Genomic DNA, 72,089 nt, shown 5'->3' with positions numbered 1-72,089 from the left:
ACGTCGCCGCAGAAGAGGTAGATGGTGCGGGCTTCTGGTCAGACTTCGGAGGTGCCCACACCACCCACCGCTTCTGAGTATATTACTCGCTAATGTCCAGTTTCTGGATACAAGGTAGACGAAATTAGGGTACGGGTTGCATCCAGAAAGACATCAGGGATTGTAACATACTCTGTTTCACTGAAACATGGCTCTCAGGGGACATGCTGTCGGAGTCGGTACAGCCACCGGGATTCTTTGTGCGTCGCGCCGACAAGAATACACATCTCTCCGGGAAGAAGGGCGGGGGTGTTTGTTTCATGATTAACGACTCATGGTGTAATTGTAACAACATACAGAAACTCAAGTCCTTTTGTTCATCTGACCTAGAATTCCTCACAATCAAATGCCGATTGTATTATCTCCCAAGAGAATTCTTGTTAGTTATTCTCACAGCCATGTATATCCCACCCTCAAGCCGATACCACGACGGCCCTCAAGGAACTTCACTGGACTTTATGCAAACTGGAAACCATATATCCTGAGGCTGCATTTATTGTAGCTGGGGGTTTTAACAAAGCACATTTGAGAACAAGGCTACCTAAATTCTATCAGCATATTGATTGTAGTACCCAAGCTGGCAAAACACTGGATCACTGCTACCCTAACTTCCGTGATGCATACAAGGCCCTCCCCCGCCCTCCTTTCAACAAATCTGAACACGACTCCATTTTATTTCTTCCCTCCTATAGGCAGGAACTCTAACAGAATGTACCTGTGACAAGGCTTATTCAACGCTGGTCTGACCAATTGGAATCCACGCTTCAAGATTGTTTTGATCACGCGGACTGGGACATGTTCCTGGTAGCCTCAGAGAATAATATAGATTGATAAACTGATTCGGAGGAAGAGCATAGGACATTTATAAGGAAGTGCATAGGAGATGGTGTACCCACTGTGACTATTAAAACCTATCCTAACCATAACCCGTGGATAGATGGCGGCATTCGTGCAATTTGCATACCGCCCCAATAGGTCCACAGACAATGCAATCGCCATCACACTGCACACTGCCCTATCCCATCTGGACAAGAGGAATACCAAGAATGCTGTTCATTGACTAAAGCTCAGCATTCAACACCATAGTACCCTCCAAGCTCATCATTAAGCTTGAGGCCCTGGGTCTCAACCCCGCCCTGTGCGATTGGGTCCTGGACTTCCTGACGGGCCGCCACCAGGTGGTGAAGGTAGTAAACAACATCTCCACATCGCTGATCCTCAACACTGGGGCCCCACAAGGGTGCATGCTCAGCCCCCTCCTGTACTCCCTGTTCACCCATGACTGCGTGGCCATGCACGCCTCCAACTCAATCATCAAGTTTGCAGACGACACAACAGTAGTAGGCTTGATCACCAGCAACAACGAGACAACCTATAGGGAGGTGAGGGCATTCCGAGTGTGGTATCAGGAAAACAACATCTCACTCAACGTCAACAAAAATAAGGAGATGATAGTGGACTTCAGGAAGCAGCAGAGGGAGAACCCCCCTATCCACATCGACGGGACAGCAGTGGAGGAAAGTTTTCAAGGCTTGACAAAATGTTTCTTCGCTTTTCTGACAGTTTTTGAGTCTTAGCTTATTGGTATCACCAATTGTGTTTCATGATTTCGGGGAATTTGTAAACTGTTGTCTTTCCTGCCTTGTTAGCCAAAACACATTTTTGAAAAAGAAGTCATGTTTTTTTGGTCACTACTACTGGTGCAAATGCCATGGTATTTTCCTGCCATGATAGTAAAATAGTAAATAAATTAACTTTTTTGGCCTAAATTATATTTTTTTAGTTATGGGTCAAATCTAACACAACACATCAGAGTAAAACTCTATGTATTTTCAAGTATTGTTGTGGCAGCATCTTGTTATGGGTATGCTTGTCACTGTCACCTACTGTCGCTCCGGCGCTCAATGTCGCCGGTCTACTAACCATCAGTCCTGGCATCATCATTACACTCACTTGCTCCCCATCATTACGCACACCTGGACCTCATCATCACCTTGATTACTCTCCCTTTATTTAGCCCTCAGTAGCCTCAGTCATCAGGCAGTACTGGTTTTGGTCGAGTTCAGTACGCTTCTCCTGTTTTGTATATCTGCATTTCTTATCATTCAACTCCCCTTCTGCACCTGCTTCCTGACTCCAAGCGTATATGTTAGTCACTGACACATGGCTTTCCAAGAGCTGTTGAGTGTTCCTGAGTGCTCCATTCTCAGTGCTGACTTAAATCTGAATATTGTAGTCCATCAATAATTCCCAACCAAATTGACTGAGCTTGAGCAATTTTGACAAAAACAATGGATATATGCTAAAAGTTATTGGAATCTTATTCAAAATAATTCACAGCTGTAATTCCTGCTAAAGGAGCGTCGACCTGTATGAAATCAAGACATCTTATTTAGAAAATGTTGTATAATTTTTTTTAACACTCTGAAAATGTGGAGGAAGTTCTATAGATAAGTAGTAAACAGAATCCTACTTAATCGTTTTTTAGATTGAAATTTAAGGCAACAACGTGAACACTGTGCAAAGGGTGTGTAGACTTTCACTAGGTACTGTGTAGTCGTAGTCCATCACTGTAAACACCTTATTATGTACTCATGTTTCTAATTTTACACACACACACACACACACACACACACACACACACACACACACACACACACACACACACAGAGTGTATGGTGTGATCTCTGTGTGACACTCAAATTATTTGGCATTGTATCCCAGGATACACAAAAGGATAGTGTCACTGCAATATGTTGCTATGGTGACGGTAAACATATCTGTCAGTGTAACTTACAGACACCATAAGGTAAGAAGTCACAGAGACAGACAAGCTTTCCGGCATAGATGGCAGCCCCAAAAAAACCTGGATCTGGTAAAGAATTCAACTTTGTGGATCAGGATGAAATCTGGTAAACTCTTCTCTTTAAAAAGTCTATGGGTTCACAACAAAACAAATGCAATGACATTTTGAATTGTATTCCTTGTATTTTGCAAATTAGCCTTTCTTTTTTGATATAGCACAAGGTTTGTCACTTTTGTTAAAGATAATTAGCTATGAGTTTTTGTTTGTTGTGGTAATGGTGGATTGGTAACAGTCGTTCATGGTGGTAGTAGTAGAAGGCTAGTTGTAGTAGTGGTTATAGAATAAGAAGTAAGCCAGCAGTATTAGTATCATTCAACTGAGACTGCTCTTCTCTGTGTCACGGAGGCGCTCCGCACTGCTAAAGCTAACTCTCTCTCCTCTGCTCTCATCCTTCTAGACCTATCGGCTGCCTTTGATACTGTGAACCATCAGATCCTCCTCTCCACCCTCTCCGAGCTGGGCATCTCCGGCGCGGCCCACGCTTGGATTGCGTCCTACCTGACAGGTCGCTCCTACCAGGTGGCGTGGCGAGAATCTGTCTCCGCACCACGTGCTCTCACCACTGGTGTCCCCCAGGGCTCTGTTCTAGGCCCTCTCCTATTCTCGCTATACACCAAGTCACTTGGCTCTGTCATATCCTCACATGGTCTCTCCTATCATTGCTATGCAGACGACACACAATTAATCTTCTCCTTTCCCCCCTCTGATAACCAGGTGGTGAATCGCATCTCTGCATGTCTGGCAGACATATCAGTGTGGATGACGGATCACCACCTCAAGCTGAACCTCGGCAAGACGGAGCTGCTCTTCCTCCCGGGGAAGGACTGCCCGTTCCATGATCTCGCCATCACGGTTGACAACTCCATTGTGTCCTCCTCCCAGAGTGCTAAGAACCTTGGCGTGATCCTGGACAACACCCTGTCGTTCTCAACTAACATCAAGGCGGTGACCCGTTCCTGTAGGTTCATGCTCTACAACATTCGCAGAGTACGACCCTGCCTCACGCAGGAAGCGGCGCAGGTCCTAATCCAGGCACTTGTCATCTCCCGTCTGGATTACTGCAACTCGCTGTTGGCTGGGCTCCCTGCCTGTGCCATTAAACCCCTACAACTCATCCAGAACGCCGCAGCCCGTCTGGTGTTCAACTTTCCCAAGTTCTCTCACGTCACCCCGCTCCTCCGCTCTCTCCACTGGCTTCCAGTTGAAGCTCGCATCCGCTACAAGACCATGGTGCTTGCCTACGGAGCTGTGAGGGGAACGGCACCTCCGTACCTTCAGGCTCTGATCAGGCCCTACACCCAAACAAGGGCACTGCGTTCATCCACCTCTGGCCTGCTCGCCTCCCTACCTCTGAGGAAGTACAGTTCCCGCTCAGCCCAGTCAAAACTGTTCGCTGCTCTGGCACCCCAATGGTGGAACAAACTCCCTCACGACGCCAGGTCAGCGGAGTCAATCACCACCTTCCGGAGACACCTGAAACCCCACCTCTTTAAGGAATACCTAGGATAGGATAAAGTAATCCTTCTAATCCCCCCCCCCTTAAAAGAGTTAGATGCACTATTGTAAAGTGGTTGTTCCACTGGATATCATAAGGTGAATGCACCAATTTGTAAGTCGCTCTGGATAAGAGCGTCTGCTAAATGACTTAAATGTAAATGTAAATGTATTAGTATCCTAGTATTGGGATAACTGTAGTAGTAACAGTGTCTGAAGAGATATAGCTAGGTAGATTACCACTAAAATAAGCTATACTTTTAATATAGATTGAGGTCAGTAGGGTTCTCTGAGCTATGTTAATTGTTTTATGAGCCATTTGGCGTTTTTATGCAGGCCCAATGCTCTTTCAAAAAGCCTTCTACGTGTCTTTGATTAATTTTCAGGAAAGTTTACGTCAAAATAGAGCTTGAGTCAGCCAAAACCTGGCCCAATAAATGGGGATTCTTGACCACGTCCTACAATGAGCCAGTGAAACATGATGCGGTATAAACACAGAACGAGAGTTCTATTTCCAATGCTACCATGGGGCGGCGCACAATTGGCCCAGTGTCGTCCGGGTTAGGGAGGGTTTGGACGGCAGGGATATCCTTGTTTCATCGCGCACTAGCGACTCCTGTGTCGGGCCGGGCGCAGTGCACGCTGACCAGGTCGTCAGGTGTACGGTGTTTCCTCCGACACACTGGCTTCCGGGTTGGATGTGCATTGTGTAAAGAAGCATTGCGGCTAGGTTGGGTTGTGTTTCGGAGGACGCATGGCTCTCGACCTTCGCCTCTCCCGAGTCCGTACGGGATTTGCAGCGATGAGACAACACTGTAACTACTATCAATTGGATACCACGAAATTGGGGAGAAAAAAAGGAGGTACATTTAAAAAAAAATAATAATAATATATTTCCTACAACTACACAACCTTATCAGCCTCCATTGATTAGCCAGTCAGGGACATACTGAACTGGGCTCCATTTGAATCAAAACAATTAAATCATAGTTATAAGGTCACTCAATCGCATACAGTGCATTCGACGCCTTCCATTTTTACACATTTTGTTACGTTACAGCCTTACTCTAAAATTGATTAAATAAAACATGTTCCTCATCTATCTACACACAATAACCCATAATGAGAAGGCAAAAACAGGTTTTAGAAATGTTTGCAAATTTATTACAAATAAAACAGAAATACCTTATTTACATAAGTATTCAGACCCTTTGCTATGAGACTCGAAATTGAGCTCAGGTGCATCCTGTTTCCCTTGATCATCCTTGAGATGTTTCTACAACTTGATTGGAGTCCACCTGTGGTAAATTCAATTGATTGGACATGATTTGGAAAGGCACACACACACACACACACACACCTGTCTATATAAAAGGTCCCACAGTTGACAGTGCATGTCAGAGCAAAAACCAAGCCATGAGGTCGAAGTAATTGTCTGTAGAGCTCCGAGACAGGAGTGTCGAGGCACAGATCTGGGGAAATGTATCAAAAATGTCTACAGCACTGAAGGTCTCCAAGAACACAGTGGCCACCATAATTTTTAAATGGAAGAAGTTTGGAATGACCAAGACTTTTCTTAGAGCTGGCCGCCCGGCCAAACTGAGCAATCGGGGGAGAAGGGCCTTGGTCAGAGAAGTGACCAAGAACCCAATTGTCACTCTAACAGAGCTCTAAAGTTCCTCTGTGGAGATGGGAAAACCTTCCAGAAGGACAACCATCTCTGCAGCACTCCACCAAATCAGACCTTTATGGTAGAGTGGCCAGACAAAATCCACCCCTCAGTAAAAGGAACATGACATTGTAGTATCTTAGGAAGCTTCTTAGATTGATGACACGTGAGTATGTTTTAGCATTTAGTTGTAACTTTGAATAACATTATTAAATGTTAAAATAAATTACCGGAGGCTCTCGAGCACGATATATATGGTAGATATTTAAACGGCTACGGATAGGGGAAAGCACACCCCGTATTAATCAATACTGCCATCTATTGGTAAACATAATACTTAACATATTTTATTATTTTTGTACATTTTTATTTCACCTTTATTTAACCAGGTAAGCTAGTTGAGAACAAGTTCTCATTTACAACTGCGACCTGGCCAAGATAAAGCAAAGTAGTGCGACCCAAACAACAACACAGAGTTACACATGGAATAAACAAGCGTACAGTCAATAACACAGTAGGAAAAAAAAGAAAAAAAAGGTCTATATACAGTGTGTGCAAATGGCGTGAGGAGGTAAGGCAATAAATAGGCCATAGTAGCGAAGTAATTACAATTTAGCAAATTAACACTGGAGTGATAGATGAGCAGATGATGAAGTGCAAGTAGAAATACTGGTGTGTAAAAGAGCAGAAAAGTGAATAAAAACAATATGGGGATGAGGTGGGCTATTTACAGATGGGCTATTATCAGCTGCAGCGATCGGTTAGCTGCTCAGGTAGTTGATGTTTAAAGTTAGTGAGGGAAATATAAGTCTCCAGCTTCAGCGATTTTTGCAATTCGTTCCAGTCATTGGCAGCAGAGAACTATTTTGTAAATGACATTGCCGAAGTCGAGGATCGGTAGGATAGTCAGTTTTGCGAGGGTATGTTTGGCGGCGTGAGTGAAGGAGGCTTTTTTTTGCTAAACAGGAAGCCGATTCTAGATGTAATTTTTGATTGGAGATGTTTAATATGAGTCTGGAAGGAGAGTTTAGTCTAGCCAGACACCTAGGTATTTGTAGTTGTCCATATTTTGGTATTTGGTATTTTATTAGGATCCACATTAGCTGTTGCAAAAGCAGCAGCTACTCTTCCCGGGGTCCAAACAAAATAATAATACAGAATGACATAATACAGAACATCATTAGACAAGAACAGCTCAAGGACAGAACTACATACTAGACACATAGCCTACATATCAATGCATACACACAAACTATCTAGGTCAAATAAGGGAGAGGAATTGTGCCGGGCAGGTGTTGCTTTATCTGTTTTTTGAAACCAGGTTTGCTGTTTATTTGAACAATATGAGATGGAAGGAAGTTCCATGCAATAAGGGCTCTATACTGTACGTCTTCTTGAATTTGTTCTGGATTTGGGACTATGAAAAGACCCCTTGTGGCATGTCTGGTGGGATAATTGTGTGTCAGAGCTGTGTGTAAGTTGACTGTGTGTAATGTTTCTTATAAAAAGAAGTGATGCAGTCAGTCCCTCAACTCTTTGCCAAGAGACTGGCATGCATACTATTAATATTAGCCCTCTGATTACAATGCAAAATGTGCTGCTCTGTTCTGGGCTAGCTGCAGCTTAACTAGGTCTTTCCTTGCAGCACTGGGCCACACGACTGGACAATAATCAAGATTAGACTAAATTAGAGCCTGCAGAACTTGATTTTTGGAGTGTAGTGTCAAAAAAGCAGAGCATCTCTTTATTACGGCATAAATATACCAGATGACTACATCCCCCCCCTTTAAGGCTAATAACCCAACTTAATTCCTTTCTGAGCTAGGCTGCCAACTAAACATTTATGATTTTCTCCTAACAATCACATCTTTTAATTTATTTTTACGACCTCTGGGAACATGATCTCCCTTAGGATCTGAAATAGTCTGAAGGACGTGTCTCTCTAATAGAGCGTCTCAGAGGTGGTGTAGGCAGGGAAGTCAAACGCAGGAGAGCAGAACTTGGTGAATAGCTGGAGCAGTTTAATATATAAAACTAACGGCATATAAAACAACAAGCACATGGGTACAAAACCGGTAGCGCACCAGTAACACATAGCACGAGTACTTACAAGAAACATTTCCCGACAAGGACATGGGGGAAACAGAGGGAAAATATACAACATGTAATTAGGGAATTGAAACCAGGTGAGTGTGAAAACAAGACAAAACAAATGGAACGTGAAAAATGAATCGGCGATGGCTAGAAGACCGGCGACGTCGACCGACAAAAATCCCCCGAACAAGGAGAGGAACCGACTTCGGTAGAAGTCGTGACAACGATGAAACAAAGTCATTTTGTGGCGACTTCATAGGAGGAGGTCGTCCCGCACTGGTGGTCTCAGGAAGTTGAGCCTTGTTGGTCTCAGGTTGTTGGTCCAACTGCAACTCTGGGGAACGTTCCAATGTCCTGTCCTGCTCGTTTAAGCATTGATCCATGTCCACGGATGGAACTGGAATTCGAGTTCGGATCTGATCCATGTCTCCTTAGTCTTTGTCCACTTCTGATGATCACAGTATTTGATACTGGTCCTGAGCAATCCTCAATTGTAGCTGTTATCCATTTGTGACCAAACCCATAGTTTCTTGTGGAGACATCGTCTCCAGGTGAGAAACGTCTTAGTTTGGCTCTGTTGTCATGATTACGTTTTTGATTCCATTGCTTTTGTTGTATTTTCACTTTCAAGTCTGGCCCGATGAGATCCAAGTTTGACCTTAACCTCCTTGACATCAGCATTTCTTCAGGTGACAATCAAATTGTAGCTTGACGAGTGATCCTGTAGCTAAACAAGAATCTTGACACCTTTGTTTCAATGCTGTGCCCTTGCATCTTCCTCATCCAAGGTCAGAACTGCACGTTCTGCTAATCCATTTGAGATGGGTGAAAAGGGGCAAACGTTACATGCTGAATTCCATTTTGTTTCATGAAACTTGTGAATTCCGTTCTGGTAAAACAAGTAGAATTAGCAACCAACAAGTAGCAACCAACATTTTAGGCAATCTCATGGCACTGAAACTTTGTCTCAACTTCTCAATCGTAGCGTTCTATGTTGCCGTGTTGATGGGGTTAACATCCATCCATTTTGAATGAGAATCAATCAGCACGAGGAACATTTTCCCTAGGAAGGGTCCAGCGTAGTCCACATGTAGTCGTTTCCATGTTTTTTCCAGCCATTCCCATGGATGTAATGGCGTGGTGGGGGGTGACTACCTGTTACTCTGACAATCTGCTTACCGGCTAACCTAATTTTCCACATCCTGGACCATCTTTGGCCACCAGATGTATGACCTCGCTAGGCCTTTCATTCTCGATATACCTGGATGCGACTGATGCAACAACTTCAGTAGCATACCCCGCCCTTGTGATGGGATAACTACTCTTGAACCTCACAGAACACACCCATCTTGAACACTCAAGGCCAAGCGGCGAGCATAGTAAGGCATGATCTGAGGCTCTGTCACAGCAGGCCATCCTTTCAGGATAAATTCATGCACTTGTGATAGCGTCACATCCTTTGAAGTCCATTGCCTGATTTGTGCAGTGTTCACCGGTGCATCATCCAACACATCGAACATCAAGACTTGCTCATTTTCTCCTTCTAGAGTGATGATTTGTGGAACGGGCAGCCTATTCAGAGCATCTGCATTCCCATGGTATCTACCTGGCTTGTAGATTAATCTGTACTTGTAGGCCCGAGCTACACAGCCCAACATTGAACTCTTGGATAGACCATTTGTGGTACTGGCTTTTGTTCATGGAACAGACAGATCAGAGGCTTATGGTCTGTCACAATAGTGAATGTTTTCCCATATAAGTACTTGTGGAATCTCTATATTCCGAATATGACAGCCAGTCCTTCCTTGTCCAGCTGGGAGTACTTTTTCTCCACTGACGACAATGTTCTGTACATGAACCCGATAGGTTTCTCTGCACCATTCTCCATCCGGTGTGATAGACCCGCCCCCACACCATATGATGAGGTGTCACACAATAAGATGAGGTCTCCAGGCCACATCCTTCCTTAACAGTTGATGCAGTGGAGCTAAGAGGGCATAGAGGTTAGGGAGGAAGCAATTGTAATAATTCAGTCAGCCTAGAAAGGCTTTCAGCTCTGTAACGCTTGTCGGAGCTGGAGCTTCCACGACAGCCCTCACTTTAGCTTTGACAGCGTGTAACCCCATCCACCTTGTGACCCAGGTACTGCACTTCATCAGCTAACAGTGTACACTTGCACCTTTTCAGCCAGAGACCAGCCTCTTCCATCCTCCTCAAAACTTCACCCAAGTTTCTGAGACGCTCGTCCTTCGTGACTCCCGTGACCAGAGTGTAGTTGAGGTAAACCGCTACCTTGGCTATCCCCTGCAGAACTCCCTCCACGGTTCTTTGGAAGATAGCTGGTGAGGAAGACACCCTGAAAGGTTAGCATTTATAGGTAAACATCCCTATGTGGGTGTTTATGGTCAGGTACTTCTGTGAAGCTTCATCCATTTGCACTTGCTGAAATGCAAGTGTCATGTCCAGTTTTGTGAACTGTTGCCCTCCGGTTAACGTTGAAAGCAAATACTCCACTTTGGGTATGGGGTACTGCTCCAGTGATGAAACTCTATTTACAGTCAGCTTGTAGTCACCACATAATCTGATGGAACCATCTGGTTTGAGTATGGGAACAACTGGTGCTGCCCACTCAGAGAATTTGACAGGAATAATGATATGCTCTGCTAAGAGTGTCAATTTCGACATCCATTTTAGGCTTCATAGCATATGAACTGATCTTGGCCTATAGAATCTGGGAGTAGCATCTGCACCAACATGAATGGTAGCCTGGACCCAATTTAATGTCCCTATCTCTTCTTTGAAAACACACTCATGCTTTGAAAGCACCTGCTGCAGTGTCAATGTCTCTGTAGTGATATGTTTGATTTCATCCCAGTTCAAGATGGCACCGACAGATAGGGCAGCTCTGCTTCTAGCTCCGAAGCAACTTTGCAGTATTTTGTTTTTTGTGTGTTACACAAGCATTCCACTACACCCGCAATAACATCTGCTAAACATGTGTATGTAACAAATAAAATATTATTGTATGTCCTCCAACCACCCTCTCCCTAGTAAGCTGGGAACTGTACCTTCCACTAATAAGCGAGGCAGACTTTTCTTTTGTCCTTGATATTCCACTTGAACATCAGCAACTCCAATCAGGGATTTTCATCCCTGTGTACGTTTTGAGTTAATGGGGTGTCCCTCAGTTTAGGCACTTCACCTTTTTCAATTTCTCATTGAATTGGGACCTGTTCATTGTGACGCTACATCCTGTGTGTAGTGTCTTAGCTCTTTTACTTGTTTATATAATAAGAAAGACTCTGAATACAATAAACTGAACTGGAGTTTCACATTTACTAAAACGAGTTAGTACCAGAATAACATAGAACAACACTGCGCATGACCAAGGGTGCTCCATTCTTAAAGGGGACATCAGTAATTAACAGAACATAACATTCCTTCTCTTATACAATCAGAGTTACTTTTACCAAACCACAACTGAAACATTTCCCAGAACTTGTTGTAGTTGTCTGGAGGCTCCTGAACATCCTCAGTGTGTGCTTGCTCCATTATAGCTTCCGCTATAGCAGCAACACGTTCACTTTTTTCAGCCTAGGGTCTCTTTACTGTCCCACCGACCTCTACAGTTCCCGTGTGTCACTCTCAGGAGCTCTCTGTGCCTGTTCTCTCTCGATTGTTGTGCTGTTTTCCATGGAATGCATTTGGTTAATGTAACGCCGCCACATTATGTCTGGGCTCACTTGAACCTGGTAAGTTCTGGGTCCCGTTTGTATATGTACTGCCCCGCCTGTCCATTTCCCTCCCCTTCTGTAGTCTCGCACCATCACTTCCTGTCCTGTTTGGAGATGGCACTCCCGGCCACCCAGCATCTTGGCTTGTTTGTTCAGCACGTCATTACTCCTTTTTGGCTTCATGATGACCAGCTGTGTTCGGAGAGGACTCCCGAACATCAGTGCGGCTGGGCTTTCATTTGTCGTGGCATGTGGGGTGTTTCGGTAGGAAGCCAGGAACAGTTTTGTTTGCAAAGTCCCCTTGTCTCGTTTTGCTGCACGGAGTCCTTGCTTTAGGGTTTGCACAAAGCGTTCTGCCAGCCCATTGGTGGCAGGGTGGTACGGAGCTGAGGTTTAGTGTTTGATTCCATTTACTGACATGAATCTTGTGAACTCGTCACTTACAAAAGCTTGTGCATTGTCACTTACCAGCTGCAGCGGCAATCTGAAGCGTGCAAACATTGTTCTGAGACACTCTATCGTCTGAGCTGAGGTGGAGGAGTCAGTGCAAAACACCTCTGGCCATTTGGAATGGGCATCAACTATAACCAGAAACATGTGCTTTTCAAAGGGACCAGCGAAGTCCACATGAATTATCTGCTATGGCTCTGTGGGCCATTCCCATGGGTGGACTGGGACAGGAGCAGGCATGTGAAGGGTTTCCAAACATCCACTACAGTTCTTCGCCATGTTTTCTATCTGTTGATCCAGACCGGGCCACCAGAAGTGGCTCCTTGCAAGCAGCTTAATTTTGACAATTCCAACATGACCTTCATGTAGTTGCTGCAAAACCTGATGTTGGAATTTATGGGGTATCATGACTCTCATTTCCCACATTAAACATCCTTGGTACATTGTAATTTCGTTTCTCTGCTGGAAATACGGAGTCAGCTCCTTTCTGCCTGTAGCTGGCCATCCTGACATGGTGTATGTATATACTTTTGACAAGGTCACATCTTTCCTTGTCTCCTGTTTGATAACTGTGCTTGTGACCAGTGGTGCCTCGAGCTGAGTGGTATGGAAAATGTCCACTGCATCCACACTCCTTTGTCTTTCTCTTGTACACGGCAGTCTGGATAATCCATCTGCATTTGTGTGGAGGGACGACGGCTTAAACTCAATGTCATACATATGACTGGCAAGGAACAAGGCATATCACTGTAACCTGCCTGCTGTCATTGCCGGAATGCCTTTCTTTGGACTGAAAATGGAAAGCAACGGCTGGTGATTCGTAACCAGTGTGAAACGCTTGCCATATAGGTATGCGTGGAATTTCTTGATGCCCCACACTGGCGCCGGTGCTTCTTTGTCGATTTGTGAGTACTTTTTCTCTGCATCATTCAATGTTCGTGACGCAAATGCAACTGGCCTCTCTGACCCATCTTTCAGTGTGTGTGAAAGGAAGGCCCCTAAGCCATAAGGGGACGCATCACAAGCCAACTTCACTGGCAGTTCAGGGTCGTAATGCATCAGGACCTCAAGAAATGCATTTTCACACTGTTCTGTCCACCGGCATGTCCTTTTCTTTTATAGGGGCTGATTTAGAGGCTGGAGTACTGCTGAAAGGTTTGGGAGGAATCTTCTGTAGTAATTGATCAGTCCCGTAAAAGATCTCACTTCTGTGATATTTTGTGGTCGTGGTGCCTGTACCACTGCATCAATTTTGTCCTGTGTTTTGTGCAATCCATTTCGGTCGATTTCATGTCCACAGAAGACAATCTTGTCTTTGAAGAACTCTCACTTCTGTAAGTTTGCCTGTAGACTATCCTCTTTCAGTCTTTTCAGGACCTCTTCCAGGTTAGCCAGGTGCTCTTTGTCGGTGCGTCCTGTTATGATCATGTCATCCAGGATACACTGGGTTCCTGAGATTCCTTGCAAAATCTGGTCAATAGTTTGTTGCCAAATGGCTGGGGCTGATGCAATGCCAAAAACCAGGCGGTTATACCTGTATAGACCTTTGTGTGTGTTTATTGTCAGGTACTGTGTGGAGCTCTCTTCAACCGGTAGCTGCAAGTAAGCCTGTTTCAGATCGATTTTACTGAAGTGTTTCCCACCAGCTAGTGCAGCAAAGATGTCATCCAGACGTGGCAGGGGGTATTGGTCCACATGTAACATTGAATTCACAGTTACCTTGAAGTCCGCACACATTCTAACAGACCTGTCTTTCTTTACAATAGGAACTATGGGTGTAGCCCAATCGCTTCTGTCCACTTTCGTCAGGATCCCTGTATCCTGCAAGCAATCGATTTCCACTTCCACCTTTGGTCTCAGGGAGTATGGAACAGATCTGGCTTTGCAGAATTTTGGGGTTGCGTCATCTCTCAGTACAAGTTTGGCTGTGAAGCCTTTTACTGTTCCCATCTGATCACTGAAAACTGTGTTGTATTTCTTCCGCAAGTGTTCCAGTGTTTGGTCTGTGCCTTTCTCTTTGGACTGGAACGTGTGGAGCATTTTCAAGTCTCACCAGTTCAGCTTTATTTTTGAAAGCCATTCCCTGCTAAATAATGGGGGGGGCCAGTTCCAGGCACCACATCCAGCTGTAACTGCTGTGTTTGCTCCCCATAACTCACTCTGACCTGCAACGCCCCCATTGGGCTCAATCTCTCCTGAGTAGGTCTTCAGCAACACATTTGTGTTCTTCAGCTTGATAGTCTTGAAGTGCTCAGTGTAGACAGTCGTGGAAATTATAGACACTGCAGATCCTGTGTCCAGCTCCATTTTGAGGGGTTTGCCTTCGATATCTGGTGTCACCCATATTATGCTACTGCTGGGAGAAGTCACTGTGTTTAACTCCATTGTACCAATTAATCGTTCATCTGAATCACTGCCACTGTTCTCTGCTAGTGCATTCACAGACCCTTTCATTTTCTCCGTTTTACTGTTGTGACTGAATTTTGCTCTGCATGCTCTTTGAATGTGCCCCCTTCTATTGCATTTGTGACAAATTTCGTCTTTGAAACGGCAGTCGTCTGCTCTGTCACACCTGTTGCATTTTTTCGGCTACACGGGGGCGCTGTCGGCTACGTGAAAACTTATGCAGGGAAGTTTGTGATAGGTCCATTTTTATTTTACTTTGCAACTCAATTGCATCTTTGGTCGCGATTTCCATAGCAACAGCAATTTTAACAGCCTTTGCAAAAGTTAGATCTGATTCTGTGAGCAAACATTTCTGAATGTGTTCACGTTTCAGTCCACAAACTAATCTATCCATTAACGTGTCATTTAGGTTCTCTCTCAACTTGCAATGCTCAGACAGTTTCTTCAACTCTGCTACATATGTACTAACACCCTCCCCCTCATTCTGGTCTCTCTTGTGGAAACGAAAACGTTCTGCGGTGATTGGTGTAGGTGATAGGTGATTTTGCAATATCACCACAATCTCAGTGAATGTTTTATTGGAGGGCTTCAGATCTCTTAGCAAACTGTACCTTTTTTGGGTCAATCAAACTCAACAACGCTGGTACTCTCTTGTTATCTGCAATGGTGTAGCAAGTGTAGCCTAGTGGTTAGAGTGTTGGACTAGTAACTGAAAGGTTGCAAGATCGAATCCCCGAGCTGACAAGGTACAAAATCTGTCGTTCTGCCCCTAAACAAGGCAGTTAACCCACTGTTCCTAGGCCATCAACTACCTTGCCTAGTTAAATAAAGGTAAAATGAAATGACTTTTGCAATGAAGTACAGTTCCAGTCGTTCAATGTAAGTTGCCCAGTTCTACTTCATACCTTTCAGACCGTCAGTATGGTTGAAAGTAAGGATTATATCTCTCGCGCTCTGCTCAGGTCGAGTAATAATAACAACAAAGTCACGCCGGTGACGTGACAGCGTGGGAGGACATGCCCCCGCAGTTCATATAAAACAGTGCCGTGGTCTGACGTATAGTCTCTTATTTGTTCGCGCAAAGTTAGCTTAGCCATATTGCGCAAGTTGACTGCTCCGCTGGTCCCGTTTTTCAGATTGCATCTTCCCAGGTCCTGGTAGGGTAAGCTAAACTCAGTAGTTGTGTGTACTGTCAGTCTGTCACCAACAGCCTGTGACCTGTGAGTCAGAGCGTGAAATTCGCCGTCCAAGGCTGTGTGACGGCTCTCTCTTACCTATCCCTTTTATCGGAAGATATCGGGGCTTCATTGTCTTGTGCTGACTTACCCCACCAGCTAGTGTGTGTGTTGACCACCATACTCCGGTGCTAACCTTGTCAAGATATCCTCCACTGCTGTGCTCGTTATCGAGGCCGCAGGGCACTAGTCATCCTTCAACTATTTAAAACTCGAACGGGTCACTTCCCTAGAATCAGATCTAGGAAGATTGTTAGCCTAGCCAGCTAATGTTATATGACGTGAGATTCGGATTGCCTCCCCTAGGCATCCCTCTCCTCTGGTATTACCAGCATGCTACAAGCTAGCTAGCCAGTTTACTAACTCAACCTAGCTGCCACTGTGTGTCGTCAGCTAGTTTACCAACAGCTTGGCTTACCAAACGACAGCCATTTGTCGTGTTTTCACATAAATAAGCCTACGTTTAAATATGTTACCACCTACTCCAGCCCGGTGGTCATAGCTAGGCTCATCCAAAATATTTTTTGGGGTGCAGTACAGCTCCCACCAAGTTATTATAGCTCTCTACCCTTACTGTGTATTGTGGTAGCTGTTGTATACAGTCTTAGGTTACTATTATATTAGTTAATTTGATGAATCAGTGTATTGCATAAGATATATTTTATAATTTATTTTCTACACATTCTGAACTGAGAGAACACCGCATCACCCTTATAATGGGCAAACATGGCTGCTCCTCTTGTGGAGATGAACCACAAGTAGAAGATGGTCATGACCTGTACCCTGCCTGCCTAGGCATTGGCCACCTGCGTGAGGTCCTTTCTGACCCCTGCGTTGACTGCGCCATCCTGCCTGTGAAGGTGGGTGAAGCATGGATGGTTTCACAGATAACATACCGGCGTCCGGCGTTGTTTGCCAGGACCCACCCAGGGCAGGACCCACCCAGGGCAACCAAAAGAGGGAAAGCCACAAAGCCGATGGCGCCAACCCGGTAAGAAAGTTTTTTTCTTTTTTTAAAATAAGAGTCTCACTCAGAAGGTCGATACCTTATCCTCTGAGAGAGCAGCAAAAAACGATGTTGCGTTCCTTCAAGCTCCCTGAGTCAGGGCCCTTTAGCAGAGGACTCAGATAGCCGAGATGATGACCTGTCTACTCGGGCATCCAACCAGCACTTTAGTGACCAGGATGATAACACACCCAACATGGTGAAGGAGGTGCCAACCAGTGTTGTGGACCCATTCAGTCTCAACACTAAAGATGGGTAAGGAGTCATTCCGAGGCTCTGGGTCACACAGCCAGAAAGAAGCTTTGCCTCACATCGCTTGGTCCTGCTTGTGGCCTTTGCTAGGCTAGAGCTTGATTACCCTAAAGCCACACCCCCTGCAGCTAACCCATTCTTTAAGAAGGCCCCGGCAGCTACACCATTCAGTGTGCCACCTTCAAAGGCGTTTCTCACGGAGCTTCAGAGATGCTGGGCCGACCCGTGGGTCCTTGCCCACCACGGCAAGGACAGTAAGACACTATATCTTCATTTAAACCAGGGTACTTAATGGCCTGTAGTTTGTAAATCCAAAAACTTTCTCTTTGGTTTAACTGTTTAAGACGGTCCCCTTTTCTAATAGAGGCCGGAATATGATCAATACCCATAGCTTGTAGGGAGGCAGGGTTGCCATTTTTTTTAAACTTTTTTTTTTTAAACGTAGTTTCTATTGAAAATGCCATACTAATAAATGCATTTTAATTAATTATATGAAGAGTGCCTTGGTCCTCCTTTCTTTTTGATGACCAATTTACCCCTTTTACCAAAGAGCACCTTCTGTCTACCAAAATGTACTATTGTGTACCTTAGTAGTGCTTCCCTTCCTCCTCTTTCTACTAGTTAAGCTAGCTAACTTGTTTGCAGATCAGAGTATGTGAGCGGCGCTGGAGTGGAGCGAGTAGCCGGCGTGCCCAATTTGACTGGAGCGAGATTCCCAAAGGCTGGAGTGTTGGCCTCAACCACTTGAATTTCGCTCCAGTAGCGTTCAATTCAGGCACTCAGGGCATGCCCGCCCCAGCATGCATTTGTAGTCTACTTGTGTGCTGCTAAATGCCCCTTGCTTTAGCTACTGTCATGGAGGTCGCTAAATATTTTCATAAAGAAACTGATAAAACACACAGGTTATTAATGAAGGTGACTTACAAAGATGAGGACCAAGAGCAAGAGAGGGAGTGTGGTGATGTAGTGTGTAAGGCTTGGATGCCACCAGCTGGTATGGTGCTAAACTGTTAGGTTATAGACCGGATGCTATTGTTCTACGCGCGGGATGTATGGCAGTTGTTACACGCTGGCTTCATGAAACATCCACAACTATCATTGTGGAATCTGAAAAGACACTTATCCCAAAGGTATGATGGTGTACTTACTACGTGCATATGCTAAAAGAAAGCAACGAGGTTGGTAGATAACTAAGTGTGTCATCGTAGCAAAGGGTTTATTAACAAAAAATCTGATCTATTAAACGTTTCGTTCATTTTCGTTGTAATATCTATATACAATAGGCCTTAAATTATTTTTGCCCAATACGCCTGGCATACTCCCACGTTCAAGGAGCTTTCCGTTTTGATTGGGTTATTTTTCCTAAAAACCTTTAGGCCTACCTATAGAAAAACATTTTTAAAACAACTCTGCATCTCTAACCAGTCTGGCAAGAGTGGCCAAAAGGGTGGAGAGGATATTCTCCGCTGCTGGCTGGCTTTCCAGGTACCATTGCTTGAGCCTGAAGCTACAGGCTGGCCAAACTTGTGTTTCTAAAAATGAATTCTAAAAATGAATTTAAAGGCACTAATAAATCATTTTAAGTTCAATTTGTATTGAATTCTAAGTAAGTCACAGCCTATATGCGCAATTTATAGACTATAATGATTTCATACAATGAAATTGTGTTTAAATGCTGAGCGCTTTATGTCCCTACCAGCCTATTATGTCGCTCTCGGAAATGCTTCAGAATGTACTTCTTTGTAGGCTATAGCCTTGAAATAATATAGCCTAAATTATTCATTTTCTGGCTCATGACCTATTTACTGTTTATATGCTGTTTATTATGACATGTAGCATATTTGAAATTATGTTCACTTCTTACATTCACAATTTCATGTTTATTCCAAAACTTTTAATTCAAATCCATATGGTTTGGATTCAAATCTCAAAACCAGGTAGTCACAAAAATAGATTGGCTTTGGTTAAATTGTGATTTTAATGAATGTAGCGAATTTGGAGTGGGAGTTTTTTCTCTCCTGTGAGCTTAGAGCAGTTTTTAAGTGAGTGGAAGGAAAGGACATGGAGCACCGCTCATGAGCGATTTCCAAGAGCTCAACTCTGCTTACATACTATGTTGCAGATAAACTGTCCTTGTCGCAGGGACCACAGAAACAAGCATCATTATCGGTTCTTGGATCCTAACCAACTCCACCCCAGAAGAGAAAAACTAGCGAGAAAAAGACTCCTCGTGACCAATCCAGAAACTGGATAAACAATGTAGTTAACTTTGAAAGGTGGAAGAGTGATTCCGAAATGGCCACCGTTCTCATGGACTGTTAGGTAAGTGTTTTAGCCTGCTAGCTATGTTAGAAGCCACACCAGGCAACCAATATTAATACCAAATTGCAGAGGATTATATACACAAAAAGTCATTGTGGTCCTCTATTGGTAGGCAATTGGCTGCAGGGCCAAACACATGACATGGGCATTCTGTGCCATAGATTCAATCATGCGCAATGTCCACATTTAGATCTATACAAAACAAATTGCATATATAAACATCTAACAAATACCTAGTGGCTTTACATGTTACACATCTCAACATTAACCAAGCCTTGCAGTGGTGTTTGAACCTAAGACTGGCAGAAACAGTTTTTATCTCAGCCGGGAGTTTATTCCACTCTACCAGTCTATATAAAAACTTGTTCTGGCCAGTTTCAATCTTGAATCGACATAACTAACCTCCAGACGAGCTACAATGCCATACATCTCTCCTTCCGTGGCCTCCAACTGCTCTTAAATGCAAGTAACACTAAATGCATGCTCTTCAACCGATCGCCAGACCCACTGGCTCCAAGTCATCTATAAGTCTATGCTAGGTAAAGCTTGTCTCAGCTCACTGGTCACGATAACAGCACCTACACGTAGCACTCGCTCCAGCAGGTATATCTCACTGGTCACCCCAAAAGCCAACACCTCCTTTGGCCGCCTTTCCCCCCAGTTCTCTGCTGCCAATGACTGGAACAAATTGCAAAAATCGCTGGAGACTTATATTTCCCTCACTAACTTTAAACATTAGCTTTCTGAGCGGCTAACCGATCGCTGCAGCTGTACATAGCCCATCTGTAAATACCTACCTCATCCCCATATTGTTTTTATTTACTTTTCTGCTCTTTTACACACCAGTATTTCTACTTGCACATCACCATCTGCTCATCTATCACTGCGGTGTTAATTTGCTAAATTGTAAATACTTCGCTACTATGACCTATTTATTGCCTTACCTCCTCACGTCATTTGCGCAGACTGTATATAGACTTTCTTTTTTTCTATTGTGTTATTGACTGTTCGCTTGTTTATTCCATATGTAACTCTGTGTTGTTGTTCGTCGCACTGCTTTGCTTTATCTTGGTCAGGTCTCAGTTCTCAGTAAATGAGAACTTGTTCTCAACTAGCTTACCTGGTTAAATAAAGGTGAAAAAAAATGTAGCCAGAGGAGGATGGAAGCTAGCTGTCCTCCGGTTACACCATGGTGCTAGCCCAGACAGTGCTGTTGAAGTTACTGTAGACCTTCATTGCAAAACAGTGTATTTTAACCAATTATTTGGTGATATATGAATATATTTGGTATAGTTTTATCTAAAAAGGATAACTTTTTCAATGTTTCACTTTTTAATTTTATGAAATTTCACTGAAGAGAATGGTCCTCCACTTCCTCCTCTAAGGAGCCTCCACTGGTTTACTACAGCTAAATGAGGGGGAAGACATTACCACCAAATAAGTCAGTGCCACAACAGTGTCCTTTACGTAGATAGGATGTGGTGTTGTGCTGTAACCAGTGTAACATGTGTCATGCTAATGTAACCATCCTGTTACTTGATGGCCCATAGTCCACCAATATGTTGTCCTGTGAGGATCAGGTTCAGAGTGGATCCCGGCTCTACAGAGATTTTGATGGGGGGGGGGGGGGGTTATGACACCTCACGCCCATTGTAAATCCCTCTTCCTTTAGTGTTTGGGACTGGAATGTCTGTGTGGGCCTTCCTTGTGGAGAATCTACCTCAGAACTGTAACACGCAATAAATGGACTTTGGGACATTATATTTCATCAGCCAAAATTGTGGTAACAATGATAGATGGAATATGAAAAGGAATGTCGATTTTGTTATTTTATTAAAAGTTAAATGAAGACGTTCTCATAATGTATATGTGATGTTTACATACTTTATGTAGAAAATATCCAGATGAAAGAGAATGTTTTGGTGACAATAAGACTGTGATTTTAGTTGTCTAAACAAGATCATAGAAATGTATAATACCTTTCCTCGAAACTAGCTACGTCCCAGGTAACCCAGAGAGTGTGTCATAAAGACGGGAATGCCTTTCTACCCTGGGGTATAAAACATGTGAGTTAAGAATTTTACATACCAGACTAAGTTTACCACGCAGTGCAGGCAAGGTTTACAAGTAGTCGCGACCCCGAAACGCAACACGAGGTTGAAGAGGACAAAGGAATCTCTTAACAATCAATGCTACTGTATCTAAGAAAGTGAATTCAAGAAGGACCAACCGATTATTCTCTTCAAATCATCGGTTGTCTACACGGCCCTCCTACCCAAGCTGGGAGCGTCGACATGGCTGATTAGCCTCCTAAGAAGATCATTCTCACAGAACGAGTGCAAGGAAACAGACAACCAAGAGAAAGGACATTGTGACATCGTGTGGACAATCAGAGACTTACACCCGGTAACGAAGAACAGGACGTCGGCCAACCCAGGGCGTCGGCCAGGGCGTCAGCCAAACCTATCCCACTAAGCGGAACTCGGTCCATGAAGAGATACCCAACAGAGACCAACACGTAAATACATGCATTATAATTCTCACCCATAAGAGCGACAGTTTGGAGCATGGTGTTAGGGCTAAACTAAGCATAGTTTACAAATGTATCCAAGTGTACTTTTCTCTCATGCTCTTTCTCTCTCTCTCTCTTTAAATCTGTGTCATATTGTGTTGGTCCGCTAGGGACCTGTTGCCATTGTATTAAGTTCTAACCAATAACCTAGACTGTTTTTGTATGTGTATCTTATGTTATCATTTAGCTTATTAGTAAATAATCAATTACATTTGTGTGGTTTGTGCAGATTTACGAATTATGTGACGTTCAGAATGAGACTGATGAGGAAATTAATTGGTGACTGCTATGAAATCGATATTCTGGTATTCTTTGAGTGAATTTGGGAAACGGTAACTCATTAATCAAACTTTTCCATGGTGCCCCAGGTTACTGAGTTAATGGTTACAGGATTAATTGAATCACATAGTTAATTATTCAATAAATAACATTAACGATAACAACGTCACGACAATGTCATGCATATTTTGTATTTTTTGTAGGAATCCACAACCTGCGGATTCCTGTTTAAGTTCAACGGCATCATAAACTTTACCCAGTACTAGGACATTTTAGCCAAAAACCTGGTTGCTTCTGTAGGTGAGGCATTGAAAGGTATTGAAAACAGGGGTGCCAATAATTTTGACCTCTCTTTTTGAGAGAAAAAAATATATCTTGTTTAAGCAAAATCTCTTTCTCTAAGGCATTGTTAGTATAAAATAATTTTTTGGAGCATACAATATAGCTCAGTATTTTTAATATATTTTTTTGCTCACCATTATCAACGGTGCCAATTATTTTTTACCTGACTTAGTTTCATACAGTCATCAAATAAATGTGACATTCTGTACTGTCGCCTCCATATGAAACATTTGATCTCAAATCTAAACTGCTGGATTTTTTATTTTAGCCTCACTGTTGAAATACATATGGATGGGAGTGTACATAGTATTGCAAAACGTAGAGAATACGGTGCCAGACGGAAATGCTTGGCCATGCGTGACACTGAGGTTTGTTGCAGGTGGGGCCCTCTCCCCCTGTTCCGCCAACCACCCAGGCTCTGATTGGCTGGCGCTCAACAGTGCCCGAGCTGCAGCTGGAGCGCTACGGAAAGGTCCAGTGTGGGAAGAAGAGCTTTTTGAAGGAGCTTGGCTGGGCTTTCGACGCCTGCATATGAGGAACCCCCCCGCTGCCCTTGCTGCTCAATATATGACTTTTCCTTATACTCTGCTCTTGTTTGTCTTTGTGTCCCTCTGTCGAGGTTCTTGCTCCCTCCTTTTTTGTCTTAAATACTCTAAAGTCAGCTAAATCAGCTAAAACAAATTGCTAAATTGGGATTTGATTTAACTCAATATTGATTAATACTCAATCTTAATCTGATTTTATTTACTTCTGTCTCTCTCACATTTAATTTTAACACAAATATTGCATACTATATCCAACAAAATTTGCGCAATTGTCACGCCCTGACCGTAGAGATCCTTTTTATGTCTCTGTTTTGGTTGGTCAGGGCGTGAGTTTGGGTGGGCATTCTATGTCTGGTGTTCTATGTTGTCCTTGTTTTGTATTTCTATGTGTTTGGCCTGGTATGGTTCCCAATCAGAGGCAGCTGTCTATCGTTGTCTCTGATTGAGAATCATACTTAGGTAGCCTGTTGTCCCACCTGTGTTTGTGGGTGGTTGTTTTCTGTTGTGTGTGTTGTCTCCTTTCAGAACTGTTCGTTTTGTCAAGTGTTTTGTATTTTATTAAAGTAATATGAACACTTACCTTCTTCTCCTTCTCCCGACGACGTTCGTTACAGCAATGGGCACTTGATTTTGCTGCTCCAATGAAAATCACTTTATTATTAATAGGATATTATGTTCTGTTCTTTCATTCTCCTATATTCAATGGTGCTGTATTCCCACAAGTGTCATGTATTAGTTAAAGAGCAATCTGCAGTTCAAACAAGCTTATATTTTGGGTTCTGGTGGGGTACGACAGACGAACTAAGCTCGTGATGCATAATAAGTAATGTTCGTCAAGAATCAATGGCCATATATCATGAATTATAAGTCTAAAATGGATGTAGCATTCACAGATTGCCCATTTAAGGTTTTTATTGAAAAGATGTTGTTACTACGTGTAAATGAATTAGTGCATATTTATTTAGATGCATTTTTAGGACGGTATAAACATTTTCATTTTAAACCATGTTTGTTCTATTTGCTATACTTGGTATAATTTTTCAATGGCAGTAGTTGACCAAGTCATTTCAATGTGCCTTATCTTGCAAATGTTTGTGGCACTTTTTTTATAACATATTCATGTTAATTTGCACAGTGTATTTGAAAAAATTAACATTTAAAAACCTGGGTAGCAATATTTTACTGTATAGAAATGACAAAATATTTGCTAAGACATGACATAGCAAAGTGTTATTACATAGTAATAATCTAAGATGTACTTTTTTGGTGGATTCATTAAATCAAGCATCACTCGACACCATTAATCAGCTGTGTTAAATGATTGACCAAATACCAGAAAGTACTCATAATGTCCTACTACATACCAGGTAGGCCTAAATACCAATGAAAACAGTAGAGCAAAATAAAGTGCAATCAAAAGATTTGTTGAGCAGATTCATTCTGGCAAATGTCTTACCCATCAGGGCAACACATATGGCGATGTCACACTGAGCTTTTAATGCAAAGCTACAGCTGCACTGACATTTAAACAGACATGCTTTTTCTCTTTATGCAATTTATTAATTCTACCTAAGGGCACAACACATTCCACATGTGGCCATCTACTATTATGAAGCTGTCTGGAATACAAGTCACACAGCTGTCTAACAGTAGAGGGGGATAGGCTGATATAATAATGACAATTATGTTGGATAAATATGTCTACTTTCATATATACAGTAAGCTATTATTACTGAATATAGCTAGTCTGACTCAATGAACCTAGATAAAGCTAAGGAGACTACTGAGATTCTATTAGAAAAGTGTGACTTTACTGTGAATGTTATATAAATTGAGGACAACTGAAAACATGTTTCTATTCTGGCTATTATTTCACCATTGGGTACATATGCATACAATGCCAAAAACATTGATCAAGGTAGTATGATAGAATGGATATTGATGCATGTTGTGTTATGATGTATTGGCAATTTGGCACACAGTGCCCTGCTCTTAGTCTGACCACGCGGTGACTCTTCCTCTCACACGTTCCCCCCGGTCTGCTAGACTGACGTGTCAGACAGACACACTTAGTGGGCCTGTCCCTGCACTGACCTATCTATACAACACGCATGCCATGGACCATCTCTCCCTGCGACCCTTACCTTGAGTTAAAAAGCCACAGGCCCTAGTCTCTCACGTAACACAGACAGGCACTAAGGGGGTAGCCACAGGACCATACATTTTCAAAGGAAGAACTTGAATTTGGAATACAACATTTATTTTTTAAATGTCAAAAGGTTTTGTAATTCCAGTTATATTCTTTTGTGTATGTACGTGTTTCTTACTCAGCCCTGTACCATGAGACTAATGCCCCATATAGAGTAATTGAATGCTGGTCACATCATATTCAGTTTATTTGTAATATATTTGTTGTTTCTTATCAAAGGCTTGTCATAACAAAAGGGTTGAATACTTATTGACTCACTTCTACATTTACATTTAAGTCATTTAGCAGACGCTCTTATCCAGAGCGACTTACAAATTGGTGCATTCACCTTATGATATCCAGTGGAACTCAATAGTTAATGACTCAAAAAATGTGGCACATGTCTCTATCAAGTGGATGTACAGAAGCAGAAGTAATGATAGTACAGTATATTCTACCAGGGGCACCCCCTTTAAATAAAATGTGTTTACAATGTGTTTATTCTGTTCCGCTTTGTTTTTAATATTCTAAACTCTTCTAGACGCTTGATACATAAGTAGGTGGTTACATATAGTGTCTTCGGAAAGTATTCACACCCCTTTTTCCACATTTTGTTGTGGTACAGCCTGAATTTAAAATGGTTTAAATTAAGATTTTTTTGTCACTGGCCTACACACAATAGTTATTAATTGCACTTTGGATGGTGTATCAATGCACCCAGTCACTACAAAGATACAGGCGTCCTGCCTAACTCAGTTGCTGGAGAGGAAGGAAACCCCTCAGGGATTTCACCTTGAGGCCAATGGTGACTTTAAAACAGTTACAGAGTTTAATGGCTATGATAGGAGAAAACTGAGGATGGATAAACAATATTTTAGTTACTACACAATACTAACCTAATTGACAGAGTGAAAAGAAGATAGCCTGTAGAGAATACAAATATTCCAAAACATGCATCCTGTTTGCAACAAGGCACTAAAGTAATAATGCAAAAAATGTGGCAAAGTAATTCACTTTTTCTCCTGAATACAACGTGTTATGTTTGGGGCAAATCCAATAGAACACATTACTGAGTACCTGTCACGTTCCTGACCTGTTTTCTGTTGTTTTTGTATGTGTTAGTCGGTCAGGGCGTGAGTGTGGGTGGGCATTCTATGTTATGTGTTTCTATGTTGGTTAATGGGTGACCTGATATGGTTCTCAATTAGAGGCAGGTGGTTTTCATCTCCTCTGATTGAGAACCATATTAAGGTAGGTGGTTTCACATTGTTTGTTGTGGGTGGTTGTCTCCTGTGTCTGTGTCGTTATTGCACCATACGGGACTGTATCGTTCGTTCGTTCGTTCGTTCGTTCGTTCATTTATTTGTAGTCTGTACTTGTTCGTGCGTTCTTCGTTGTATGTAAGTTCGTAAGTCAAGGTCTGTCTACTTCGTTTGTTGTTTTGTAGTGGGTTAAAGTGTTTACGTGTTTTTTCGTCTTTTCTTTAATTAAATAATATGTCAAATTACCACGCTGCGTTTTGGTCATCCGATCCTTCTCGCCTCTCCTCGTCTGATGAGGAGGACGAAGTGGAAGAGCGTTACAGTACCACTACATATTTTCAAGCATATTGATGGCTGCATCATGTCATGGGTATGCTTGTAATTATTAAGGATTGGGGAGCTTTCAGGATAAAAAAGAAACGGAATAGAGTTAAGCACAGGCAAAATCTTAGAGGAAAACCTGGTTCAGTGCAAAGCTTTTAGAGACTAAAAACATTTATTTTAATTTTATTTTTACTATTTTATACATTGTATAATAATAGTGAAGGCATCAAAACTGTAAAATAACACATATGGAATCATGTAGTAACCAAAAAAGTGTTAAACAAAGTAGCCACCCTTTGCCTTGATGATAGCTTTGCACACTCTACATGATTCCATGTGTTATTTCATAGTTTTTATGTCTTCACTAATATTCTACAATGTAAAAAAATTCAAAATAAAGAAAAACCCTTGAATAAGTAGGTGTGTCCAAACGTTTGACTGGTCCTGTATGTAAATGAGATATTTCTATATTTCATTATGAATACATTTGCAAACATTTCCTAAAACATGTTTTCACTTTGTCGTTATGGGGTATTGTGTGTAGATGGGTGAGGAAAAAAATTAATTCTGAAGGTATTATATACTTAACACTTTGATACCTCTATCATCAATCTAAATTATATGAATAGGAGTATTCTTTAGATTTAAAAAAAATAAACTATACTGATAGCTGCCATCTTTCTTCCCTCCTTCCAGATTTGCCTACGAGTAGGATAAGTAACAGAGTGCAACCTCAGCAGGTTGCACTCTGCTGAATACAGACAGTCAGGTTCTGAAAGATCCCAAATGGGTAGTGAGTCTGGAGAATGCAAAGGTGGATTTATTCAGACACAGTACCACATGTAAACTTTGTTTTTTGAAACAGAGAATTTAATTAATCACAATAACAGCAATACATGTCGTTTTCAGATGATTCTGTTAAATCTGGACCCTGGAAATGACCACTGCATTTATGGCCTGCATTTATTTACACTGCTCAAAAAAATAAAGGGAACACTTAAAACGTGTTATGGCTGAAGGGGCAGCATTGAGTAACCTGGAAAGAGGTGGCCATTTCAAACGGCCTCGTACTCAATTCTTGCTCGTACAATATGCATATTATTATTACTATTGGATAGAAAACACTCTCTAGTTTCTAAAACCGTTTGAATTATTTCTCTAAGTGAACCAGAACTCTTTCTGCAGCCCATTTCCTATCCGGAAGTGAGATTTCCAAAAGCGAGGTCTTTTTTCAAGAGCTTGTCTATAAAAGGGCATGTCACTTGGGACTATAGAAACACGTCATACACCTTCCCCTGGGTGTCAAGCGGAAGTGAGAGCAGAAATGACTTGATTATCTTGTTCTGGGATTGAATACATCCTCTTGGAATGAGAGGTCCGCCATTATTATTTTTTTAGAAGGCGCGAAGTTGGACCTGGAATCGCCTCCTGGAAAACCGTCGTTATAGGTGAATATGATCTCCGGCTTAGATTTTATTTGATACATGTCACAATATCATCCTAAAGTATGTTTTTTCAATATAGTTTAATTATATTATTGAAATTTATTCGGGACTTTAGACGTGATGCTTTGGAAGAATTTGTTCAAGAAGGAGAGGTTAGCGCCGCACGGCCAGTGTGCTTGCTAATTCAAGAGGGAAATAGTTCGTTCTGGATCCAAACAAAGACGGTTCTGGACAAAGGACCCCTTGTACAACATTCTGATGGAAGATCAACAAAGATAAGGACCCAATTTGGGATGCTATTTCATATATCTGTCGAACTGTGCTATCGCTACCGATTACTTGGAATCAATGCTGTTGTGTGTTAGCTATTGCAGTAAGCTAATATAACGATATATTGTGTTTTCGCTGTAAAACACTTAAAAAATCGGAAATATTGGCTGTATTCACAAGATCTTTGTCTTTCATTTGCTATACACCATATATTTTTCTGAAATGTTTTATGATGAGTAATTAGGTAGTTGACGTTGGTGTCTGTATTTACTCTGGCTACTCCCGTGCTATTTCTGACTGTAGCTATGATGGTAGCAGTAATGTAAAACTGATTTATAGCTCAAATATGCACATTTTTCGAACAAAACATAGATTTATTGTGTAACATGTTATAGGACTGTCATCTGAGGAAGTTGTTTCTAGGTTTGTTTGGTTGGATCTTGGTTAGTTAGGTTGGTTTTGTGCATGCTACCTGTGCTGTGAAAAATGTCTGTCCTCTTTTGTATTTGGTGGTGAACTAACATAAATATACGTGGTGTTTTCGCTGTAAAACATTTTAAAAATCGGACACGTTGGCTGGATTCACAAGATGTTTATCTTTCAAATGCTGTATTGGACTTGTTAATGTGTGAAAGTTAAATATAAAAAAATAAAAAAAAGATTTTGAATTACGCGCCCTGCACTTGAGCTGGATGTTGTCATAAATGTACCGACCTCGGGCTTGCAGCCCTAACATTAAACAACACAATGTAACTCCAAGTCAATCACACTTCTGTGAAATCAAACTGTCCACTTAGGAAGCAACACTGATTGACAATAAATTTCACATGCTGTTGTGCAAATGGAATAGACAAAAGGTGGAAATTATAGGCAATTAGCAAGACACCCCCAATAAAGGAGTGGTTCTGCAGGTGGTGACCACAGACCACTTCTCAGTTCCTATGCTTCCTGGCTGATGTTTTGGTCACTTTTGAATGCTGGCGGTGCTTTCACTCTAGTGGTAGCATGAGACGGAGTCTACAACCCACACAAGTGGCTCAGGTAGTGCAGCTCATCCAGGATGGCACATCAATCCGAGCTGTGGCAAGAAGGTTTGCTGTGTCTGTCAGCGTAGTGTCCAGAGCATGGAGGCGCTACCAGGAGACAGGCCAGTACATCAGGAGACGTGGAGGAGGCCATAGGAGGGCAACAACCCAGCAGCAGGACCGCTACCTCCGCCTTTGTGCAAGGAGGAGCACTGCCAGAGCCCTGCACAATGACCTCCAGCAGGCCACAAATGTGCATGAAAAAAATATTTGGAAAAGGGTATTCATTAGCATCTTATCGCATAGATAAATTTTTATCATGTAATTCTCAACATATCCCTAAAAACAGCAAGTTAAAATGTTTCTCTTTGTTTACACTCTGTGTGAATGTTTGTTGGTCTTGTCGCCATGACGACAGGCTAGCTTGACTGGAGCTAACTTTAGCCAACGTTAGCTTCTATGCTTTTATAAATTAAACTATCAAAACGTCATAAAAAATAACAATTATATCATTACACTGCTTAACTTGGTGTTTTATATCCTATTCTTTATAACTCGCTCACCATGATGATAACGTTTAAAATAATTTGTTTAACTTTTCAGTTGGCTCTCATGCAACTGGCTCACAGGCTAGTGCGAGAGCCACTGTGGAGGGAGCGTGCGTGAAAAATCTAATCAAATCAAACATTATTTGTCACATGCGCCGAATACAACAAGTGTAGACCTTACCGTGAAATGCTTACTTACAAGCCCTTGACCAACAGTGCAGTTCAAGAAGAGTTAAAAAAAGATTGACCAAATCAACTAAAGTAGAAAAGAAAAAAAAACACAATAAAATAACAACAGCGAGACTATACACAGGGGGGTACTGATACCGAGTCAGTGTGCAGGGGTACCTTTAGTTGAGGTAATTTGTACATGTAGGTAGGGGTGAAGTGACTATGCATAGATAATAAACAGCGAGTAGCAGCAGTGTACAAAATAAATGGAGGGGTGGGGCGGGGGGTTGGTCAATGTAAATAGTCCGGTGGCCATTTGATTAATTGTTCAGCAGTGTTATGGCTTGGGGGTAGAAGCTGTTAAGGAGCCTTTTGGTCCTAGACTTGGCGCTCCGGTACCGCTTGCTGTGCGGTAGCAGAGAAAACAGTCTTTGACTTGGGTGACTTGAGTCTCTGACAATTTTATGGGCTTTCCTATGACACCGCCTATTATATAGGTCCTTGATGGCAGGAAGCTTGGCCCCAATGATGTACTGGGCCGTAAGCACTACCCTCTGTAGTGCCTTACGGTCAGATGCCGAGAAGTTGCCATACCAGGCGGTGATGCAACCGGTCAGGATGCTCTCGATGGTGCAACTGTAGCAACCACTAGAGCGAGCAGCTCCCTCTGTGGGCGGAAACAAGCAACACAGGGAACATGAGCACAAATGGTACTATTAATACAGAAAGTATTACTATTTCTGTATTAACAGAAACAATTTCCCCTTTTCTTTATGTTACAGACAAACTAGGACCAACAATAGTAGCCTGCCTCTGACTTTATCAGAAACATGTCCATACTGTTATATATATTAATCAATATAAAACCAACTGACCTCTTTTGACTTGGGGGGTTTATTTATTTAATGCATTATACTAGCATTGTACTATGGTAACGCACAATTAATAAAGATGGTACCATAATGATAATTTTAGGTAACATTTATCATAATTGTGCGTTACCATGGTAGAATGTCTAATGCAGGTTAAAACCAGGGTATTTCCATGATCCACAACTATACCATGGTATAAATGAGGCAATACCATGGTAATATTTAGGTGCATGGGAGTACCATCATACTTCAAGGCTAAAACCATGGTACATTTCCATGATTCATATCTATACCATAGTGTAAATGATGCAATAGCATGGTAATATTTAGGTACAATGGCAGTACCATCATACTTCAAGGCTAAAACCATGGTACATTTCCATGATTCAGACTATACCATGGTATAAATGTAAATATCATAGTAGTATCACGGTATGAATGAAAGTACCATAGTATTACCATGGTACATTTTTGTAAGGGAAGGCATGTACTGCAGAATGAGTATCTGGTTACCGTAGAGATGGCCTGATTCACTGACTAAACCTCTCATAAAAAGAGATTGCATTTATTTTGTGAGAGCAAAATAAAACTTCTACAATCAAGACAGCATAACCAAATTGATTCAGAAGTTAATAAACCACGTTTCTTGTAATAACTTTTTTTCTCAACTTGTTTTAGCTAGCTTTGTTGCCATTGATTGTGCATCTTCCATTGTTTAGCTAAGTAGCTGAATGAAGCAGTTAAGGGTTAGGGGACCCCATGGGCACCCTTAACTTTTTCACTTCATTTCAAAAGGGGGGATTCGCCTTAAAATGTTTTGTGCAACTGACTTAAAGTTAAAAAAGTATTATTTTTATGCAACCTGTTTTGTGCCCACATTTTTAGCATGTTATTTTGGCATTACTACATGTCACATGTCAGTTTGGAAACAATGTAAATAATATATATATCATTGAGTTAATAAAGCCGCATACAAACATGGTCTCTTTTTTTGTTTTCTTGAGTAAGGCAGGTCCAAAATGCAGGTGTTTCAGTGCTTTCTGTAGTAGTAGGGCAAGCCAGCAGAAAATATGGAGCGTTGCGCCGTGATTGGCTCAGTGTTCTGTCACTCATGGGGACACTGCGTCACCGCCAAGTCTAAGGGTAGACTTAGACAATTCTAGCCCCTTGGGTGCTGCCATAGAGTTACATTAGAAGTGCCCATCCAAGAAGGCTCAATGTCATTGCCCACAGATAAAATGACGTCAAATCACGTTATATGTACAGTTGCTTTGATTGGACTGATCATGTCAACATCATACTTTCAAAATCTTAGCTAGCAGTCATCATCATGAATCAAGTTAACAATCTACTGGCAAATCCTTTTTAATCCTTGTTTTATGAAGATAAATAATTAAGAGAAATTATAGATAAAATGGCTCATCGGCCAAATCTGGGATTAAGGGGCTCTTTTCCAAGTTTAAAATCATAAACATTCAACATTGGCCATGCTGTCAATGAAGCATGATTTGTGCTGTGCTCAAAACAACTTTTAACTCGGAACTGCAAAAACTTGACTTCAGTGAGTTCAAGACAACTGGGAAGTCGGGAATAAACGAGCTCCGACTGGGAAAATAAGTTTTGAACGGTCATCCAACTCGGAATTGTAAATCCGGCCTCTTTCTAGAGCTATGACCTGAAGATCAATGACGTCATCATGATTCGACCTTGTTTTTTTCAGAGTTCCCAGTTTTTTTGAAAGCACCATAAATCCAGAGAATGCCAGACTTTGATGACAGAATTTGCCCACGAAGGACCGCCGAGCCACCTTCCTGTTAAAGTGAGCACAGCACAACAAGGTGAGTCCAAAAATGTTTTGTATGCTGCTGCATAAATTATGTAATATGCCAGGGAGATATGTATACTGTAGCTAAGAAAGTAATACTAAGTGTATGTTGTGTAGTAAGATGTTAGTAGCCCATGTGCCACACCCTAATAATTTGGTCTATTTACCCCTCTTAATTTTGTCTACTGTTCTGACTTGGTGGTGCACATGTAGCCTATAACCTGTTTCAGAGAAATGTAATCATCACATATTGTTAGAGCTTTCATTGTCTGCTTATATGCCCTCTTTATTTATCCTATGGTTCTGACTTGGTGTACAGGGAGAACACTGTAAGAACGACCCATGTTATGAATTCTGTCGCTGTACATTTCAAAAGTGCTAAACAAATAGTTATATTGACCACGTCCATCCTAGCTCGCCCATTAATGTCTTAATCGAAATTACAGATAGCCTCTTATCCGCTTGTCATCCTTATGCCATAGTTTGTACATCTCAATTGTCATTAGAAACCACATTTGTTTAAGCAAGTCTGCCATATCAGCTATGCTTTTTTTTAAAGGTAGTAAATGAGGCTGGATGAACTGTTTCGCTGCCAGACAAGATTCCGCTGATAGCAAGGTGTAGCAGTGGTAAGATGTTGGGACAGCTTTATGTAGGCCCTAACAGTTTGTGGGCACCGTTTGTCGTTATAGTGCAATTCATGTATTGTTTAGTGTTGTGGCTTTGCTGGCATGCATCCCACTTAATATTTGTTGTTGTTGCCACACCAAGATTTGCAAGCTAAAATCGCTATTGCAACCGGGCCATGGTCTATAAGCTTTTGCTTCAAATCAAATCAAATTGTATTTGTCACATACGCCAAATACAACAGGTGTAGTAGACCTTACAGTGAAATTGCTTACATACAAGTCCTTAACCAACAATGCATTTTTTTTTAAATAAAAGTGTTGAGTAAAAAAAATAGATAAGTAAAACATTTAAAATAAAAGTAACAAATCAGTAATCCATTTGTAATGCAGATGTGTACTGGCAGATCAGTGATCTTTTTTCTGAAAGAGGAATACTGTAAAGGGATCATTAACATAGGCAACAACAAAAAACTATGAACATGTGAAACATTTGACTCTTTCATTCTCATTACGTCATTGACCCACGCCCTGGTGACGTGCTGACATCACGAGGCCTGGTTGGAAAAAGGAAGAAGAAATAACAACAGCAGCTCTGCTGGGCGAGTGACAGCGAGAGAGAAGATACGAGACTAGTCGAGTCCTGTTAATTGCTATAGAATTTGTAGTATCAGTTGCTGTTGTTATTCAGCGCAAATATGTCTTTGTTGGGGAAGTTATTTGGCGCTGGAGGTAAAGGTGGGAAATCGGCTAGCCCTCAGGAGGCGATCCAGCGACTTCGAGACACTGAGGAAATGTTGACGAAGAAACAGGAATTTTTGGAGAAAAAGATTGACCAGGAACTCATCACTGCGAAGAAGAATGGCACAAAAAATAAAAGAGGTGAGAAATACGGTTTTATCATGTCATGTTCAACTACTATCTTAAACCCGGACCCTCCCGACTAGTTCAAATGAACGTTGTATTTGCACAGAGCTTCCTATACTATGGTAATTTCAACCGGGAAACTCGGAGCTGGTGTTTCTAAAACGAGTTTCCAAGACGGAAATGTCCTAGTTTCGACTAGCACGTGAACGCGGTATGATTAGCTAACTGGCTAGTTTTTTATCCAACAACTTTACAGGAAGAACGAAGTACCACAGCCACAAAGTAAATAGGCAATATCGTACAAATGTAATGGATTTAGCTAACTTCAAGCAAATACAGTATAGTGGGGGTAGGTAACCCTAGTCCAAGAGTTCCACAGGCACTTCATGTTTTTGATTTAACCAAGCTGGAAGTTTTTTATTGAACCTTTATTTAACTAGGGTAGTCAGTTAAGAACAAATTCTTATTTTACAATGACGGCCTAACCCGGACGACAATGGGCCAATTGTGCACCGCCCTATGGGACTCCAGATCACGGCCGGTTGTGGTACAGCCTGGGATCGAATCAGGGTCTGTAGTGATGCCTCTAGCACTGACATGCAGTGCCTTAGACCGACCGCTGCGCCACTTGGGACCAGGAATGTTGATTTTTTTAATCGATCGCTGAACTGATCAATTAGCTCAGTGGCGCCTAGTCGGACCAAATCCTGCAGTACCTGGGACGCTCCAGCAACTGTGTTGCCAACCCCTGCAATACAGTATCAAGATATGCAGAAACTGCTTCTCCAATAGAAATGGTCGTCACTAGATACCACAGCCACAAAGTCAGAAGGCCTGCCTACTCAACCAATCTGTTCAAGGAGTATGATGACGTTTATTTCGGCTTGCGGTTCGCGTTAAACGACCAATCAGATGAGGCAGTGTGATGACGTGGGTGCAGGGGAAGAGGAGAGACATTTTATCTAGTGATCATCAATGATTTGGTTATTAGGTATAATTAAACTAACCGTTCCAAATGCAAAGTGGTAATCGGATGCCTTATTCAAACTCAGCTTGCAATCTTATGATGTTTGCCCTCACTCCTAGTTACTTGTCTTAACCCAAAATATGTTTAGGCCTACTCAAATAGCTGCATTGTTTTTTTAAATGGCATGTAGACAAACAAATTGACATCTTGATTTTTATTTTCAAAATCCACAAGTAATCCACATGTAAAACGAAGGTTACGTATGTAACCACGGTTACGTGAGCTTTATGGATCACTCCAATATATTGGAGGAGGGATACATCCGGCGGAGGGATACATCCGAGGTGAGGATTTACAGATTTACTCCTGTGTACACCTGTGTCACGGCTGGGGTCCGCCCCTATATATAGACCCCATGGCCGCGACACACATTCTCTACATAATTTTTGGACTGCTGTTGCCTACCAGAAAACACTGGTTTGTTTAAAACTTGTACTTAATGCGGTCAAGACTATATACATGTTGTTTTCTAATTCTCCCAAACATTTTTCAGATGGACTACATATTTATTCATTGGATCGTTCTCACATCGATCGGGTCCCCACCGATAAATATCTGGGCATTTGTATGGACTAATATTACTTTTTTTAACATATGGATGAGCTAGTTAAAAAGCTAAGATTTAAAGTGGACTTTAAAACTTTTTTATTTATTTTTCTCTTGCTTCTCTCTAAATAGCGGGAAGCAGATTGCACAGTCAACTTTCCTGCCAGTTCTTGACTATGGTGACGCCATTTACCAGATTGCAGCAGCCACTACTCTTAAACCTTTGAATGCCTTCTACCATAGCGCCATTTGTTTTATCACAGGTGACAGTTTAAATACTCACCACTGCATCCTGTATCAAAAGGTTGGCTGGTTCTCATTGAAGTCCCGTAGATCACTTAATTATTCCCTTTTTGTTTACAAGGCTCTACTTCACGAGCTTCAAACGTATCTAACTTCGTTGTTAAAGTATAAAAACATGAGATGCTAAACACATTCACCGGGTTGGTTAACTCTTGAGGTTCCTCAGGTCTCCACTGAACTAGGTAAATCCGCTTTTAGTTTTAATGCACCTCATTGCTGGAACCAACTAGAAAATACAATTGGATGTTCTGGTGCCGTTTGGGCAATTAAAAGTATTGATTTGGGACCTTTGTACTGAGGAATGTAACGTTTTTTCTTGAATATTTGTGTTGTGCTGTATTTTAGTTTGTTTTACGTTGTATCTGATTTAAGATTTTGTCTTTTGAATTGTATATGCAGGGCTCCCTTGTGAAAGAGACCCTGGTCTCAATGGTGACTCCCGGTTTAAATTAAAGGTAAAATAAATAAAGCTGTGTAGTAATTTAAAGCTGCAATATGTCACTTTTTGGCAGCCTGACCGAATTCACATAGACATTTTAGTTATAGATCTGTTTTGTATTTGTATCTTTTACTTTCGGTTTTGTACACCAGCTTCAAACAGCTGAAAATACAATATTTTTGGTTATTGAAAATATATTTCACAGTGGTTTTAGATGGTACAATCGTTCTCTACACTCAGCTTGATTGTTTTGTCACATAAACTGAAATTAGGCGAACTATTAGAATTTTAGCAACCAGGAAATAGTCGAGCGATTTCTGCATAGTGCATCTTTAACTTTTTTTTGTTTTTAGAAAATTGTTTCTCGCTGAAATGCAAGAGATGTTCCTAAAACTGTATAGCAAGTGATGCGTTTGAACGTTTAGAATGAGCGATTTGGGCTCTTAACAAAACTCCCCCAGCCAGAATATACTATCCTCAATAGGCGCTATTTAGCAATTGCACTTGCGCTAGTTAGAAACTTCCTTCAAACCGCATGCAGTGACATAAAAATGTATCCGACTCTGGGGAAGTAGTAAACGGGCCTCATTACCAAAATCCCGAAGTATCGCTTCAAAACCAGGAAAGCAGATAATGTGGGCGACGTTTATTATAGCCCTGCAGTCCACCTTTTTGGTATTTTTTTTAACCAGTTTCCGTCTCTGTACAAAAGCATGTTCTTAAAGCTGTGGAAGATGGCAAAATATTTAATAATAACTGATTGGACTTACATGGCACATTTTCTAGACACTCAAGGCATTTAACAGTGTATGGGGAAACTTCCATTGTTAGTACTGCAACATTATTCAAATTAAATGAATGTTGTAAAAGTGTATATTATAAATTACAGTGATCTGTCTTTGAACTTACTGCCTCCTTGTTCATTTCAGCAGAATATTTATCTTTGGCTTTTGTTTGTCGGGTGTCTTTCTCATGGTGGCAAAATACGTATTTGTGCCCACAACTTGAAAGAAAACACCATTGAATGGGATACTTTTAAACTCAGTTGGGAGAGTTTCTTCCTGCCAACGGCTGTGCATCTGTTGAATGTCAAGAATATTATATATTTCTATTTGAAATGACTACTCAACCTTTAGCCCAAAACCTTTGTGCTTTCTTAATGTTATGAACTTTAGTGACTTTGCCAATTCTTGTTTCTGAATTTATTTAGTTATTTGGTCATCAAACTTGAACCTGAGATAACCCAAGGCGGCATACGCATCATCACACACCGTCATCTGATTGGTCAGGTAGGCGGGCCTTCTGAGCCGGTCTACCATCACACTCCAGAGGTGTGGACTCAAGTCACATGACTTGGACTCTATTCTGACTCGAGTCACATGATGATTTGAGACTCGACTTGATAGAGAAGAGACTTGACTTGGAGCCTCCGGACTTTGACTTGAGACTAATGACTTGAAATGATCTGGCCCTGTTTTGTAACATTTTGTGGCGAAGAGTCCGTGGATTACTCTCCATGCAGCCAGAGACGGTAGCCGCAACATCGCTCTTACAAAAAAAAAAATAAATGTGCAACAGATTGGCTAGTGAAACGCACACTCTGCTCTCTGATAGGACCAGTATAGTGTCAATCAACACAGTTCGGGTGAGCTAGAAAACAGATTGATGTGTTTTTTTCTTTTGGTGCAGCTATAGGATTGGGGGCAGCGCAAAAGTCAAATTGTAGGGAGATAGGATTGCCATAATAAATAAATATGCAGCTCCAAAAATTGTTTGGTGATATTAAGAATATTAATTGTTTACTTTGCACCAGCAATGGGGCATCAAGCAACGCATTACTAGCATAGGCCTACTGATCTTTTAGTATCTCAGAATTGCTTGAAATGTATCATTTCCTTATGAAGTTTGCATTTGGAATTTGTTGTTAAAATGAATTATTACTGTGGCGAAGACGCACCATAGGCACGCCTCCCTGCTTGCACTCTCCAAACTCCCGCCAGTGGAGAGTGCTTTGTTCTCTTGTTGAAATGCTTGCTGTTGCTTTCTTTCACACATTTAAATGCAAATTGTGGCAAATCTACACTGTGACTGTACAACACATGTTCTTCCCATGATATAAACTGACCAGGTGAAGCTATGATCCCTTACTGATGTCACCTGTTAAATCCACTTCAATCAGTGTAGATGAAGAGGAGGAGACAGGTTAAAGAAGGATTTTTAAGCCTTGAGACAATTGAGACACTCAGGTTGAATGGGCAAGACAAAATATTGAAGTGTTTTAGGTTTTGACAAACAGAGGGGAAAACTAACGGACAACTAGTCAAAGCTCAAACCAAGTTTATTTACCCACTGGGTCAAACAGCTGAAAAGACATAGACATGTTTCCACCAGTACAAGTATTTATACCCTCCTATTAGATGAGTCTCCTCCTTGTACATCTCTGTTGCTAGGCAGAAACGTAGGTGGTGTGTGTGTGTGTGTGTGTAATAGAACTGTTCCTTGTCACTTCATCTGATATGACCTCGGCCCACATTCCTTACTCCTCCCTAATCCACGGCTATCAAACCTTATCAGTGACTGAAACCAGACTGTTACCCTTTGGCCCTCTCCATAGGATCCATGAGATTTGACAATAACATTATACATGTAAAGTAGTTCAAGTATAGTAACATGAATAAGTATATATTTCAAGCTAGAATCCAACAAGTGCCTTTGAACAGGGTATGGTAGTAGGTGCCAGGCGCACCGGTTTGAGTGTGTCAAGAACTGCAACGCTGCTGGGTTTTTCACGCTCAACAGTTTCCCGTTTGTATCAAGACTGGTCCACCTCCCAAAGGACATACAGCCAACTTGACACAACTGTGGAACGCATTGGAGTCAACATGGGCCAGCATCCCTATGGAACACGACGAATTGAGGCTGTTCTGTGGGCAAAAAGGGGTGCAACTCAATATTAGTAAGCTGATCCTAATGTTTTGTACACTCAGTGTATATTCCATCTAATCCTACAATAATTGCTAGCGTTTCATCATTCCCTCTCCGTAACCTCGTACCCCTGCACATCTAATCGGTACTGGTACCCCATGTATATAGCCAAGTTATCATTTCTCATTGTGTATTTATTGCGCACGAGATGCAAGCCCTGTGGTCAGCATGTTAGACATTTCTGTTTCATGTTTGATGCAATACATTGTCATTTAGCCTAGCATTTCTTACCCTCTGAGTGGGCACAATGTTTATTGTGCACATGAACGTTCGCAAGACTCATGAGGTAGAAGTTTTGTTCATTTAATTTAATGTATGGTCTCCTTTGTTCATACTTTCCGGGTTATATCGGAGTGCTGTGTCTGTGTCCTATGTCTCTGTCATTCTGGTTGTGTGTAATATGAGCGTGCAAGCCTCAGTGCGCATAGAAATAGGCTGCGGCCTTGGAGTCAGTACCTTGAATAAGAGAGAACGATTGTTCCATGTATTAATGTTGATGTAATTAATAATCACTAAGTCTGATTAAGACAAATGTACCAATGTATATGGAAATTTCCTTTTACATTGTAGAATCAGTGTATTAGTTGTGATTGGGTAATTGTATGGTCCTGGCAGAGGCTAATTGTATGGTCCTGGCAGAGGCTAAGTGCTTATGTCCCTGTTTGACAGATTCAATTTGGTTTCTCAAGGGGACACTGTGCAGTCTTGCCCTCTACCTGTGTCTGTTCAAATAGGATAGGTTAAGCCTAATACAGAGGCTATTTATTTTGAGATATTGCACGTGTATATTTGGAAAATCAACTTTCATCATTGGATTACCAAGACAAGTAAGTAAATCTACACCATGAGCATGTCAACCTGCGTTGCCTTCTGCTGATTTCATGCAGAATGCAGATCCCTATTTTACAATCACAGAATCAAAATGTGTTGAGGACAAAATAACAAAAAGGTCTGTCTGGTAGCCTCAAAAAATATTTGTTGTTGAACAAGTCATTGATTTTTTTTAACTTTTTTTTTTACTTGACTTCAGACTTGACTTGAAAAAACTTGTGACTCGACTTCCTCTTAAGAATGCATGATTTACTTGACTCAAGGCTCGACCTGTCCTACTTGGGACTCGACTTGAGACTCGGACCATGTGACTTGAGACTTGCTTGTGACTTGAATAATAGTGACTTGGTCTCACCTCTGCCTAAAGGTATTATGTACTAGGGTTGGGCAATGTCAACCTTTGTCCTATCGTGATTATGCTACAATTGGACGTATAATCATGACGGAAGATAATGTTGTTGAAAGCCTGTGCAGAGGCTTTGTTGAGGCAAGTCTTCCTTTCTGGTGGGAACGGCTTCAGTATGGAACAGGTGTGTCTGTGTAGTGTGCACATAAAGGAAAGTGAGGGAGAGGCATGCTGCAGTGTGGGAGGGTGCTGCAGCGGGGAAAGGTGCTGCAGCAGGGGAGGGAACAGTGGCAGAAAAAGTACCCAATTGTCATACTTGAGTAAAAGTAAAGATACCTTAATAGAAAATGACTCAAGTGAAAGTTACCCAGTAAAATACTACTTGAGTAAAAGTCTAAAAGTATTTGGTTTTACATATACTTAAGTATCAAAAGTATCAATATTTTCAAATTCCTTATATTAAGCAAATCAGACCGCACCATTTTTTTATTTTATTTTTTATTTATGGATAGCCAGGGCACGCTCCAAAACTAAGACATAATTTACAAGCGAAGCATTTGTGTTTAGTGAGTCTGCCAGATCAGAGGCAGTAGAGATGACCAGGGATGTTCTCTTGATGTGTGTGAATTGTACCATTTTCCTGTCCTGCTAAGCATTTAAAAATGTAACTACTACTTCTGGGTGTCAAGAAAAATGTATGGATTAAAAAGTGCATTGTTTTCATTAGGAATGTAGTGATGTAAAAGTTGTCCAAAATATAAATAGTAAAGTACAGATTACCCCAAAAAACTACTTAAGTAGTACTTTCAATTATTTTTACTTAAGTAATTTACACCACTTGGATGGAGCTGTGTGTGTGTGTGTGATAGATATGCAGTAGCCAACTAAGCCATGCCAATTTAATGTTATGTATCATACCATTTGACAATGCCTGTCCTGACCACATCAAATCCGAGTAACCTAGAGAAGCTAGCTGAGCTAACGTAGCTAGCCATCTAGCTAGCGAGCAAATGTTTTATTCCTGAATTTTAATCCCATTTTGCATTGAGCTCTGACTTCACTTTCTACACATGGAACTCATTTTGACAGTAGTGCCTCTCTGATTGGCTGACAAAAACAACAAGCTACACGTGAAGGCTACCGGTCTTCCGACATTAGAGAGAGAAACAATCTATAGTACCAGTCCAAAAGTTTGGACAAACCTTTTCATTCAAGGCTTTTTCTTTATTTTAACTTTTTTCTACATTGTTGAATAATAGTGAAGACATCAAAACTATGAAATAACACATGGAATCATGTAGTAACCAAAAAAGTGTTAAACAAATCAAAATATAGTTTAGATTCTTCAATGTAGCCACCCTTTGCCTTGATAACCGCTTTGCACACTCTTGGCATTCTCTCAACCAGCTTCATGAAGTAGTCACCTGGAATGCATTTCAATGAACAAGTATGCCTTGTTTTAAAGTTCATTTGTGGAATTTATTTCCTTAATGCGTTTGAGCCAATCAGTTGTGTTGTGACAAGGTAGGGGTGATTATACAGAAGATAGCCCTATTTAGTAAAAGACCGAGTCCATATTATGGCAAGAACAGCTCAAATAAGCAAAGAGAAACGACAGTCCATCATTACTTTAAGAAATGTCAATCAATTTCAAGAACTTTGAGAGTTTCTTCAAGTGCAGTTGCAAAAACCATCAAGCGCTATGATGAAACTGGCTCTCGTGAGGACCGCCACAGGAAAGGAAGACCCAGAGTTACCTCTGTTTCAGAGGATAATTTCATTAGTTACCAGCTTCAGATTGCAGCCCAAATAAATGCTTCACAGAGTTCAAGGAACACACACATCTCAACATACACTATTCAGTGGAAACTGCGTGAATCAGGCCTTCATGGTCGAATTGCTCCATTGAAACCACTACTAAAGGACACCAATAATAAGAAGAGACTTGCTTGGGCCAAGGAACACGACCAATGGACATTAGACCGGTGGAAATCTGTACATTGGCGGTTCCCACCGTGTATGGAGGAGGAGGTGTGGGTGTGCTTTATTGGTGACAATGTGATTTATTTAGAATTCAAGGCACACTTAACCAGCATGTTTACCACAGCGTTCTGCAACGATATGCCATCCCATCTGGTTTTGGTTTAGTGGGACTCATTTGTTTTTCAACAGGACAATGACCCAAAACAGGCTGTGTAAGGGCTATTTGACCAAGAAGGAGAGTGATGGAGTGATGGAGTGCTGTATCAGATGACCTGGCCTCCACAATCACCCGACCTCAACCCATTTGAGATGGTTTTGGATGAATTGGACCGCAGAGTGAAGAAAAAGCAGCCAACAAGTGCTCAGCATATGTGGGAACTCCTTCAAGACTGTTGGAAAAACATTCCAGGTGACTACCTCGTGAAGCTGGTTGAGAGAATGCCAAGTGTGCAAAGCTGTCATCAAGGCAAAGGGTGGCACTGTGAAGAATCTCAAATATTAAATATATTTCGATTTTTTTTAAACACTAATTGTTTTACTACATGATTCCATATGTGTTATTTCCTAGTTTTGATGTCTTCATTATTATTGTACAATGTAGAAAATAGTAACGAATAAAGAAACTCTTGAATGTCTAAACTTGTTGAGTTTTTAGTCAGCTATTTGAACCATGTCTGAAATGAGTTCTAGGGAGGTTCAAGGTAAGATGTGATCCAGAAATCTACAAGCTACGCAGTTAAAGCATCTTATCACATCTAAGATACTTCAGATAATGTCTCATCTCAATTAAATACCTATTGTAAGCCTATACAAGGTCTCCCAGTGAATACAGAGTTAAACGAATCAAATGAACCGCGTTATATTTTGTATTTCCTCTCGCAGAGCTATAGGCTTATGCTGCTCCATTAGTATTCCCACCCCACACATCCTCTCACAGTTGTCTGTCCTTCCTCTCCTCTTGCATCCAGCTGCTCTGCAGGCATTAAAGCGGAAGAAGCGGTACGAGAAGCAGCTGGGCCAGATCGATGGCACGCTGTCCACCATCGAGTTCCAGAGGGAGGCGCTAGAGAACGCCAACACCAACACCGAAGTGCTGAAGAACATGGGCTTTGCTGCCAAGGCCATGAAGGCGGCCCATGAAAACATGTAAGGGCCACCGCCACTTCTGTTTCACAAATGCTGCATGAAAGACACACACACACACACACACCAAGAATGCAACAGAGTGCCTCTGTTGACCCAGGCCCACATTGTTCTACTTCATATTTGTCTAGTAAAAAGCACGAGGTGATGCACCCACAAATGTTTGTAGAGGTGTTGACTAACGGAGAGTAAACTGTATGAAAAGAAAGTCACACTTTATACAGTGCATTCGGAAAAGTAATCTGACCCCTTGACCTTTTTCCACATTTTGTTATGTTACAGGCTTATTATAAAATTGATTAAATCTACACACTCATCAATCTACACACAATACCTCATAATGACAAGTCAATCAAAAAACGGAAATATCAAATCAAACTTTATTTGTCACATGCGCCGAATACAACAAGTGTAGTAGACCTTACCGTGAAATGCTTACTTACAAGCCCTTAACTAACAGTGCAGTTCAAGAGTTAAAAAAAAGATTTACCAAATAAACTAAAGTAAAAAATAAATAAAGTAACACAATAAAATAACAATAATGAGGCTATATACAGGGGGTATCGGTACCGAGTCAATGTACAGGTTAGTCGAGGTAATTTGTACATGTAGGTAGGGATGAAGTGACTATGCATAGATAAATAAGAAGCTTTTAAGGAGCCTTTTGGTCCTAGACTCGGCGCTTCGGTACCGCTGGCCGTGCAGTAGCAAAGAGAACAGTCTATGACTTGGATGACTGGAGTCTTTGACAATTGTTTGGGCCATCCTCTGACACTGCCTATTATATAGGTCCTGGATGGGAGGAAGCTTGGCCCCAGTGATGTACTGGGCCGTACGCACTACCCTCTGTAGTGCCTTACAGTTAGATGCTGAGCAGTTGCCATACTAGGCGGTGATGCAACCGGTCAGGATGCTCTCGATGGTGCAGCTGTAGAACTTTGAGGATCTGAGGACCCATGCCAAATCTTTTCAGTCTCCTGAGGGGACAAAGGTGTTGTCGTGCTCTCTTAACAATTGTCTTGGTGTGTTTGGATCATGATAGTTTGTTGGTGATGTGGACACCAAGGAACTTGAAGCTCTCGAACCACTACAGCCCCGTCGATGTTAATGGGTGCCTGTTCGGCCCGCCTTTTCCTGTAGTCCACGATCATCTCCTTTGTCTTGATCACGTTGAGGGAAAGGTTGTTGTCCTGGCACCACACTGCCAGGTCTCTGACCTCCTGCCTATAGACTGTCTCATCGTTGTCGGTGATCATGCCTACCACTGTTGTGTCGTCAGCAAACTTAATGATGGTGTTGGAGTCGTGTTTGGCTACGTGGTTGTGGGTGAAGAGGGAGTACAGTACAGGAGACGTGTTGTTGTCTAACCTTACCACCTGGGGGTGGCCTGTCAGGACGTCCAGGATCCAGTTGCAGAGGGAGGTGTTTAGTAGTGATGAGATTTGTGGGCACTATGGTGTTGAACGCTGAGCTGTAGTCGATGAACAGCATTCTCACATAGGTGTTACTTTTGTCCAGGTGGGAAAGGGCAGTGTGGAGTGCGATTTAGATTGCATCATCTGTGGATCTGTTGGGGCGGTATGCGAATTGGAGTGGGTCTAGGATATCCAGGAGGATGCTATTGATGTGATCCATGACCAGCCTTTCAATGCACTTCATGGCTACCAACTTGAGTGCTACAGGGCGATAATCATTTAGGCAGGTTACCTTCACTTCCTTGGGCACAGGGACTATGGTGGTCTGCTTGAAACATGTAGGTATTACAGACTCGGTCAGGGAGAGGTTGAAAATTTCACTAGCCAGTTGGTCCGGGCATGCTTTGAGTACATATCCTGGTAATCCGTCTGGCCTTGAGGCTTTGTGAATGTTGACCTGTTTGAAGGTCTTGCTCACATCGGCTACAGAGAGCATTATCACACAGTCGTCCAGAACAGCTGGTGCTCTCCATGCATGCTTCAGTGTTGCTTGCCTCGAAGCGAGCATAAAAGGCATTTAGCTCGTCTGGTAGGCTCGCGTCACTGGCCAGCTCGTGTCTGGGTTTCCCTTTGTAGTCTGTAGAGATGAAACGGTATGAACATTTTAATCTCACAATTATTGTGACCAAAATTATCACGGTTATTAGTGTTATCGTGGTGTTGTTAAAATGTTCTTGAAATGTTCAAACAACAAATAAAATTAGCAGCACTATGCACTTTCTGTGTGAAGCATTAAAAATAATAACATTACCATTAAAGATGGCACCATGTGGCCATGAGAGGTAAAAGTTTCCCTAGTGCAGGTTTAAATGAGCACAACCTTAAGTAAGCAAATCAAATAAACAAACAACAAATAAACTTAGCAGCACCCACTTTGTAGTGAGGCACGGCAACCTTCATCAGCCTCAGAAAGCCTGGCCTCTCAACAATTTGCAATGGCATCATGTCCTTTGCAATGTAATATGAAAGGGCTGCAGTGAGGTCTTGAGCGTTTTTTGATGTGGGTGCATAAGCAGCCTGCTTTTCACTGGGTTTGTCTGCTGCACGCCCACTCTGTAAACAAGGGAATAGCAAATGTATTGTTATTGGTGGTGTTACATTATAATTATTATTATTATTCACACACACACACAGTCTATCTTCTGTGTTGCATTTGAGTATATGCAATGACCCCATGCACGATTTACATAAATACAAATGAGTCTTAAGTAGACAGTGATAGTAATTGCAATGAGCCCAACAATTGACATAAATACAGGAGTGTGTAGGAGTCTATAGTGTTCCTCCTGTTGGAAGACTTTTACGACCAAGTCGACGACTGACGGATTTTAAATGAACAAAATATGTTGTTTGGGTGACTAAACTACATAACGTGTTATCGTGTGTAATGGGCGAATAGTCTGCAGACACACGACGCATACAGCAGCAGAACAACGTGTAGTGTTTTTACAAGAGAAGGGAACACTGAAAGCTTCAGTTTACATTATTGACAAGCTATTCGCAAGTTACAGACAATCCATGACATTTTCCCCCATTCTGAAGTCCCCACATCATGCATTGAGCTAAAAGTTAACTTACCTTGCATTCGCTATAAAGTAGTGGTCACAAAGATGACTCAAGAGATTTGAAGTGTTGCCCATTTTCACAGCGATCATTTTTTTATATATATATTTATATATACAGTGGGGAGAACAAGTATTTGATACACTGCCAATTTTGCAGGTTTTCCTACTTACAAAGCATGTAGAGGTCTGTAATTTTTATCATAGGTACACTTCAACTGTGAGAGACGGAATCTAAAACAAAAATCCAGAAAATCACATTGTATGATTTTTCAGTAATTAATTTGCATTTTATTGCTGCCAAGTGGGCTGTCATGTGCCTTTTACTGAGGAGTGCCTTCCGTCTGGCCACTCTAACCATAAAGGCCTGATTGGTGGAGTACTGCAGAGATGGTTGTCCTTCTGGAAGGTTCTCCCATCTCCACAGAGGAACTCTGGAGCTCTGTCAGAGTGATCATAAACATCTCCCTGACCAAGGCTCTTCTTCCCCGATTGCTCAGTTTGGCCGTGTGGCCAGCTCTAGGAAGAGTCTTGGTGGTTCCAAACTTCTTCCATTTAAGAATTATGGAGAACTCTGTGTTCTTCGGGACCGTCAATGCTGCAGAAATGTTTTGGTACCCTTCCCTAGATCAGTGTGTCGACACAATCCTGTCTCTGAGCTCTACGGACAATTCCTTCGACATCATGGCTTGGTTTTTGGTCTGACATGAACTGTGGGACCTTATATAGACAGGTGTCATGACCTGTCTCACATTTCCTGGTCTAATGTTGGCAATGCTTTTTATGCACCCTCGTCAAAAGGGGATTGTTTTGTCAGTCTGACACGCTCTCTGAGATGGATTCTCTTATCCCTCCTAAAATCACATTCCTATCTTAACAAAAATACCTTAATCATTTTTCATATTAGATGCACAATGTATTGGATGGAAACCTGACAGATAAAGGGGATATACATTTCAAGTTACAGTATTTCGTCCCTACAATTTTTTTGTGACATCACAAAATGAAAACCCATATGAGTTTTCTATAGTTCCCCATGGACCATTCCCCACACCATGTTAGAAATATTGTTCCATTATCCACGTTTGACCGTGTTAGAGTTGAAAAGGGAAAACTGTCTGTGAAACATAGTCATTCCTTTTGTTGATACTAAAGGGGGAGAAAGCACCTTCTACTTAAATTTACGACCGTCAAAACCCCCACACCAGTTCCCTCCTCCCCTCTGCGGGTGAGAGAAGGTCTGGTTATTGTCAGCCATTGCCAAGCTGATCTGATCCATTGTGATCCTCACAGGACAGTCATGACACAGGTGTGTGCCTTTCCAAATCATGTCCAATCAATTGAATTTACTACAACTGGACTCCAATCAAGTTGTAGAAACATCTCAAGGATGGTCAATGGAAACAGGATGCACCTGAGCTAAATTTTCGAGTATCATAGCAATGGGTCTGATTTACTTATGGAAATAAGGTATTTCAGTTTTTTATTTTTAATGAATGTGCAAAAAAATGTAAAAACCTGTTTTCACTTTGTTGTTATGGGGTATTGTGTGTAGATTGATGGGGGGAGAAAATTATTTAATACATTTTAGAGTAAGGCTGTAAATGAACAAAATGTGGAAAAAGTCACCGGGTCTCAACTGGTCTGAATGCTTTCCAAATGCACTGCATCAGGGATTCTTGAATGTCAGGACAATTCACATTTAGGGGAATTTTATGAAGGGAAAGCTTAGCTTTTGGAATTTTCTATTATTCATTTCCATGTCAGCTCTATGCCTGGAATTGCCCTCGTCCGGAGCAACCCCCCCCACACACACATTTTTATTTATTTTTATAAATAAATAATGAATATTAACCAAAATAAAACTTATGTAGTTTCTTGCAATATTCCTCTGACTTAAAATAATATTCCTCTGAAAATGTCTGGAGATTTGGTCAATTCTAAATCCTAAATTAATCAGAAATGAACAGGGTCAGTTACACCATAAGAACCCCATTTTCATGTCCTTATTACATGTAGTGCAACAACACCAAACAATATTGAAATCACCATGGTCACAACCAATGTTCCCTCATTTTTTTCGGCACTTAGAAAATTTCAGGTCTGCTGAGCGCAAACTTGAACGTGGTGAAAATTTGGTGCAACTTCCAGCGTGTGTTTACTGTGAACACTGAGGCTGTACCCGCTTTAAGTTATAGTTTTAACAGGGCCACAGTAGGCTACTGTTGCTATTTGATCATAATGTAGGCCTACCAGAGTGGCCTACCATCAGAAACAACGGAGAAAATACATCCCATAACATTTTAACAAGGAAATAGCTGTTATATCATTCAGCCTACAGTAGCAGCAAATGTGTGGTGTTCAATGTAGGTCTACATTCCATGAGACTTTTGAAAAACAACATGCAGAGCTTGACATTAACCTGTTTATTCACTTGTCCTTCAGACAAGGTGACTGAAAATGTTGTTGGTTGATGCAAGAAACCACTTAAAAAAATAGAATGCATTATTATTCGCAAACCATTATTATAGAGAATCAGACAAATTATGCTACCCTCTGCCTATTGACTACTTAGTTTATTCAAGCCTGTCTCAAAATACAACACTGCCTCTTTAAGACAAAAAAAAAAGCTCTTTACCTGACTCGCTTTTCAAAGATGTCTGGAAATGGAAAGTGAAGAGGCAACTCCGAGATGCTGGCCTTCTAGGCAGAGTTGCAAAGAAAAAGCCATATCTCAGACTGGCCAATAAAAAGAAAAGATTAAGATGGGCTAAAGAACACAGACACTGGACAGAGGAACTCTGCCTAGAAAGTCAGCATACCGGAGTCACCTCTTCACGGTTGACGTTGAGACTGGTGTTTTGTCAAAGTGTAAGAAAAATTTGAACATTTAAAAAATATGAAAAATAAGACTAATATATCTTAACTAGATAAGTATTCACCCCCTGAGACAATACATGTTAGAAAAACCTTTGGCAGCGATTACAGCAACACATATTTTTGTCTCTAAGAGCTTTGCACACCTTAGAAAGAAGACTGAACCAAGTTTTCCTCTGATTTTGCCTGTACTTAGCTGTATTCTGTTTCTTTTTACCCTAAAAATCTCCATAGTCTTTGCTGATGACAAGCATAAAATTTGGAGAGTGGTACTCAGTGATGTGTTGTTTTGGATTTGCCTCAAACTTAATGCTTTGCATTCAGGACAATAGGTGAATTTCTTTCCCACATTCTTTGCCGCAGTATTACTTATGTGCCTTGTTGCAAACAGGATGCATGTTTTGGAATATTTGTGTTCTGTACAGGCTTCCTACTTTTCACTCTGTTATTTAGGTTAGTATTGTGGAGTAACTACAATGTTGTTTTCTCATATCACAACACTTACACTCTGTTTTAAAATCACCATTGATCTCATGGTCAAATCCCTGAGCATGTTCCTTCCTCTCCGGCAACTGAGTTAGGAAGGACACCTGTATATTTGTAGTGACTGGGTGTATTGATACACCATCCAAAGCCTAATTAGTAACTTCACCATGCTCAAATGGATATTCAATGTCTGCTTTTTGAATTTTTACCAATCTACCAATCGATGCCCTTGTTTGTGAGGCATTGAAAAACCTCTCTGGTCTTTGGTTGAATCTGTGCTTGAAATTCAATAATTGATTTGAGGGTTTACAGATAATTGTATGTGTGGGGTAGTCATTAAAAAAATATATATTATTGAGTCCATGCAACTTATTATGTGATTTGTTAAGCACATTTTTACTCCTGAACTGATTTAGACATTTCAGCTTTTCATTTATATTAATTCTGAAAAATGTTCAAACAAAATTCCACTGACATTATGGGGTATTGTGTGTAGATCTGTGACAAACAGTTTCAAATTCAGGCTGTAACACACAATGTGGTCAAAATAAAGCGGTGTGAATACTTTCTTAATGCACTGTAGAGTATGTGACTCTTTTAATACTTCACATTTGTGACAGGCACTTAGCATTTTATTACATTGTTTATAAGGCAAACACCAATTTCTGCTGTAAGGTTGATTTTCATTTTCCATATCTCTATCCTAAATCTTTTCAATGTAAATGTTTGGGGAATTTCATCGTTGCAGCTCATGGGTGTAGTAATGTCATACATGGCTGGTGCTAGACAATCTTTCAGAATGCCACTGTTATTCTTTCCTGAATTTGCTATGAACGATGTCCATTGCAAATGAAATGGTATTTTTTATTTTTGCCCACAGGGACATAGACAAAGTGGACGACTTAATGCAGGACATCACAGAGCAGCAGGAGCTGGCACAAGAAATCTCTGACGCTATTTCTAAACCCGTAGGGTTCGGAGAGGAATTTGATGAAGTAAGCTAAACCTAAGAAGCTGAGTGCGCATGTCTCAATTTTCCTATACCGAAGGGTTAGTGCAATTCGGTATCATTGGTACGTCCCTCCCCTGAACCCTAACTTCAACCCTTAACCATTTTAAATGTCAACTTCAATGGGGTAGGGACATCCCAAAGATCACGGATAGCAAGGACTCATACCGAATCAGACTGCAGTCATCTACTATCGTTGTTGTTATTAAATGTATCCTTATCTTCTTTGGATATATAGACTTGTCTAGCCCTTAATGACGTTGTATTTGTTTGTTTAGGATGATCTCTTGGCAGAATTGGAAGAACTGGAACAAGAGGAACTAGACAAAAACCTGCTAGAAATCGCAAGCACAGAGAATGTACCGCTGCCAAATGTACCCTCTACATCTTTACCTGCAAGACCAGCAGGTAATGGATATATTGGCTTAGCCACTCAAGCTTCGCCTCCTTTGAAGCTAGCTAATATCGCTTAAGATCACTGGCAGGAATTTGATTTACCATTGCAATGCCTTTGTTTATAAAATACTGTCTGGAGATGGGGAGGGAGAGAGAAAGAAAATGTACACAATAATAATTTGGTGCGATACCCAACATGAAGCACTGAAAAGTCAATGTAATTGTCAGATATTGTAGCATATGCTACCTCAGTCTTTATTTATAGGCAGATTGAAAAATCTTACTTACTCTATTAAATGAATGTGGTTAATTCTTACAGTACAGAAGAAGCAAGAGGAAGACGAGGATGAAATGAAGGATTTGGAGGCATGGGCCGCCAACTAGCCACTGCTGTTACTCCATAGCTGCTATAGGTGGAAAAGAAAGACTATGGTTTAGTGTGATGTGTTTTCATATTTGGGGAAGGAATAGGATAAACAGAGACTTAAAAAAAGAAAAGACTAAACATCAACTTGACAACCTTCCGCTTACTGTCAAGCTCAATCTCCTATAGAGGGGCAATGGCATGTTGTACCTTTCACCACCAAAAGCCCCAAATCTCTGGAGCAACCGAACAGAAAAGGCTCATTTAAAAATGTGTGTTTTTCTGTGCGTCCCTCACCTCGTTCTCTTCTGTAAAGCGTTGTTGCATTTCCTCCTTCTCTTAGCCCACAGAATATATTTTGAAGAGAAAGTATAAAAATGACTCCTCAACCTCCATGTAGAATTTCTAATACCTCATACCGTTAATGTGTAGTGCAACAAGATATTACAATATCCTGTATTAATTTTTGTTGTTTATGCACAATATCAGTGTCATGTGTTCAAATGGCAATCAGCTGTTCTTGAATCTGTTTGTAAAAATATGCACTTAAAATAACCTATTGTACTCGATATTTATTAATATCAATTTCCAGCGTGGAGAATTTGATTCCCATTTGCAGGGCTGTTGTGTTTAAATTAGCTTTTGGCTGGATTTATTGAACTATATCATGAGTATCCTTCCAGATACTCTGGCTTTCAAACAGGCAGATATCTCTGAGGAAAACTCCACATGGTGTCCTTGAAATTCTTCTCTGGGTGATGGTACACACGTTTATGTATCTTTGAAGTGAATGAATCTAACCGAACCTACAACTAGTTACATTTTGCAAACACAATGACATTTCTCTTGAAATATGTTTGTACTCTATCTGTTCTGGTTTGTGCAACTGAAGTGACTGTGTGAGTGACAGTATGCGCACCTCTGAGTGTGTTTGTTCATTTTCATCTTTAAGAGACATTAACACTAGAGGAAGTTTTTTTTAAATTGTTTATTAGGGTTTGGGCTTTTCAGAGTTATGTAATTTTTTTGTTTTTATGATATGCTGTTGTGTGTAGGAAGAGATAATTGATTGTATTTCAACTCTAGGCAGTCAGGTCTATTTAACATCATGGCTTTTCTGAGTTTGTGAACTTACCCCACTATTTTATAGTTCACCGTGGTGCTTCAGATGTTTTCAAATTAAAAATGTTCTCCCAAATAAATTTTTTCGGACTAAATTTAACTAATGTTATGTGACCGCATTTGTTATGTCTGACATGCTCTGTGTGTTTGTACAAGGGGCTGTTTTTTGCTGTCTGGTTCTTGTTTTTGTTTGGTCTGTCTTCCTACCCTGCCTATCACAACTTGCCCTTGTTCTAATGGTATGCCTAAATTAAACCTTTTGACAAATGACGTGCTTTTTTGTTTAATATTTAAATATTTTTATTAAGAATATCTGTGCATTCCTTTATCAAGTACTGTTGGTCAGAGTTATGGCAAGAGCTTGTGATGAGATCTATACTATTGAGAGGGCCAAGGTTCATGTAATAGTGTAAGGTCAAGGGTTATGGTTGTGCAAGGGCTATTCTTAGGCCACAGTCATCTGCTGACAAAGTCTGAGATTATGTAGCATGTATAAAAAATCAATTTCAAAAATTAATCATACAAAAAAAAATGTAATGACATGGAACTACAGTAGTACTGATGTTTTATTACCTTAACCTTATTTTCCCCAAATATAAAGAATTAGTTCAGTCTTCCAATGAGCTTGTGCACAGCCCTGTCAATAGCTTTGTTTGCATACCACTGTGTTGCTTGTGAAAAAAGCTCTGAGGCGGTGTCAGCTTTATTAGCTCCATTACTGTAATATACCTCAAGGTATCATTTTGCATAGCACTTCCTTTGAAAGTTGCATACATAAACCTTCATGAGTGTCATGTGATAAGTGACATTCATAAAAGACTCTTCAATAAAGCATCCATGTCATTAGTTCTGTAGTTGCCATGGTGCACTAGTAGCAGCCTAAGCAAAGCGCTCCTGTAAATATGTTCATATACAATTATTTTTGTGTTTAATAAATTTTTTAATCAGCTGTTTTGTTTTTGATGACTTTAGTTTTACTGGATATTTCTGGTGGTTTTGACACACAGATTTGCTGATGGACTGGCAGATCAACTATTTTTGGCTTGGCTGGCTAGCTAGCTGGCTAATTGTTTTTGTTTGAATGATGCTTCTGGACACTACCAGCTTTTTTGTTACACCTGGCTGCTGGTTCCTGATCTTTTGAAAACGTCACCTGAAGCTTGAGAAGAATGGGAGATGCCGTAAAGGAATGCAGTTCTGAGGCAGAAAACCGGCCTGAATTCATGGACTAGACGTAACATAGTAAATGTAAATACGGGACCCTCAAATTAGTATGATACACTAGATGACCAAAAGCAAGTGGACACTTGCTCGTTAAACATCTAATTCCAAAATCATGGGCATTAATATGGAGTTCATCCCATCTTTACTGCTATAACAGCCCCACTCTTCTGGGAAGGCTTTCTACGAGATGTTGGTACTTTGCTGCGGGGACTTGCTTCCAGTCAGCCACAAGAGCATTAGTGAGGTTGGCCAATTAGGCCTGGTTTGCAGTCAGTGTTCCAATTCATTCCACAGATGTTCAATGGGGTTGAGGTCAGGGCTCTGTGCAGGCCAGTGAAGTTCTTCCACACCGATCTCAACAAACTATTTCTGTTTGGACCTCGCTTTGTGCACTGGGGCATTGTCATGCTGAAACATGAAAGGGCCTTCCCTAAACTCTTGCCACAAAGTTGGAAGCACAGAATCATCTAAAATGTAATTGTACGCTGTAGCGTTAAGATTTCCCTTCACTGGAACTAAGGGGCCTAGCCCGAACCATGAAAAACAGCCCCAGACCATTATTCCTCTTCCACCAAACTTTACAGTTGGCACTATTAATTGGGGCAGGTAGCATTCTTCTGGCATCCTCCAAACCCAGATTCGTCCATCGGACTGCCAGATGCATCACTCCAGAGAACGTATTTCCACTGCTCCAGAGTCCAATGGTGACAAGCTTTACACCTCTCCAGCCGACGCTTGGCATGGTGATCTTTAGGTTTGTGTGTGGCTGTTCGGCCATGGAAACCCATTTCATGAAGCTCCCGACAAATCGTTCTTGTGCTGACGTTGCTTCCAGAGGCAGTTTGGAACTCGGTACTGAGTGTTGCAACCGAGGACAGAGAAATATGACGCACTTGGCGGTTCCGTTCTGTGAGCTTGTATGGCTTACCACTTCGCAGCTGAGTGGTATTGCTCCTAGACGTTTCCACTTCACAATAACAGCAGGGCAGAAATATGATGAACTGACTTGTTGGAAAAGTGGCATCCTATGACGGTGCCACGTTGAAAGTCACTGAGCTCTTCAGTACGGGCCATTCTACTGCCAATGTTTGTCTATGGAGATTGCATTGGCTGCTCGATTTTTATATACCTGTCAGCAACGGGTGTGGTTGAAATAGCCAAATCCACTAATTTGAAGGGGTGTCCACATACAGTGGATTCGGAAAGTATTCAGACACCTTGACTTTTTCCACAATTCGTTACGTTACAACTTTATTCTAAAGTGGATTTAAAAAAACATTCAATCATCAATCTACCTACACACAATACCCCATAATGACAAACTAAAAACAGGTTTTTATAAATGTTTGCAAACTTGTTAAAAATATAAAACTGAAATATCACATTTACAATATTCAGACCCTTTACTCAGTACTTTGTTGAAGCACCTTTGGCAGTGATTACAGCCTCGAGTCTTCTTGGGTAAGATGCTACAAGCTTGGCACACCTGTATTTGGGGAGTTTCTCCTATTCTTCTCTGCAGACCCTGTCAAGTTTTGTCAGGTTGGATGGGGAGTGTCATTTCACAGCTATTTTCAGGTTTCTCAGAGATGTTCGATCGGGTTCAAGTACGGGCTCTGGCTGGGCCACTCAAGGACATTAAGAAACTTGTCCCGAAGCCACTCCTGTCTTGTCTTGGCTGTGTGCGTAGGGTTGTTGTCCTGTTGGAATCTATTTTTTATTTAACTAGGCAAGTCAGTTAAGAACAAATTCTTATTTCCAATGACGGCCTACCAAAAGGCAAAAGGCCTCCTGCGGGGATGGGGGCTGGGATTAAATATATGTATATATATAATGACAAAACACACATGACAAGAGCGACAACACAACATCTAAGACAACAACATAGCAAAGCAGCAACACATGACAACACAGCATGGTAGCAGAACAAAACATGGTACAAACATTATTGGGCACAGACAAGAGCACAAAGGGCAAGAAGTTAGAGACAATACATCACGCAAAGCAGCCACAACTGTCAGTAAGTGTGTCCATGATTGAGTCTTTAAATGAAGAGATTTGAGATAAAACTGTCCAGTTTGAGTGTTTGTTGCATGTGGAGGATGAGGGATGCAGTAGATATCTCAGATAGGGGGGAGTGAGGCCTAAGAGGGTTTTATAAATAAGCATCAACCAGTGGGTCTTGTGACGGGAAAGTGAACCTTTGCCCCAGTCTGAGGTCGTGAGCGCTCTGGAGCAGGTTTTCATCAAGGATCTCTCTGTATTTTGCTCCATTCATCTTACCCTCGATCCGGACAAGTCTCCCATTCCCTACCGCTGAAAAACATCCCCAAAACATGATGCTGCCACTACCAAGCTTCACTGTAGGGATGGTGCCAGGTTTCCTCCAGATGTGACGCTTAGCATTCAGACTAGAGTTCAATCTCGGTTTCATCAGACCAGAGGATCTTGTTTCTCATGGTCTGAGTCCTTTAGGTGCCTTTTGGCAAACTCCAAGCGGGCTGTCATGTGCCTTTTACTGAGGAGTGGCTTCCATCTGGCAACTCTACCATAAAGGCCTGATTGGTGGAGTGCTGCAGAGACGGTTGTCCTTCTGGAAGGTTCAAGTTGTAGAAACATCTCTAAAAACCTGTTTTTGCTTTGTCATTATGGGGTATTGTGTGTAGATGAGGATTATTTATTTTTTTAATCCATTTTAGAATAAGGCTGTAATGTAACAAAAGGTGGAAAAAGTCAAGGGGTCTGAATACTTTCCAAATGTACTGTATATAAACCCTGGATTACTGATACTATGTATGTGCCATTGAGGCGTTGAAGCCACCAGTCAGACATTTTCGCACTCCCCAGTAGGAGCAGTCGTCCATAGTAAATATATATTTTATTTATTTATTTAGGTCACATATAGCTTCGTACCGCAACTAGCCATTTAAATTACCATTTATATAAAAATCTTGACTTTTACTTTTAATGTTACAGATGTTTAACATTAAGTCTAAAAGTTTAATATTAATGGTAATTTAAATGGCTAGTTGAGGGACAAAGCTAGATCACAAAATTATTTAATTATATGCATAAAAGTGTCTGTTGTTTCAATATGCTTTGTGTTGTAGTCACGACAGACAAAGATATATAGTTAAGCATGTTGTCGACCAGCACATTAATAACGTAAGTAACAACTGGTTTCCGTTTCCTGTGGAACATCAATATGAGTAACATCAATATTGCTACATGTTTTTTTACAACAACAAAGGCAGACTCCATCTAACTTCGGCTTGTAGTCCATGTCTGCAGTAAACTTTCATGTGAAAAATGTTTGTTTACTGTCTCTGACTGTCCATTAATTATTATTATTTTTACCTTCACACAAATTCTTTCATGTGTATAGGTCTTCGGATGACTCTACCAGACCTTGTGTGGGGAGTGTTGATTGCATCAGGAGGTGCTTGACATGAGATGTTTGTATCTTGTTGAGGTGCAGCGTTCACCTCTAGGTTGTGTTCAGCACCCTGCTGAGCGTCAGCTGGTACTCTGTTTACTGGCTCTGTGCCAGGCTCCTCAACAGTGGGAAAATCCTCCTCTATTTCTCTGCTCTTCCTCAGGTGTCTCCCATTCCTCCTGAAGACTTGTCCCTGTTCTGTCTTCACCTCATAGGACCTTTGCTCCACAGGTCTGACTACTGTGGCCCTCTGCCACCACTGTTTCTGTCCTGTGAGTGGCTGAACTCTCACCCTGTCATCTCATTGCAGCTCTGTGAGATCCTTAGCAGAGGTGTCGTAGTACTTTGCCTGTTTCTGTTGTCTTTCTTTGAACTTCTCCAGCTGACAGTTTGCCATCCCCGTTCTCAGACGATTTTCACTCATTATAAGTAGTGTCTTTGTACGTCTTCCCATGAGCACCATTGCAGGGCTACTGTCTGTTCCTTGTGACAGGGTATTTCTGTGATTCAGCATGGCCAGGTATGAGTCAGCACCTGCTCTCTTTGCTTTTGCCATCAGTCTTTTGGCTGTTTTCACTGCTGATTCCACTTTCCCATTACTTTGCGGTTATCATGGAGACAATGTTTTGTGTGTAAAGTCCCAAGCCTTACTGAAACTTCGGAACTCATCTGAAGAGTCCTGGGGACAATTGTCTGAGTAAAGGATGTCAGGTATCCCATAGCGTGCAAAGTGTGTCTTCAGTTTTCGAATAACTGTTTTCGACTGTGTGTTCTCCAAATGGTCCACTTCCCAGAAGTTGGAGAGATAATCAACTGTGACCATGTAGTCTCTGCTGTTGAACTGGAACAGGTCAGTCCCTATTTTTTCCCAGGGATGCTTTGGTGCTTCGTGGGGCCTCAACATTTCTTTCTGCTGCTTCATACCCCATGCAGTGCAGGTGCCACATTGTGCCATGTATGTTCTCAGCTGTGCATTCATGCCTGGCCAGTAGACACACTCGCAAGCTCTTCTCAGACATCCCTCTGTTCCCATGTGTGAGGAACGGATTCTCTGTATTATCTATGACCTAAGGGCAGTAGGCACAACGACTCGCTCACCTCTGAAGATAACTAATTTTTGCACGCTCATCTCTGTTGTGAAAATACATGGCTACTTCCAAGGGTACATGTTCTTTCACTTCAGGCCACCCCTGCAGGATCACATTTTTCAGTGTCTGGAGCTCCTGGTCAAGCTCAGTGGCTCTCTGGATATACTTCTGTGTATTGATTTTAAGAAAGGCATTGATGTTTATGGTTAGGTACACGTTGGAGCAACGACAGTCCTTTTTCGCAAATGCGCACCGCATTGATTATATGCAACGCAGAACACGCTAGATAAACTAGTAATATCCTCAACCATGTGTAGTTAACTAGTGATTATGATTGATTGATTGTTTTTTATAAGATAAGTTTAATGCTAGCTAGCAACTTACCTTGGCTTCTTACTGCATTCGCGTAACAGGCAGGCTCCTCGTGGAGTGCAATGAGAGGCAGGTGGTTAGAGCGTTGGACTAGTTAACTGTAAGGTTGCAAGATTGAATCCCCGAGCTGACAAGGTAAAAATCGATTTCCGATTGTTATGAAAACTTGAAATCGGCCCTAATTAATCGGCCATTCCGATTAATCGGTCGACCTCTAATGTAAACGGTTTCAATCATTTTTCCACCATTCTTTTTCCCATAGGGGATTTTAGAACCACTTCACATGTAAGTCATCTATGCTTACCCTGGAGTGATGTTTTGATAATTGTGTAAATCTCTCTCGGACAAGGTCACTTATCAATATATTCGCCTGTATTTACCCCCCAAAAATGAAATGCTAAGTAGCTGCTAACATGGCTATCATACAGAACTACACATCCTGTCGCAAGCTTTGGCGTCATCACTCAAGCCAATGTTTCAGGGTAGGAAAAACATTTCTCCATGTAAATTCACATCGACAAGTAGCAAGTAACCTAGCAAGTAAAGTGAAATAGAATAACTAGTAGATATTAAAGCTTTTTTGTAGTTTCTCAATTACATAATTGACAGTGTGTATTGTTGTTAAGCATTTTTTAAATTACCTACCTTAGCATTTTTTTATTACTAGGATTTGTTTAATTACCCTGGCCTATATAGCTAGCTAGCTAACCTTAGGTATCTCTGTCGATCAGAAGCATGTACCAGATTTTATCCACTACTCTGATAAGCACACATGCATTTTATTATTTTCCAACCTCTGTAAGCGAGAAGCGTCGCTTGAGCCGTGTGATAAGGTAAGCCCTGTTTTCTAGCTTATAACAAACTATTTTGGGTAATAAGTCAAAGATCTGTGGTTAGCTAGGTGCTAAAGAAAATGAGCTAAGTTAGATAACCACCGACTGTAAAGTGTATAACGCACGTTAAATCAAATCAAATCAAATCAAATTTTATTAGTCACATACACATGGTTAGCAGATGTTAATGCGAGTGTAGCGAAATGCTTGTGCTTCTAGTTCCGACAATGCAGTAATAACAACAAGTAATCTAACCTAACAATTCCACAACTACTACCTTATACACACAAGTGTAAAGGGATAAAGAATATGTACATAAAGATATATGAATGAGTGATGGTACAGAACAGCATAGGCAAGATGCAGTAGATGGTATAGAGTACGGTATATACAGTGGGGAGAACAAGTATTTGATACACTGCCGATTTTGCAGGTTTTCCTACTTACAAAGCATGTAGAGGTCTGTAATTTTTATCATAGGTACACTTCAACTGTGAGAGACGGAATCTAAAACAAAAATCCAGAAAATCATATTGTATGATTTTTAAATAATTAATTTGCATTTTATTGCATGACATAAGTATTTGATCACCTACCAACCAGTAAGAATTCCGGCTCTCACAGACCTGTTAGTTTTTCTTTAAGAAGCCCTCCTGTTCTCCACTCATTACCTGTATTAACTGCACCTGTTTGAACTCGTTACCTGTATAAAAGACACCTGTCCACACACAATCAAACAGATTCCAACCTCTCCACAATGGCCAAGACCAGAGAGCTGTGTAAGGACATCAGGGATAAAATTGTAGACCTGCACAAGGCTGGGATGGGCTACAGGACAATAGGCAAGCAGCTTGGTGAGAAGGAAACAACTGTTGGCGCAATTATTAGAAAATGGAAGAAGTTCAAGATGACGGTCAATCACCCTCGGTCTGGGGCTCCATGCAAGATTTCACCTCGTGGGGCATCAATGATCATGAGGAAGGTGAGGGATCAGCCCAGAACTACACGGCAGGACCTGGTCAATGACCTGAAGAGAGCTGGGACCACAGTCTCAAAGAAAACCATTAGTAACACACTACGCCGTCATGGATTAAAATCCTGCAGCGCACGCAAGGTCCCCCTGCTTAAGCCAGTGCATGTCCAGGCCTGTCTGAAGTTTGCCAATGACCATCTGGATGATCCAGAGGAGGAATGGGAGAAGGTCATGTGGTCTGATGAGACAAAAATAGAGCTTTTTGGTCTAACTCCACTCACCGTGTTTGGAGGAAGAAGAAGTATGAGTACAACCCCAAGAACACCATCCCAACCGTGAAGCATGGAGGTGGAAACATCATTCTTTGGGGATGCTTTTCTGCAAAGGGGACAGGACGACTGCACCGTATTGAGGGGAGGATGGATGGGGCCATGTATCGTGAGATCTTGGCCAACAACCTCCTTCCCTCAGTAAGAGCATTGAAGATGGGTCGTGGCTGGGTCTTCCAGCATGACAACGACACGAAGCACACAGCCATGGCAACTAAGGAGTGGCTCCGTAAGAAGCATCTCAAGGTCCTGGAGTGGCCTAGCCAGTCTCCAGACCTGAACCCAATAGAAAATCTTTGGAGGGAGCTGAAAGTCCGTATTGCCCAGCGACAGCCCCAAAACCTGAAGGATCTGGAGAAGATCTGTAGGGAGGAGTGGGCCAAAATCCCTGCTGCAGTGTGTGCAAACCTAGTCAAGAACTACAGGAATCGTATGATCTCTGTAATTGCAAACAAAGGTTTCTGTACCAAATATTAAGTTCTGCTTTTCTGATGTATCAAATACTTATGTCATGCAATAAAATGCAAATTAATTACTTAAAAATCATACAATGTGATTTTCTGGATTTTTGTTTTAGATTCCGTCTCTCATAGTTGAAGTGTACCTATGATAATAATTACAGACCTCTACATGCTTTGTAAGTAGGAAAACCTGCAGTGTATCAAATACTTGTTCTCCCCACTGTACATATGAGATGAGTACTGTAGGGTATGTAAACATAAAGTGGCATAGTTTAAAGTGGCTAGTGGTACATGTATTACATAAAGATGGCAAGATGCAGTAGATGATATAGAGTACAGTATACAGTGATCCCTCGCCACTTCGCGGTTCACTTATCGCGGATTCGCTATTTCGCGGATTTTCATAATGCATTTTTTTTTTTTTTTTGGTGCATTGTGCTCTGCATTCTGATTCGCTAAAAACTCACTCCCGCTTCTTGTATCAAAACATGCTACGAATTGTGCTATCATTTTGTCGTCTCGTGCAGTTATGTGTACGTACATAAAACAGCTTGGCAAATTTACATTAAGTTGGCCAGGAAGGAAGGAAGGACTAACGCTTGGTCGCTTAGCAACCATGGTGCGAATGGCCACTGAACTTAAGCGAGTAGCTGAGGAATGGGACCCTTTGATGAGCCGTTCATTACAGTTCTCCAACGTAATCGATGGTGGCATGTCGGTGTACAAGGATCTTTTTGCAAAGAAGAAAAAAGAGCGACAACAGCTGCCTATCACTATGTTCTTCTCCCGAACAAACACACCTGCACCGCGGGCTTCAGAAGAAGAGAACACTGCAGAGCGCAGTCAGGATGCAGCGGCCCAGTCTGAAGAGCAGTGAAACGGCCTACACGTGAGTCACTGTATTTGTATACATGTAATAGTTGCTAATTGTAAAAAAAAAAAAAGTTTTCTATTTCGCGGATTTCACTTATCGCGGGTCATTTTCGGAACGTAACCCCCGCGATAAACGAGGGATTACTGTATACATATACATATGAGATGGGTAATGTAGGGTATGTAAACATTATATTAAGTGGCATTGTTTAAAGTGGCTAGTGGTACATTTTTACATAATTTCCATCAATTCCCATTTTTAAAGTGGCTGGAGTTGAGTCAGTATGTTGGCAGCGGCCGCTAAATGTTAGTGGTGGCTGTTTAACAGTCTGATGGCCTTGAGATAGAAGCTGTTTTTCAGTTACCTTCCTTACAAGTGTAACAGTTTAGCTTCCGCCCCCACCTGGGCTCAAACCAGGGACCCTCTGCACACATCAACAACAGCCACCCTCGAAGCAGCATTACCCATCGCTCCACAAAAGCCGCGGCTCTTGCAGAGCAAGGGGAACAACTACTTCAAGGTCTCAGAGCGAGTGACGTCACCGATTGAAATGCTATTAGCGTGCACCCCGCTAACTAGCTAGCCATTTCACATTGGTTACACAAGTAAAAAGAAAACTAGCATAAGCTAGCATAATGACTGTTGTGACCTTTTATTATTGTCCTTTGTGAGCTAGCCAGCTAGTTAACCTTAGCTCATAATTCGTGTAGTCATACTTTTCAACGTGGTGACATGCTAGCTAACGTTAGCCCACCAGGGCAGGGATATTTGGCTATCTAGCTAGTTAACGTTAACTCGCTGTTCATGTAGTCAAGACTTTTCCAAGTGGTGACATGCTAGCTAACGTTAGCGTAGTAATGTCTGACTACATGAACGGTGAGCTAACGTTAACTAGCTAGCTAAATATCACCTGGTGGGTTAGCTAGTTAGGCACATTGGTTGGCTACCTAGCTACATTATCTAACGTTACACCGTATCTCACCGTCGTGTAGTCAGACTTTCCTGACAGGCGGTACATGCTAGCAGGTGTGCCAAACTTGAGCAATTAGCGCTAGCTAACATTAAATATCCCTGCCCTGGTGACCTAGCTAGCATGTCAAAACACTTAGGGTCTGGGGAAAAGTCTGACTACATGAACGATGAGCTAACGTAACTAGCTAGCTAATGTTAAATATCCATGCTCTGGTGGGCTAACAACATGTCACCATGTGGAAAAGTCTGATGATACAAATTGTGAGCTAACGTTAACTAGTTAGTTAATTAAATATTTATGAATTTGTGGATATAGCGGTATGGTATGTTTGTGTATGGTTCTCATGATTTAGGGTCGGGTTTTGAGGGACCACTTGTCACGTTGTGCAAGGTGTGTTTGTGTTATGATAAACAATGCATTTTCTGTCCAGATAAAGATGGTGAAACAGCATTAAAAAATACCTTTTTGTTACCTCTTTGTTTTCCAGCCCAACAGGAGAGCATCCCTCAAGCCACCTGGTGCATGGACATTGTGTGCCAGTATGATCCGAGCGCAAGAGTCCAGTTGTAGACTACAGCAGATCGAGCATGTGGAAGGACAGATCAGTAACTCATCATATGAGAAAGGCGTGACATACGGAACATCTTCAGGCTCCCCCTATGAGAAGCATTGCATGATGTTCAAAGCCACCTGGGCAAGGATATCTGCTGGAAATGATGGCTCTCCCATCTTTAGATGTACTCTATACAACTCTGTGTCCTATCCATCCAACTCTACTTACATGTTTTCATTGAACTCCAAATATGAAGTAAGTTCCAGGTGTAGCGTGGTTCGTTCTGCGTTGTGTACTTTTAATTAGGACACTGCCACAACTGGAGGTCTGCTGGTTGGATTATTTTTATTTGCCCTGCACACGAAGAAACAACACACAATATTTTAGCCCTTGGCGCAGTCACAGCTCTCAGGCACCTTGCTAGCCGAAGGTCAGGCAAAAGAGAGCGTCAAAAGAAAATAACAGGTGCTGCGTGCACACATTCAGTGCACAACAGGAAGAGACAACACACAATATGTTAACCCTTGGCGCAGTCCTAGCTCTCAGGCACCTGCGCAGGCACATGGACACTCACACACTGTCCCAAGTACTCACAAGTTACAATAGATACCCTAGTTAGCGAGCTCGGTGAAACTTGTTAACATAAATCTTTATCTTGTCCACATTGTAACAAACTTATGGTAGCACAACAACACATTGTGTAACATTACCACGGTTTTATATTAAACAAATTCGGAGCCAAGGACAACATACCTCGCTAGCCGAAGGTCAGGCAAAAGATAACAATAAGGGGGTATTGAAATACAGATAACCCCCGATGGACTAAACCAAAATATACAAAACTTTTATAATCACGTGTATGTACAATATTGATATGAAAAAGTGTTTGTACACCAAAAAATAACATTAGCTATGCAGCTATAATTAAATTTAAAAAACACTGAATTATTATTATCAAATTATTAACATCCCCTCTTGACCTGGCCTATTTGAATTGGTCCTTGTGTGCAACTTGGTGCATTATCTAGGGGAACAACATCACACTGCTACACAGGCACCTCCACCATGGCCCAGTTACAGAATGTTCTCACTGAGGTACATCTTGTGGGCTCAATGTTTTTCCCATACAAACCACAGAAACTGTTTTGTTCCACGAATGCATCTGTTGTACATGACTAATCAAATGACCTGTGACGTCAGTTAGACACGTAAGTCCCTTTCAGATGATTCCTCAACCACCGTTGGTCCTCCTTGGTGATTTCACGGCTCAGAGGGTTTTAACTTTGCTCTTGAGAATTTTTATCATAAGTACAGTCGTATAGCTCATTGCAAGACTTCACCTCTTTTGGGCAAATAGTACCCTTGACTGTCCTGATCATCTAGTTAAACATTCCAGATAAATCCTCCATCCCAGCAGGAATGTCCCATCCACATAATGATATATGATTTTCCAGCTCAGCATTCTTAGGTGTTATTCTGTGTCCTATGAACATGGAGTGAGTCAACTCATTGTCCAGTGAGTGAGGCTTACCTACATAGTGCTTAGTTAGCAGCCTAGTTGTGGTTCACTTCCGCTAGAAGGTCCTTGTCATTCCCACCAAGTGTTTCTTCAGGCTGTTGGGGATTGCCTCAACATTTTCCCCACACAAACCACAAAAACAGTTTTGCTCCACTGAGTGCATCTGTTGAACAGGATTTTGTCACCTGACTTCGAAAATACAAATGGAAAGGATCATACAAGTCAAGACTGTGAATGCATTTAGCTCTATGACAGTGGTTCCCAACCAGAGGTACTAGGACCCCTGAAGGTACTTGGCCTATCCACAGGGGGTACTTAAGAAGACTCATGAGGCCATAGGTCTACTGGTAAAATGCACATGAGGGGGTACCTGGGCAGAGCAGAATTCAGTTGGTCGTACAGTACAGTAAACGAAAAAGGTTGGGAACTAGATTTGTCTCTGGATGTCTAAATAATAAATACATTCTGAATGTGAATATATGTCAATAGATGTTTTGATTCATTCTCATCAATGACAACATTCTAGAACTGAGTTATCACTCATCTAAGTCTGGTATCCGGGGTAATCTGCTTAATGATAATGTAATATTGATTATGTGTATCTTTCCTTGTAGAATGTCGACAGCTGTATAGAACACATTGTATTGCTAAGATGCTCAAACTTCACTTAATAGCTACACTGACCGACACAGGATAAACTTTATCCTTCACGCTGGCCCTGACCAAACCAGTAAGTTGCCCCTCATTATGTTGAAATGTTTGCTATTGCTTTCACAAATTTAAATGCATATGCCCTATGTGGTAAATCTATATTCCATGTAATACTACAATTATTGCTAGCATTTCATCATTCCATCCCCTTACTGTTTATTGCAACACATTTCTGTTTCATGTTTGATAGGCCTACAATACATTTTCATTTAGCCAACCATTTCTTACCCTGCTCTGAGTGGGCACGATGTTTATAATGCACATGAACATTCGCAAGATTCAGGTAGAAGTTCTGTTTATTCAATTCAATGTATGGTTTCCTTTGTTCATATTTCCCGGGTTATGTCAGAGTTCCGTGTGTTGGTGTCCCAAAATTTTTCAGCAGCAAGAGGAGTTTACACATTTATCCAATAGGTGTATCCATAATAACAATCTAAATACTTATGGTCAAATTGCTTCTCTGCATTTCTCTCTTTTGTTTCTGGTTCATCACACCAAATTATTTAATCTCAACTGTAGAAGTGATTGATAGTGAACGGTTAAGAGGTATGTTATTTTCCGAAAACATTGTGAAATGGTGTTAACACAATGCTAATAATTTTGAAATAGTGTTAATACAAGTCACAATGCTCTTAAATAATCGTATTCCTTTAAACTGGAGTATAGAAATGTTAAATTCCCAAAACTTAGCTTTTTGGCTTTTTCTATTTCATAATAAATGTAAATGAGTTGAGATAGGTACTCACCAATACAGTAGTGCTGGTTTGGTAGTAGCCCTCCATCAGAGAATGAGGAGATCCCCATACAAGTTGGTGATGCTGCTGCCATTCCCCAGATGTTGCTCTACAGAGAGTAGAGGAACAGACAGCGATATAATGAGGGATGAGTTAAATAAACAGGGGGATTGAGACTTTACAGACAGGTGACTGAGGGAAGTGTGTGTGTGTGTGTGTGTTCTGCACCCCCCCAAAGTGCTGGGTTAGGCCAACCAGGAGCCCCACTACCAGGTTGAAGCCATTTCTTGGACTTTAGGGTACACTCAGCAACTGTAACGCACAGTGTTGAGATTGCCTGCAATAACAACAAGCTCAGTCCGATGATGCTGTGACACACCGCCCCAGACCATGACGGACCCTCCACCTCCAAATCAATCCCGCTCCAGAGTACAAGCCTCGGTGTACCGCTCATTGCTTCGATGATAAACGCGAACCCGACCATCACCCCTGGATAGGCAAAACCACGACTCGTCAGTGAAGAGCACTTTTTGCCAGTCCTGTCTGGTTCAGGGACGGTGGATTTGTGCCCATAGGTGACATTGTTGCCTGGTCTGGTGCGGACCTGCCTTACAACAGGCCTACAAGCCCTCAGTCCAGCCTCTCTCAGCCTATTTCGGACAGTCTGAGCACTGATTGTGCGTTCCTGGTGTAACTCGGGGCAGTTGTTGTTGCCATCCTGTACCTGTCCCGCAGGTGTGATGTTCGGATGTACCGATCCTGTGCAGGTGTTGTTACACGTGGTCTGCCACTGCGAGGACGATCAGCTGTCCGTCCTGTCTCCCTGTAGCGCTGTCTTAGGTGTCTCACTGTACAGACATTGATATGTATTGCCCTGGCCACATCTGCAGTCCTCATGCCTCCTTGCATCATGCCTAAGGCACGTTCACGTAGATGAGCAGGGACCCTGGGCATCTTTCTTTTGGTGTTTTTCAGAGTCAGTAGAAAGGCCTCTTTAGTGTCCTAAGTTTTCTTAACTGTGACCTTACTTGCCTACCATCTGTAAGCTGTTAGTATCTTAACAACCGTTCCACAGGTGCATGTTCATTAATTGTTTATGGTTCATTGAACAAGCTTGGGAAACAGTGTTTAAACACTTTACAAATGAAGAATTGTGAAGTTATTTGGATTTTTACGAATTATCTTTTAAAGACAGGGTCCTGAAAAAGGGACGTTTTATTTTTTTTGCTGAGTTTAGTTCCCGTGTCAATGTTTTTGCATTAGAAAATGGAGCAGCATTTCTCGTGTTTCTCCGTTTGTGCATGAGAAATAAGATTGGCGTGGTGGGTTCGCATTTCTGATTTGCAATACCCACAGTAAGCTTTTCTGTCATCTCCTGGGATGCTCTTAATCCATTCCATTATACCCCGTTCTCTTTTCCAGTCTTGGCAATATTTTTCGCCCGTATTTTGCACATTTACCTGGCATACTGACAGTAGACTCGTGTCTAGCCTGTAAACTAGCGTGTCAAAACGGTTCTTTCCTCTCTCCTCATCTCTGCACGTTTCTCCCACTCTCCTCTGGCTTCAACTTTCTGGCCAACACACCCAAAGAGAAAGCACATTGTTTGATCATTTCTCCCTCTCTCTCAAACTGTTGTGTGATTATTTCGCAGTTACAAAGAACGAAGCAAAGAATAATTTTGAGGGAGAAGTATGTAGTTAGCTAGCTAGTGCTGCTGTTCGTTGTTGAGTCTCACATCACTTGTCATGATGTGCGTGCACGCTGCTCTCCTCTCACTGACGTGAGTCAGCTGAGCTGCCTGCTGCAGCAGAGGCGCTCTCTCTCTACAGTACTACCAACACACCCCTCCGGCCCGCCCCTCCCTTCCAATGACTGTATGAAGCTCCTTCCCTGCCACAACCACCACTCACTCAGCAACAGCAGCCTGCCTCACTGCCTGATAGTCAGCAGCAACAGGTCACAGTGAAATTAATGGATAATTATTTTTTTTTTAAGAGAAATTCCATGGTGGCTGTAGAGGAACCCAAAACCCACGACCAATAAACTTTGACCCTCAACATCATTTTCAAAGTAGCCCGATTACCGGGATAATGCCAAACATGGCAACCCTGACCCACAGTAAGCTTTCCTGTCATCTCCTGGGATGCTCTTAATCCATGCCATTATACCCCGATCTCTTTTCCAGTCTTAACAATATTTTCAAATAATCCCTTTTAATGGATCCTTTGAAAGACACCCCCCCCCACCTCCGTTATTATTATTATTAATGATAATAATGTGCATAACAATCACAATAATAACACAATATTTTAGTTCTCAGTGTTTATTATGATTTTAGTGGCAAAGCAGAACAAAAATATCTAAATATGAGGTAAACTCCCAGCAGAGCCCCAAGTCCAATGGGTATATCCTCTGGCTTGTTGATGTTAATGTGTTGATGTTCTTTGTATCCACAGCCAGAATGATTTAGCAGTGCATGGTGATCGAACAGTTTTCCTGTTATATTCATCAGAGGTGTAGGAAGGGTGAAGTCTGTGAATCCCCAAAAATTTTATTATACAGATGATTAACGAAACACACAACAATATTCATACCTTAGTTTTTGTGGTGAATGTGAATGAAATAAACTGTTTTGATAATGGTTTTCATACACATACCTTGTCCATAATGTAGAGGCCTATGGGATTGTCGTTGAAGAGGTAAGGGAGGATGGTAAATGTGATCTGCATAACATACCAATTGACATACGTATGCCTCCTTGTCTGTATACCTGCAGACACAGACACAAAAGTGAGCACCCAATACAGCCAGCCTTCAACATATTCTTATAGCCTACATATTCTTACCTTTTTGTTGATTGATATCCATTGAATTGAGTCCATTTTACTGTTTTTAGAAAGATTTGCACAACTATGAAAAGGTAGATGGTATCATCATAAAACAATATACATTTAGATCATACAAGGGACAACCCTTACCTTACATTGAGGAGATCTTTACATTGTTCAGTTAAGTGCCTGCACCTGCTGTTCTTTCAAATTCAGTTGGGCAGTTAGGTTCCTGCAAGAACCCCCCACCAACTATGGAGGTTCCTCGATGAACCTGTTCTTGGAAGAACCTTTGGGGACCTTAGTAGAACCCTTGTTGAACCCCTCATTTTTAGAGTGTAACTGTATTATGCCTACAAATCAAATCAAATTAGTCACATGCACCAAATACAACAGGTACCGGTACAGAGTCAATGTGCGGGGGCACCGGTTAGTCGAGGTAATATGTACATGTAGGTAGAGTTATTAAAGTGACACGGAATCCAAACCGGCTGCGCGCGTGCATAAATGTATTTTGTCCCCCCACACCAAACGCGATCACAACATGCAGGTTAAAATATCAATTTTCCAGCAGCATCCCCTTTGTGTGGCCCTAATGCCCCCTAAAAAAATCCATGCCTTTTGCGCATTGTGCCCTCATCTCTGAGTGCTGTGTGTTCCGAAGCACCTCTCACTCACATGGCTCTCCAAATCAAATCAAATTTTATTGCTCACATTAACATCTGCTAACCATGTGTTAATGTGAGTGTAGCGAAATGCTTGTGCTTCTAGTTCCAACCATGCAGTAATATCTAAGAAGTAATCTAACATTTTCACAACTACCTTATACACACAAGTGTAAGAAATGTAAGTCGCTCTGGATAAGAGCGTCTGCTAAATGACTTAAATGTAAATGTAAATGAATAAGAATATGTACAGTGGGGAGAACAAGTATTTGATACACTGCCGATTTTGCAGGTTTTCCTACTTACAAAGCATGTAGAGGTCTGTAATTTTTATCATAGGTACACTTCAACTGTGAGAGACGGAATCTAAAACAAAAATCCAGAAAATCACATTGTATGATTTTTAAATAATTAATTTGCATTTTATTGCATGACATAAGTATTTGATCACCTACCAACCAGTAAGAATTCCGGCTCTCACAGACCTGTTAGTTTTTCTTTAAGAAGCCCTCCTGTTCTCCACTCATTACCTGTATTAACTGCACCTGTTTGAACTCGTTACCTGTATAAAAGACACCTGTCCACACACTCAATCAAACAGATTCCAACCTCTCCACAATGGCCAAGACCAGAGAGCTGTGTAAGGACATCAGGGATAAAATTGTAGACCTGCACAAGGCTGGGATGGGCTACAGGACAATAGGCAAGCAGCTTGGTGAGAAGGAAACAACTGTTGGCGCAATTATTAGAAAATGGAAGAAGTTCAAGATGACGGTCAATCACCCTCGGTCTGGAGCTCCATGCAAGATTTCACCTCGTGGGGCATCAATGATCATGAGGAAGGTGAGGGATCAGCCCAGAACTACACGGCAGGACCTGGTCAATGACCTG

General features: G+C 41.5%; 1 protein-coding gene and 1 long non-coding RNA gene across 3 annotated transcripts; one reads left to right on the top strand and one right to left on the bottom strand.

Moving 5' to 3' along the window:
- The first annotated feature begins 34,370 nt into the window (after nucleotides 1–34,370).
- LOC139535383 (charged multivesicular body protein 4b) lies at nucleotides 34,371–53,892 on the top strand. The gene is made up of 5 exons (XM_071334738.1): nucleotides 34,371–34,743; nucleotides 44,157–44,334; nucleotides 51,612–51,726; nucleotides 52,019–52,148; nucleotides 52,456–53,892. The coding sequence occupies exons 1-5, from the start codon at nucleotides 34,560–34,562 to the stop codon at nucleotides 52,518–52,520; spliced, it is 672 nt and encodes a 223-aa protein (XP_071190839.1). The 5' UTR covers nucleotides 34,371–34,559; the 3' UTR covers nucleotides 52,521–53,892.
- LOC139535385 (uncharacterized) lies at nucleotides 44,698–64,789 on the bottom strand. 2 transcript variants are annotated; one of them, XR_011667114.1, is made up of 3 exons: nucleotides 64,658–64,789; nucleotides 46,680–46,859; nucleotides 44,698–46,383 (listed from the first exon to the last, which is right to left on the bottom strand). It is a non-coding gene; the product is annotated as an uncharacterized lncRNA (long non-coding RNA). The 2 variants fall into 2 exon arrangements; XR_011667115.1 differs by having other exon boundaries at nucleotides 64,647–64,763.
- Between the last annotated feature and the right edge of the window lie 7,300 nt (nucleotides 64,790–72,089).

Source organism: Salvelinus alpinus, chromosome 12 (genome assembly GCF_045679555.1).
Source record: "Salvelinus alpinus chromosome 12, SLU_Salpinus.1, whole genome shotgun sequence".
Lineage (NCBI taxonomy): Eukaryota > Metazoa > Chordata > Actinopteri > Salmoniformes > Salmonidae > Salvelinus > Salvelinus alpinus.
The sequence above is the reverse complement of the archived record's forward strand: the minus strand, read 5'-3'. Positions and strand labels throughout refer to the sequence as shown.

What these genes read in the sequence shown, in the direction of transcription:
- LOC139535383 (XM_071334738.1), top strand. Translation starts at nt 34,560, where the DNA reads ATGTCTTTGTTGGGGAAGTTATTTGGCGCTGGAGGTAAAGGTGGGAAA. An exon ending in AAGGCGGCCCATGAAAACAT is followed by an intron (nt 44,335 to 51,611) that starts GTAAGGGCCACC and finishes TTTTGCCCACAG; the next exon opens with GGACATAGACAAAGTGGACG. An exon ending in TCGGAGAGGAATTTGATGAA is followed by an intron (nt 51,727 to 52,018) that starts GTAAGCTAAACC and finishes TTGTTTGTTTAG; the next exon opens with GATGATCTCTTGGCAGAATT.